The 71,782-nt window shown below is 45.2% G+C and overlaps 3 protein-coding genes across 4 annotated transcripts; all 3 read left to right on the top strand.

Moving 5' to 3' along the window:
* The first annotated feature begins 11,316 nt into the window (after positions 1 to 11,316).
* On the top strand, positions 11,317 to 13,264 carry LOC308164888 (THAP domain-containing protein 11-like). 2 transcript variants are annotated; one of them, XM_080538945.1, is made up of 2 exons: positions 11,317 to 12,273; positions 12,784 to 13,264. In XM_080538945.1, exons 1-2 carry the CDS (start codon positions 11,412 to 11,414, stop codon positions 12,816 to 12,818), a joined length of 897 nt encoding a protein of 298 aa, XP_080395071.1. In that variant the 5' UTR covers positions 11,317 to 11,411; the 3' UTR covers positions 12,819 to 13,264. The 2 variants fall into 2 exon arrangements, with proteins under 2 accessions (XP_080395071.1, XP_080395070.1); XM_080538944.1 differs by having other exon boundaries at positions 12,746 to 13,264.
* Positions 13,265 to 15,148: 1,884 nt separating this feature from the next.
* On the top strand, positions 15,149 to 18,855 carry gfod2 (glucose-fructose oxidoreductase domain containing 2). The gene is made up of 3 exons (XM_080539251.1): positions 15,149 to 15,243; positions 16,638 to 17,057; positions 17,860 to 18,855. Exons 2-3 carry the CDS (start codon positions 16,805 to 16,807, stop codon positions 18,804 to 18,806), a joined length of 1,200 nt encoding a protein of 399 aa, XP_080395377.1. The 5' UTR covers positions 15,149 to 15,243; positions 16,638 to 16,804; the 3' UTR covers positions 18,807 to 18,855.
* Positions 18,856 to 21,007: 2,152 nt separating this feature from the next.
* On the top strand, positions 21,008 to 25,716 carry LOC308165607 (uncharacterized protein; the record flags this gene model as incomplete). The annotated part of the gene is made up of 3 exons (XM_080539756.1): positions 21,008 to 21,248; positions 24,461 to 24,928; positions 25,188 to 25,716. 3 exons carry the CDS (start codon positions 21,008 to 21,010, stop codon positions 25,616 to 25,618), a joined length of 1,140 nt encoding a protein of 379 aa, XP_080395882.1. The 3' UTR covers positions 25,619 to 25,716.
* Between the last annotated feature and the right edge of the window lie 46,066 nt (positions 25,717 to 71,782).

Genomic DNA, 71,782 nt, shown 5'->3' with positions numbered 1-71,782 from the left:
CTGCAGGTTCATTGGACAAACAAACAACAAAAATAAACGCTGGTCTCACGTGAAATGCCAAGCAGGCCATGGGCAAAAGTGGGCACTGATCTGTTCTCGTTTGACAACAGGGACTACCTCACTGTAGATTATTACTCAAATTACTGGGAAATAGACTACCTGTTAGATACAAAGTCCACTACAGTGATAACGAAACTGAAAGCCCATTTTTCTCGCCAAGGTATCCCAGATACTGTCATTTCAGAGTCAGACAATGGACCACAATATGTATCCCATGAGTTCCAGAGATTCAGCCGTCTGTGGGAATTCCAGCATACGAAATCATCACCAGGCTACCCTCAGAGCAACGGCAAAGCGGAATCAGCCGCCAAGACAGCAAAGAGACTCGTGCTCAAAGCCAAAGCAGCTAGACAGGACCCGTATCTTGCCTTTCTTGACCACCGCAACACACCGTCACAGGGCCTGGACACCAGTCCAGCACAGAGACTACTCAGCCGCCAGACCAGAACGCTATTGCCCACAAAAGCAAGTCTTCGACAGCCGAAAGTCCAACGGGCACAGCAGGATCTAAAAAACAGGCAACAACGTCAGTGTGCCTACTTCGACAGATCAGCTAGAGACCTGGACACGCTGAAACCGGGGGACTGTGTGAGGATACAGCCACTCGGATCCCACACTGTCTGGAGAATAGGCTGAGTGCTGAAGCAGATTGAGGCTAGGTCTTATGAAGTCCAGTTAGACTCTGGTGGCGTTCTCAGGAGGAATCGGAGACACCTCAGACGTGCTCAAGTAATGGCCCCCAGGGAGCCCATGGACATAGGGACTGTTGACCCCAGTCATTCAGAGATGGCCCCTCTGCATTGGTGTCTCTGAGAGTATAGGTGGGCTTGTATGCCCTCCGTTGTAGGTCAGAAAAAAAACAATAGCACGTTGCTGGTGATAGGACAGATGCAAGGGACTTCACTGGTACTCATGTTTGTATGATAGCATTGGGATCATATCCCCTGATGGTGAAGATAGGGTTGATAGTCGTCTGCGAGGACGACCTGCGAGGGCCAGTGGGAATTCACGAGGGGTATGGCACTGAACGGCTTAAGGATGGATCTTGTGATAGAATTGTCGAGTTGCACTTGTAATACAGCTCCAGGGAGGGCGGTTTTCAGTGGCCATGGGGATGTTGAAAAGGCTGAGGGGAGAAGTGAAGGAGAATGCGGGAACCGGGGACATGGTTTCAGTGGTTTGAGCTTAGCCTGGGGAAATGGGGATCAGCAATGACTAGAATTGGGGTGACGGTTTTGATTTGTTTGCTATTGTTTTCCTCTCATTCGCGGGGGTTCTGATTTCCAGCATGGGGGCTCAAATGACGATTCGAAGCAATGGCTACAGATATCCTGATCTTTACCAACCTGGATCGGGAAGGAAGGCTGAGGTATTGTAGATGAGGAAGCTGCGGAAACATACAGACTATGTGATTTTTCAATTTGGCTGTCGACTGCTAGAGTGTTGACAATGAGAAGGGTAGCTTTTTTCAAATCGAAGATTAACCAGGCATTGACATCAGAGCTCCTGTGTTTAGCAGGAAGCTTATCTCCTGCTTTGTGTCTGGGCTGAATCAAAGAAGACGCCTTCCACTGTCACACTGAGCACACTCCAGCCAGGCCAGCAGATGAAGCCCTGCTGGGCTCCCTGACACACCATGTCCAGCAGACACTTCCAGCCCTGGAGATCAGAGCTTGCATAACAGGTCACTTCACAGGCTGGGTCAGCCTAACCTTGTCTCAACACACACGTCAGTACAGTTACTTTATCTTCGTAGATGTTTTCAAAAACAATATCTTGGCTGTAAATGATGGTGTTTGTTTTCATGTGCTTTCCAAGCGAGATCGACTCCCACTGTTGAGGTTGTGTGATGGTGTTTGTAGTTGTGTGGCCACAAAATGTTAAACACATGTCCTATTACAATTTATATCTGATTGACTGAGTTCGTGAGCTTAGAATTATAAGGTTCTATCTCCGTTTAGGGTAGTTCAGAGATATTGAGCGTCAATGTTTTTACATTCCATTTATGTTTTGTGAGATGGAACCTTTGTATTTTATTAATTACTAACAAAAAAATGTCAACATTTTAAAAATAACACCACACAGGCATTAATAAACACCTAATGGATCAGATTATGAAAAAAACTCAATTTTGACCAAAAATGGAGGTAGAACCTTATCATTCTAACGTCACGAGTTGTGGTTACTCCAAACTGTGTGCACTGTACTTGTGGTGAACCTGAGGGTACTATGTGAGCAAGTGAGTGAGTGGCCCTAATCATCTCTGTCTTGGTTGCCACCAGGGTGGGCGCCAAAGATTCCCGGGGGGGGGGCACATGACGTCAGTAGATTAGAGACATTATACAAAAAATTGCATAAATTCAACGAATAACTACATTAATAATTCCACAACATTGCCAGAGTGCGTTATTTAGAGAGAATACAGGCTAATGAAACTGAACATGAAATTAGGAAACGATACCAAGATACCTTCAGACAGTGACTGACCTTTTACAATATACCAATGTAGAAAATACATGTTTTTGTTTTTTTTCTTCAATTGGGAGGAGAGATTAGGTGTGAAATGGGGGGCTCTGATGATGAAAAAGGCTGGGAACCCCTGATTTAGATGGTATCATGGGAAATTGTCATTAAAATGTAAAATGTTTTGCATCTGGATCAAGAGTGTGCAGCTTCTTCTCTATCCTATAGTATTCTGCTCCGTCGCCAGCACCTCGCCTACGTTTTTTGCGGTGTGCGTTATCTCCTCTTCAATCATGGGAAATAACATGATGTTAAAGTGCCAGTGTGCAGCACATGCTTGCCTTTAGGTATCAGAGTGGTGGGTGGCAGCTGGCAGAAACAGTCTGTTTACAGCATCCTGTTCGGTGTGCCATCACCCCTCATGTTCGCTACTGGCCCAAACATCTACGTATGCACCATCTTTTTCTCAACAAGCCACCAGCCATCATCCCACTCCCTCATAACGGCTGATGTTACTGTAGACTAACAAACCCAAAGTATCTGCTTTAGCTCCCTTCACCTAGCCCTGTGTTAGTACTACTGGGGCTAAATAAACAATGAGTCAAAATAACTGGCTACCTTGTTAGTTAGGGTAATGATCCTGGAGAACCAAGTACCTGTGTATCAATGTTTTCACTTCCTGTCTTTCTTTTACACAATATCTCTCTCTCTCTCTCTCTCCCTCTCCTCTCTCCCTCTCTCTCTCTCTCACACACACACACACACACACACCTCCGCAGAAGCAGTTCTACGTCCGCCACCTCAATGGTCTTCCTCTTAGCGTGGGCAGCATATGTCTCCAAGTCATCAGCCAGCCTGTTAAAGAAGTGGTCGATTCTGGGCAAACAAAATCAGTTCGCTGATCAATACAAGTGATGAAACATCAGTTCCAGTACATAGTTGAGTACATCTATTCTACATTAGTTAAAATATCACTCAAAGTAAAATCACATTAATTAAGTTAATGAAAGTAGGCACTTGTATATCATCAAACAACAGGTTTGGCTTCTTACATCTGTTTCAAGACAGGGTAAACATCTGCGGACACCTTGGTCTTGGCAAAGTGTTTGAACTTGTTCATGATGTAGCTTTTAGGAAGACCAGGGTCCTTCTTGGCTGGTCTGGCCCGCTTCGCCCTCCCCACCTTGGGCTTCACTTGAGCTGTCGACCCCGTCAGAACTCCTGGCGTGACCAGGGGATCAGCGGGCGGAGCCTTCCTCCTCTCTCTGATAAACGCAGGCGTCTTCATGGACAGCTCTGGTGGAAATATATACAGGCCGAGGGTCACACTCCACGTGTACACGTATGGCTGGCGCACACTAGGGATGGACGGTTTTTCGGTTAAACCGAAAACCGGGGTTTATAAAAATAGAAACGGTTTTTTATCAAAACCGTCTGAAACCGGATTTTTTTTTTTTTTTTTTTTCCTATGTTGTTCAAAGAATAAAACTGGAACATGTCACATGTTTGTCGTGTGTGAAAATAACAATGATACAGTCTGAATCTGCCGCGCAATGAGTGAGAGGTTTGGTCAGTTGTGAAGAATAACTGAGGATTAATATCTAATTGGGATTATATTTAAGGGTAACGAATCACTCTATGGGAAAGATAGTTGCCTTCTGTTATTGGTAGATAGGAAAGGTTTTTTACAATTAGTCGCTTACATTTAATAAGATAATTTTCGCTGCTCTCTGTAAAGCGCATTGGGTCACTTTTGTGAGAAATGCGCTATAGAAATAAAATGTGATTTGATTTGATATCAATCAATCAAACTTTATTTATGTTCTATAGCACAAATCATGCATTGAATGTAACTCCAAGTGCAGTATTTACTAAACCACAATATAATAAAACAAGAGCTATACGGATCAAGAGTGTTTGTGCACAGCACCACTGTGTGTGAAGGCGCTACTGAAAGTGATGACAGAACGCATGTCTCAGAAGATACGCGGTCACTTAGTGACGCAAAGGTAGTTCTGTATTTATCTCTATCTGTATTAGTACATTTATTTTGAAAGCTCTATTTTGACAGCTCTACCATGGGCACTTTTATTTTGATGGGGCATTCTTTGTTGATTGACTTACGACAGTTCAGGACGAGTCAGTCTCGCGGCATGTGGTTTTTATGAAAAGCTTTAAGTATGTTCACTGCATAATTCTAAGTCTAATATTTCAGTGATTATTGAGCAGTATTCAAATATTTCAATACATTGAGCAGCAGCTGAAACTTTGTCTAAGAACCAAGATATTGAGAAAGCAGTTCATTCAATGAAGACGCTGTTCCAAGAGATGATCTTCCTTGCAGGCGTGCACCCTGGATCAGCGGAGCTGGTGTGTTAAGTGTTCATGTGTTTTCATGTATGGTGTAGCTTACAAAAGTCTGCCTTTCCACTTATATTTGTGAAACTAAGTAGCCTAAATGTGTTGCGACTGTGCTTACGGTGTTTTAATGGTGTTCGACATGAGTGTATTGTAGCAGTAGGGCTCAATTATTTGAAATTGTCGCCCTTTTTTTTTCTTCTTTTTTTTCGGTCGTTTTTCGGTTAACCGGAAAACCGCGGTTTTAGTCTTTGACGGTTTTTCGGTTTCAATAATTGGAAACCGTCCATCCCTAGCGCACGCACGCACACACACACACACACACACCTTCACTCCGTGCATCATCATCATCCTCTTCATCTTCTTCCTCCTCCTCCTCCTCCTCCAGGTCTGCCGGGCTCTGGGCAGTGATTGGTTGCGAAGGTGGTGAGGTGCTGCTGTGGTATGCACCGTTCCCAGATTCATCCATCTCTAATAGAGACACAGGGTTCCCCTCTTCGTTTCCAGAGCTGGCATCTGTTCTCGTCGAAACCTCTCCTGTCTCCAGTACATTTCCCGGGGGCGACGGTGAAGGCGGCACACTGCCAAGCGTTACAGTTTGGTGGTGGTGGAGGTCGCTCTGAACACCTACTTCATCCGAGCCGCTGCGCAGCTCATCAGTGGTGCCACCCTCTGAGCTTGGATGGAGCTCTGCTCCCATGCTCTTGTAAGCCCTCCCTCCCCCCTTCATCACTGGCACCTTGACTCCGCCTTCTGAGCGATGGGCTCTACGGCTGACGTACTCGGCTACATCATCTTCTTCTGTCTGGGATTCTGGTACATCTTCTTCTGTCTGGGATTCTGGTACATCTTCTTCTTCTTCTTCTTCTTCTTCTTTCCGAGACTCAGGTACATCTTCTTCTTCTGTCTGGGATTCTGGTAAATCTTCTTCTTCTTCTGTCTGGGATTCTGGTAAATCTTCTTCTTCTTCTTCTTCTTTCCGAGACTCAGGTACATCTTCTTCTTCTTTCCGAGACTCGGGTACATCTTCTTCTGTCTGGGATTCAGCTAAATCTTCCTCCCCATCCGGGCCACTGTGCAGCTCATCAGTGGTGCCACCCTCTGAGCTTGGATGGAGCTCTGCTCCCATGCTCTTGTAAGCCCTCCCTCCCCCCTTCATCACTGGCACCTTGACTCCGCCTTCTGAGCGATGGGCTCTACGGCTGACGTACTCGGCTACATCATCTTCTTCTGTCTGGGATTCTGGTAAATCTTCTTCTTCTCTCTGAGACTCAGGTACATCTTCTATTGTCTGGGATTCTGGTACATCTTCTTCTTCTGTCTGGGATTCAGGTAAATCTTCTTCTTCTTCTTCTTTCCGAGACTCAGGTACATCTTCTTCTTCTGTCTGGGATTCTGGTACATCTTCTTCTGTCTGGGATTTAGCTAAATCTTCCTCCCCATCCGGGCCACTGTGCAGCTCATCAGTGGTGCCACCCTCTGAGATTGGATCGAGCTCTGCTCCCATGCTCTTGTAAGCCCTCCCTCCCTTGACTCCGCCTTCTGAGCGATGGGCTCTACGGCTGACGTACTCGGCTACATCTTCTTCTTCTTCTTGAGATCCAGCTACTTCTTGTTCTGTCTGGGACTTTCTGGGCATTTCTTCTTCCTGTGTGTCAGATTCAGCCATTTCCTCTTCCCCTGTTCCCTCGGTGACAGGATGGGCATAAAGTGTGGTTTTGCTGGCGAAGATATCATTAGTGATGTCAGGGTCTTCGAGGTCAGTCATCCCCAGGGTGACGAGTGAGAGTCCCCGCCGATCGTCCCTAAAACCCATCTCTGAGAGAGAGAGAGAGAGAGAGAGAGACAGAGGGGGAGGAGATAGGAGAGACAGTGAGATGGGTAAAACGACATTTGTTTTACAGAATAAAAACATTTGCAGGAAGGATACTGAAGGAGCAGCTTACCAGGGTCTCCACCTGTCTGTCGGTTCTGTACGGCATTGTCAAAGTCCTCCACGCTGATTATTTGACGATGTGCCACCTTCCTCTGAAGTCCCTTTCTCTCACTCTTATCCACAAAGGGTGTTTTCAGACTGAGGGTAGCAGAACTAGAAAAGAAATGGAACAGAAGGGAACATTTTAGTCCTGCTATTCACTGTTGACTTTCACATCTTTGCTGACCAATCACAATAATAACACAATCGTTCTCAAAACATATGGAAGTAGGCAATCACACAGAGCTGTCGATGCTGCACTGTGATTATTCGGTTGTTAAGTCTGACGTCACGCGCGACGTTTAGCAATTTCCAGGTCCAAATAAAAAAATTCCCTGCACCAGAGTACCAGTGTACTAAAGCGGTAGAATGACAGTTCAATCATTTTTTTGACTCGAATCTATTCATACAACAAGGGACACAGCACTGCGGCATTTCGAAGAGAGCGCCTCAGCCAACGTTGGACCCGGAAACACGTCATGACTTAACAACCGAATAGGGCAAGTGCAGGGAAGTGAGATTGGAGCTCTTTACCATACCTCCACTGCGACATATCTGAAAGGTCTCCTGCAGAGTTGCCACTTCGATCACCTGCATTGGCAAACATAAGTGCTCACAAAGAATCCACAAACACATACAAAACGACTAATACAATTTCGCACACACACTAAACCACATGCTGACCCTGACCATACCTCCACTGCCTTCAAGATGCCTCTCGAAGGTGGTCACATCGAGGCTCCGGCGTGGTCTCTTCCTGCTCAGCCCCTTCCCAGTGCTGGGCAGGTTTACTAAGGTCATGTCAGGCAGGTCCAAGTCAGACAGCCCCGTACTAGGAACCACAGAGACAACAAACCAGGCTTTTAATACAGCGTGTGCGGACGGACACGGACGCACGCACGCACGCACGCACACACACACAGGGCTTAAAGTGGGAAAAAAATCCTGTGCCTGAAACTTTTTCTTGGGGAGGGGGGTCACAGTTTGAGATATTGGGAGAGCGGGTACAGAAGACAGCTTCTTGTCTCAATGTTTAAATGCATTAATACTATTTTATAGTCAATACAAAATATATGTCTCAATGTTAAAATGCATTAATACTGTTTTATACTCAATACATAATAAAATAATATATTTAGATGAAAAGAAAACCCTGATTAAATCACTTAAGCAATATGACCCTGACTTAAGCAATATGACAACCCTAGTCGTCTATCTGTACAGTATAGTATAGTGGATAGTGTACATAGCCTTTATTTATGTAAACCAGCTCCTTCCCTTCTTGTGTTTTTTTTTTTTTAAGTGTTTTTTTTTCTTTCCTAACACCAGGGGAGCCACCCCTCCTAAATTTCGTTGTTTGGTACCTGTACTGTAGCAATGACAATAAAGACCATTCATTCATTAAGGCCAAACTGATTGCATGACTTATTAAGCCACTATCACTATAACAATAGATCAATAGATCTACATCAAGTAGAATACTGATGACTAGTGACCAGTCTGGCTAGGTGTTGTGTTGTTACTTTGGCCAGATCATCATCAAAAAAACTAACAAGGACATTGAGGATTTTGTCCATGTTAAGATTAGTAGCTTTGTCGATATTCATTGAAAACGTTGCTTTTTTAAGCTTTTCACACAGCCGTTTTTTAAATTCCGGGGCAAAGGCAGAACCAGGTCCAACATCAAGCCACCGGAGAAATATACCAAAGACTATGTGACTTAACAATAATACTCCCCCCCCACCCCCCAAATAAAAAAAATTTAAAAAAAAAAAAAAAAAAAAAAGAAGAAGAGGAATGATAATGGAATGTTTATTATCTTATTTACTGTTCATTGTTTATTGAGTGGCCACTGTAAGGACTAAATGTTTAAGTTCAGTACCTCTGAGAGAATCGCTTCAATCGCTTCATTGATTATGTGAAAGGAGATGTTACGAGAGTTGACCTGCAGGTGGCACCACCTGCAGTGAGTGTTACTTACCAGTGAGCTTGTTGAGCTTGTCGAGCTTGTTGATTCATTCATTACTATGCTAGCACAGACATAAGATGTACGTTCTGTATTGTCCTTGAACTGAGAGTAAAGACTTTGATTATAACCGTATCCGCGTGATCATTTTAACATGGAAACGGACCGCTTTGTCAGTGCATTTTTGTCTTCTGGTAGCTTCTTGCACAAATCGACGAGTGGCTGAGCCATTGTGAAAGACAGATCATGTTCAGCTATAAACGCGCACACTCCGATCTTTTGCTCGCAAACACAGTCGGTCATTGAAGATACCTGTCGCCGTCGCTCCCGGCAAGGTTGTTGTATGTAAATGTTATGTGTAAATGTTAGCTAGCTAGGTAGCTAAAGGACCTACACAACGAACTCCAAGCTGGTAGAGTCCACAAAAACAAACCATGTACGTATATGTTTACTAAAGTTAGCGAGATAGCGGGCTGCTAAAAGCGAACGTCTCTACAAGCTAACATTCTCACTCATTCAAACTTCTTACGGCCCGCCCCACTACTCTGCCTCCGATTGGCTAGAAGTCGTTGGTTGGCTTGAGCAATGTGATACCATTGGTAGGCGGAACTGTCTCTTTGCTGAAGATGACTCTTTAAATTACGATGTAAACAAATAGCATGTGATTTTTTAATTTTTTGGGGTTCAAAATTCCCCCGCGCCGGAAATCCGGCACCGTGCCGGAGAACTTTAAGCACGACACACACACACACACACACACACCTAGTGTCAAACAACTATGTAAGATGAAATATGTTAAAATAAGTTGTTGCAGCAGGTAGTGATTCTGACTGTACACCTGAGGACATCAGTTCGTGTACGGTACCTTGGGCGGTTACTCTGGAGGCTGGAGTCTGCAGAGAGCTCCTTCATGACAGGCCGGTCTTGCAACAGCAGAGACGTCTCAGGTTCTGACCAATCAGAGAGAGAGAGAGAGAGAGAGAGATAAGAACAGTACCGTCTGCTGTAAGCAACAGGTCATAGCTTAATAATACATCACACACACGCACACACACACACACACACACACACACACACACACACACACCACACACCTGTCTGCAGGATTCTCCTGAGTAGGTGCCTTGGTGTGACGTCATCGTCAGAGCTTGTGGCTGGAGCAGGTGTTCTCATTTTCCTGACCACTGCTGATACAGTTCGTCTCTTACTGGGTGGCAAATAAGTCCTGGAGGTGCTCTGTGAAGAGGGAAGATGAATGGAAATAACTGGACACTTCTCGATCCCCTGAGGTAATTGTAAACATGCTGAAACAACTGTCAATGTGCATTCTTATCGATTGGTCATTCATCTAGTCCTCTCAGATGTTGAAATGGTAGACGTGTACCACATAACCAGCAGACATCGACCTTACCTGGCGAAGCTTCTGTATCATGCTCCGTTTCAGGGCCTCCTGCGGAGTTAGAGATCCGACGTCACTTCTCCCTCTCTGCATTGTGAGGCTACGCCGGGACCCTAACGATGGAGGCTTAGCCCAAGACACACTAGAGAAGGAACATTTAAATGAATCATCCCTTAAAAGGAGAAGATGAATCTAAGCATCACAGTCTGCTATGTCAAAGCATGCAACAATATCAACACAACACACCACAACACGTTTGGACCAGGAATGGAGAAAATGATATGGGCTCACCTGCGGGTCACCGCCGGAGACCTGGATGGTTCTGTGTGGAGGACATGTCGTAGGAGGTCCCGAGCAGACACGTCGTCGTCATCGAGAGAATCCATTGCACATCACTCTCACTCTGTTGTTGAAACAAGAGAGGTCAACAACATGTTGTTATACTCTTTGATTGTGATTAAGATAACTCCTAAATACCTTTATTCGAGTAGCCTGAATCAAGTTCTGTAGTTACCTCTTCATAATCAAATAAAAATCAAAAGCGATGATGAAATGAAGTTGACATGACAACGACCTGGTAGCTAACTGTATGGTTAGCCAGCAAATGTCGTTAAATATGACCCATTTCCATGTTTTGCTATTCCGTTTACGTGTTTCCCTTGAAAATGAACAAGACACTTACAAAAACGAAGCTACTTACTTGACTTGACACACTTTCGTTAGATAACTAGGTAGCTGCCACCGCTTACTCTGGAGAAGTTGTTTGACTCCCGCATTTATTCAAGAGAAAATCTCACGAAGAGAAGCGGAAACGGAAACCGATGAGGACACACATTTGGGAAATGTAGTTTATAAGGAGTTCTTAGTCCTGATTGACACTTGTTTGGGGAGCGGAGACACACGGAGTAGTGGTTCAACTCTGTCATAATAATAATCAGCTTTGATATCTACACATAAATATGGTGTAATCAATAGGCTATGAATTGCGCTCAATATTTATCAAAATGCAACATTTTGTAAGGGAGCTTGCTTGTGAACCAAAACAGGAAGTCGTAAGCATTGTGGGACGTGTAGTTCCGCTTTGAGGCCACTGGACTTGATAACAGTGCGGAGAAGAACGAAACAAAAGTAAATTAGATATCACTTATATAGAATAACGAATATATTATTAGCTTTGCGTTGGAATAACTATGCCTGGATTCACTTGCTGTGTTCCTGGCTGCTACAACAACTCGCATTGGGACAGACAGCTGCGGTTTTACACATTTCCCAAAGACACCGTGCAAAGGGAGACGTGGTTGAAGAACATCTCCCGGGCCGGGGTGAGCGGCTGTTTCAGTACCTTCCAGCCCACCACGGGACACCGGGTCTGCAGCGACCACTTCCCAGGCGGGAGAAAGACCTACACCATCCGAGTTCCGACCCTCTTCCCACTACGGGGGGTGAATGAACGCAAGAGTCGAAGGGGCAGGAACAGGAAACCGGCCGCTGCAGCAGCTCCCCCTGCCCCTGCCCCTGCCCCTGCCCCTGCCCCTGCCCCAGCTCCCAGCATTGTCATCACTAACGTTATTTCCACCGCTGCTGCTGATGCCGGAACCGCACAGAGCGACGCAGCGACAGACCTTATTGGCACCGAGACAGGTGATAATAAACCCGCCGGGGTGCAAATAGGGCAGAACGGTGAATACCTCGGAGGCCCGGTCAGTTTGCCCCCCGCACAGGGAGACCAGGGGAGCAGCATCACTGCGGTGGTCTCCAGCTCCACCGACCTGACCTGGTTCTCGGGTCAGGTCGCAGCTCCCGTTCAGCATTGCAGCGTCGTCAGTAACCCGCTGGACCACTGCTACTCGCTGACCACCGGGACCACTCCGACCGAACTGCTGCGAAAGCTGAACGAGCAGCTGGACATTATCGCGCTGATGGAGGTGAAGATGAAGGAGATGAAGGCCACCATCCGCCAGCTGCGTGTGACCGAGGCCAAGCTGCAGGAGGAGGTGCGGGAGCGGGACCGTCTGCTGTCCGCCGGGGCCGCGGGGGCCTCCGCTGTGGCTGGTAGGAAGAAGATGTGACCCACAATATGATCCACAATATGTACTAAACCCAGAGGATAGAGAGGGTTAACCCTAACCCTAACCCTAAGATAGCTAGACTGGCGCGACCTGAGACTCAAACTGAGAAGACAACACTAAGCGACCCAAGGAGAACAGTGGAAACCCTCTTTTGTACGAAAGCGACGACAATTTATTTTCAGTAGAGGAGACTGAGCCACTTTCGACTATCAATTATGTAGTTGGCTAGTTAGCTGATAGAGATAAACCCATAGTTGCCTAAAACATTGCCCATGTAGTCCACCCACCAGCAGCGGTTGGGGTTGTTCAAGGCCAAGTGCCAACAAGCCTGCAGCTTTATGAACTTTATGAACTCAGCTCCAGATAGGCTCTACCTGCAGGTGGACAAGATGATGAATTATGTTGTGTTTCGTTGTGATAAGTGATTTGTGTCTGTTTGTTTGTTTGTTTGTTAGTGTCTTCAGCTGAATTCCCCCTCCCTTGTATCCACTAGACTACTTCAGCACCGGCTCAGAGACCGTCCTCTAAAACCAATCATGTTGTTCTGGACTGTCGTGGAGATGGAAATGTGCTTGAAAGGTGCCTGTTTCCGTCAGATCAGTGTGACCTGAGTCTGCATCTGATTGTGGGACGTTTAAGCATCAAAAGGTACACTGGCCGTGTGCCTCAACCCTCTCCTCCTGTTTGATATCTGCAAAGAGTCGCCACACAAGGATGTCATGTTAGCCTATGACTGTTGAACTTTTGACCTGACAGCTATCACCTACATGGAATGAATGACTGTTTCGGAACTGAAGGAACCTTCCTTCCTCTGAATGACGGTTCTGAAACCATATCGATTTGAAGTAAATTTGAGAGAATGAATGAATGAATGAATGAATGGTCTTTTATTGTCATTGATATAGTACAGGTACCAAACGATGACATTTGGGAGGGGGTGCTCCCCTGGTGCTAGGAAAGAAAAAATAACTAAAAAAAACAAGAAGGGAAAGGAGCTGGTTTACATAAATAAAGGCTATTATTTCATTTTGAAATGGCATGTGTATGAATTATTTCTTTTTGTACTTGAATTGATTCATGGGAATTATGATATCCTACAGCTATTGTTACTAGACTATTATGTCATGGCTATGCACTGTAGGGATATTTATAGTAACTTAATGTAAGTGCCAGTCAAGGGGTGAGTTGTAGTTGTTCACTTCATGCGATTGCCTCACAGCAAAATGAGGTTCCTCTGACATTTATGCCCCTCTTACCTACAGAATTGTCTACTGAAACAGACATCTGTACAAAGATGTAGGCCTAGAGCTTGCAAACACACAACACATTGCTACAGAAAGTGTGACCGATCAGATTAGGCTCACAAAGAATTATAGGGAGCTATATGTACAATTTCAATTCAATTTAACTTTATTTCAGACACATCGGTCCATATCAGTAATGTATACAACATAATAAAATACAATACGAGGACAACAACACAAATTATAATCATTGCAGTTCACAAGTCCACAGTGATTAAAATACATAGACATTTGTTACAATGTTTCCAAAAAACAAGAGGAGTACCTTTGTGTGGGCTCAGTTAAGGCCACTATGATTAGCCTACATTTTTTTGAATCAATTAATCGACACATACATTTGTACATAAAATTCCTCAATACGGCATGAAAGGTGGGAACATTACTAATCACAAATATATGACTTGTCCATATTGGGAGCTTGAGCAAGATTCTGAATGCATCATTAAATGCCACCTGAAGCTTTTTCATTGTTGCTTTACTGTAGCTGCACCACAAGTGGGCAGTAGAGTGGAGTACACTACAATAGGCTCTAAAAAGGGCTGTTTTAACATCATCTGTACACATGTGAAATTTGCGTGTCAGCATATTGGCTTGTGCATACAGTTTGCAACACTGTCGTCATCACATAGATCGTTCCTGATGATGTGACCCAAATATCTCTTTGTTCACCACATTTAGCGCTCGGCCTGCTACAGAGAATGAAGGAAAGTCTTGCTTCTCTTTGGTTTTAGTGATCATGACAACACTCTTTTTAGGGTTAAATGTAACGTCATACTGCACACCATAACTTGAGCAGACTTAAGCAGTTGCTGTAAGCCAGCAGTATAAGGAGACAGGATAGTGTACACACTTTTGTGGTACAATATCCAGAAACAGAGACTTGTATTCCCATGACAACTCTGTACAGCTCATGACAGCTTTGCTTATCTCCATTTGTATTATCTGTTAATGGCATGGCTTTATCAAATTCAACATCTTAATTATATAGGTCCATAGGTATTCATATATGAATGTAAATTCAAGATGCGTCTCGAAGGTGGTTACACTGAGGCTCCGGTGTGGTCTCTTCCTGCTCAGCCCCTTCACTGTGATGGGCAGGTTTACTGTGGTCATGTCAGGCAGATCCAACGAGTCAGAGACAACAAATTTGGTTTTTAATACAGCGTACGTACACACACACACACACACACACACACACTAGTTGTTGCAGGAGGTATGGTGAATTTCCATTGTGTGCAAAGCAAACTTGGTGCATAGCAAACAAAATAATTATAAACTCACTCATCCATTTAAGGTACAGTGTTATAGATAGCCACGTAGGTTTGACCGGACAAGTCATGCAACCCCCACCACACCCCCCCTTAGCAACGCCGAGGAAGCATCCCGATACAACAGTATCCCCCCCCATCGAAACCAGTCCTTCTGGTGCTGAAAGGAGGATGGGCGTGACTGGGATGTGGTCCGGACGGACTGGGCTGCTATCAACTGCGCATGCGCGTCAGTCGACGTCGAGAGAGAGAGAGAGAGAGAGAGAGAGAGAGAGAGAGAGAGAGAGAGAGAGAGACGCGGATGCTGGGCGAACACGGATGCGCGGAATTAAAAACGCACCTCGAGTAGATTGAAGACAGACAGACCACCAGAGTGTTGAAGTAAGTGAATACCTAAAGAGATCAGGGTTATTCAGGGGAAAAAATCAACAAGTTTCGACCTCACTGCGAGTGGAAAAATAGGACTCGGAGTCTGACTGTTGATCAAGGATCCCTCTGTGTTGGCGACAGACAGAGGAATAGTGTTCGAGCTAAGCGTGGGTACTATTCTGCTAACTAAGTTAAGAAGAACTGATCAGTGAATATGAGTCAATATGATTTAAAATGTCACCGAAGCGTTTTAACAGTACGATCAGTATGCAGGCTGTGCGTCTACCTTCATCACGAGTAGAGCTAAGTCAGCTTAGCTCACTACTACAACAACAGCCGAGCTAGCTAGCTGATCAGCCAGAGAAACGACACATATCATCTTCCGATTTTTTTTTTTAAATGTAAAGAAAGTCGTGTTTTAATTATTATGAAACACAAAGTCATGGCTAAAGGATCGGGGTGTGAAGGAGGAGGCACATCCCGCGTTTGCCAGCTGGTTATGTGCTCATCGCAACCCATGGATCTAGCTGCTAGATTGGTCATTTAGTTAGTACGTGTCGGGTATATCAGCTGATTATATGTCCATGATGATGGATAACGATTCTTTTGTGCGTGTCTGTGCGGCAGGTGCACGGTGCATGGTGGCTCTCTGTCTGTCTATGCAAATAAGGTCGCGTCGCCGAGACCAGCTGTCCCCAGGGTGTGACAGAGAGATGAGGTCTTATTTCAGTGCAAGGACAATGATGTGCCATCAGAGACAACAAATGACAATGTTGTGCCATCATTGTCCTTGCACTGAAATAAGACCTCATCTCTCTGTTTAGTCCACTCATCATTATCATAGTAGTAGTAGTAGTAGTAGGCTACACACCTCTGAGTTGGTGAAGGTTAGTGACACATCACTGTGTGATAACACCAGTCGTTATCTCTCCTCTAGATAAACATTGACACACGCTGTTCCAGGCGCACTTTGTTCTCAGCGCAGTTTATTGAACCCTGTCTGTTGTATCATTCACGTTTTTTTTGTTTTGTTTTTTACATTTATGAATAGTAAGTGTGCCCTAACTGATAATAGATCAGAGACACAGCTGGAGCACACACACACACACACACACACACACACACATACACACACACACACACCTGCATGGGAGGAGGCTTTATGGGCAGATGGTGTCGAGGCCTGTGTCGGGCTTGTCAGGGGAACCTTTTGAGGAATGGCATGTGAACTATGTGGTTGGACAGAGCAGCTCCTATCAGAGACGGCTGATTACATAAGCTGGTCACACCCAAACAAACGGAACCAAGTCATACTGTCTCCTTCTTCTGAATGGTTCTGTTGGACATTTTTTAATATAATAACTTGTTTTTTTAATTAATTGTTGTTGTTTTTGTTTTTTTTACAGGAAAAGGTCCTCTTCGTTGCCCGGCAGCAGTACCAGTTCCCTTGTTCAGAGGAGAGTTGTGAGATGTCGGAGGCTGCCGGGATGCTGGGAGGTCAGTGAGGCCAGCTGTGGTGTAGACCAGACGTGTGGTGGTGGTGGTGGTGGGGGGGAGAGAGAGAATTGCAGCCATGTTGCCAGGCGTCGGTGTGTTTGGCACTGGGAGCACGGCACGCCTGCTGGTCCCTCTGCTACGGGAGGAAGGCTTTGAGGTGCACGCGCTGTGGGGTCGGAGCGAGGAGGAGGCGTGCTCCCTGGCGCAGGAGTTGAGCATCCCGTTTCACACCAGCCAATCGGACGACGTCCTGCTACGGCGTGAAGTTGAACTGGTCTGCATCTGTATCCCGCCACCCCTCACACGGCAGATTGCTGTCAAAGCCCTGGGTAAGACCACACACACACACACACACACACACACACACACACAGTTTGGTTATCTTGAGTCCTGCCCCACCCAAGAAGTGAGGCAGCCTGGAGGTCCCATTAAGGGGCATGGGTGATAACAGTAGGAACCACAGACTCTCTCTCACACTCACTCACTCTGCATGGCAGCTGGAGGAAAGCATTTCTTTCACATGCTTACATGAACAGGGGAAGGTCTGAATAGCACTGATAGTGGTATTAGTAGTAGTCTCTCTCTCACAACGGTGTTGAAGTACTGTATAGGTGCTGTGCTAACACTGTGATGTCAGAGGAGGTGAGGTCAACACTCTTATCTGGTGGCATTCCAGAGTGTTGACCTCAGCTTCCTGCTTTAGTTCCTGCTTCCTGAGTGTGTCCCCACCAAACGGCACGTCCTCCCCAGCTAAGCTCCAGGGTAATTCATGGAGCGTTGAATGGAGTGTCTGGCTCTCTGGCAGTCTGTTTGCCTGTGTGTGGATCTCTCTCCCTCTCACTCACTCACTCACTCACTCACTCACTCTCTCTCTCTCTCTCTCTCTCTCTGTGTCTGAGGAATGGTATCAAACAGGGCTGTATGTTCATGCCCCGTGTGTGCTAATTTAATCAGGGCAGGGGTCATTTGCCAACACCCAGAACAGTAAAGTACACACAATTAACTAATGTGCACACACAGGCAAAGCGGTTGAGAGGCAGTGGTTCCAAATGGTTCCATATACAAAGCTCTTGACTTTCCCTCCCCTTCTCCCCACCTCTCTCCCACCCCTTCCCTCTCTCTTCTCTGCAGGGATAGGCAAGAACGTCGTCTGCGAGAAGGCCGCAACAGCCGTGGACGCGTTCAAAATGGTCACGGCGGCGCGATACTACCCTCAGCTGCTGAGCATCGTGGGCAACACCCTGCGCTTCCTGCCGGCGTTCGTGGCTATGCGGCGGCTGCTGGCGGAGGGATACGTGGGCGAGCTGCAGGTGTGCGACGCCCGGGTCTACGGCCCCAGCCTCCTGGACCAGTCGTACGGCTGGACTTGCGAGGAGCTGATGGGAGGGGGCGGGCTTCACACGGTCGGCTCCGCCCTGGTGGACCTGCTGAGTCACCTGACCGGGGCGAGGGCCCAGCGGGTGCACGGCCTGCTGCGGACGTTTGTGCAACAGAACCGCTCGATCCGCGGGATCCGCCGCGTCACCAGCGACGACTTCTGCTTCTTCCAGATGCTGATGGCTGGGTCCGGGTCTGGGAACGGGTCCGGGAACGGGTCTGGGTCCGGGACCGGGTCGGGCGGAGTGTGCTGCACCGTGACGCTGAACTTCAACATGCCGGGGGCCTTCGTGCACGAGGTGATGGTGGTGGGGTCCGCGGGGAGGCTGGTCGCCAGGGGAACGGAACTGTACGGGCAGCACAACGGGGGTAAAGGGGAGGAGCTGCTGCTGGGGGACAGCGGGGGTGTGGGGGGGGGTCCGGAGGTCCGGGACCCCCTCCCCCTGCCGCACCTGCGGGGGCTGGGCTCCATGGTAACGGCACTGAGGCACGCTTTCCAGGCGGAGGAGGAGCGGAGGTCGTGGGCGCGGGGCCCGGTCGCCATGGCGGCCACGTTCGAGGACGGGCTGTACGTGCAGACTGTGGTGGAGGCGGTGAAACGGTCGAGCCGCACCGGAGAGTGGGAGAGCGTGGAGGTCATGACCCAGGAACCGGATCCCAACCACAACCTGTGTGAGGCGCTGCAGAGGAACAAGAACTGAACACTTGTTTTTTACGCTGACACTCACTAACAAGAACCCCCCCCCCCCCTCCTTCTCTACATCCCCCAGCACCTCACCCTGCCCCCCCCTCTCTACACCTCTACATCCCCCAGCACCTCACCCTGGCTCTACGCCTCTACATCCCCCAGCACCTCACCCTGCCCCCCCCCCCTCTACACCTCTACATCCCCCAGCACCTCACCCTGCCCCCCCCTCTCTACACCTCTACATCCCCCAGCACCTCACCCTGGCTCTACGCCTCTACATCCCCCAGCACCTCACCCTGCCCCCCCCCTCTACACCTCTACATCCCCCAGCACCTCACCCTGCCCCCCCCCCCCCCTCTACACCTCTACATCCCCCAGCACATCACCCTGCCCCCGGCCTCCTCCCTCCTCCCTGTCACAGTCAAAGATACAGAATCCTTCCTGACTTGAACCTACAGCCAGGCAGACATACTACTGGAGGTGTGTGTGTGTGCGCGTGCTTGCGTGTGTACTTGCGTGTATGTATGTGTGTACGTGTATGTATGTGTGTATGCGTGCGTGTGTGCGCACAACTATTAATAGTAACAGACTATACTGGGATGGAGTTTAGCATAGTATGTACCAAACTCATTATCTTCCTCATGGGTCTTTGTGTGATATTTCTTTTTGTCTTCATCGATACTTTGATACTTGTCAAGGTCATTGCTGATGTGTTGACAGTTGTGGATATATAGGTGAAGGCGGTATGCTGTAAAGATGCTATGCACATTAGTCAGATAAGCTAAATTGATTCCCTCCCCCCCCCCCTTCCATTTTCAATTCAACTGCATGCATAATATATCTTATGGAGTACTCTCACCCGATTCAGGTGCAAAATCTACTGTTTTAAACGACCAGAATTTAGTTTTTGTCAACTATCCAGCTTCGGTTGTCCACAAACGTGCATGTTTTCACCCTTGAGTGTGCTTGTGACCGCTCCCATTGTCTCAAGACAGAGTTTGGCAACGATTACGTTTGGATCAGCCCATCGTATCCCACCCTATCCACACATTCCTGTCACATCAGTAATTACCTCAAGGGATGAAACGTTATAAACGTGTTCTCCTGTAGTTCCTCACTGTGTCTCACGACCTCTGCTGTTTACATGTGTAATAGATGCAAACAAGGATTTACATACACGACAGTGTGTATCTTAAAAATACAACATATGCACACTCACCTTTACATTCAGTTACTACTAGCTTACGGATGTTTGATTTCAATGTGGAGCGGGCCATATCTTGGTTCTTGGGAGTTTCCACGGTGCATTATTATCATCGCCGTCATCATAGTGTGACCTCCACATAGATAGAACGTTATCTATAAGCTTCCTCACATGAGCACAATGTTTCATAACAAGTCTTTTGAGTTGTAGATACACCTTGAGTATTAGGCATTATTTGGGTTTCTTTGTGATTTTGTCAATTAGAAATGGATTATCAACCCAGTTTTCCATATCAGCTTTTCCTGCACTGATAAGAATGCCACTAAATGCGCTGTTGTTTCTTTAGAAACTGGCCAGCTTGTCTACAAGCCTGTGAATAAAATGTGCCTGTCTGTATTGCGGAAAGACTGTACTAGCTTATATTATTTAATTTTTACATTTTGTGTTTTAAGAGTACCTAAGAAAAGGTGTGTCACTATGTTGTATTTAAAAAAAAAAAAAAGTACATGTTCAGCATGTGAAAATGTGTCTGAGAAGTTGTACGAAGTTTGTAGATTAATATTTATATTTTGTGAAGGTTTTTATCATGAATGTTTTACTTGGTGATCGTTATCACGGTCAAACACAAAACCGGTGAACAGGGGCTGGTGGCTCTGGACAATGTACTGCACACACATGTTACCTGTACATTAATAAATACCCCACTGCTATATTTTTGTGTCTCTTCTTGTTCATATGTGTGATCTGTCTATGATGCTTCCCCACCTCTTGATCAAACACCATCAAATCATCATGCTGGTTTTCTAGACTAGTAAATAAGCATTCAGAGGACCTGCTGTGCTGTGAGGTCAAATGTAATGTAAATCCAGCCAGATTAAATAATGCTCAGAGCTAATTACATTACCGCCCCCGTCCGACAGGCGGCAGCAGACACGCTGACAGACAGAGACCTCAGCCTTGTCGTGAACAAGAAGGACAACAACAACAACACAAAAACATTTGGTAGAAAGATGGCGCCCAGAAAGCGGAGTGTGGTCTGGACCTTTTTCCACATTTTAGACGAGAAGAAAGTGCGCTGTCGCCTGTGCTCGCACACCATCCTCCACTGCGGACACACCACCAACATGCTGAAGCATATGCGCAGCAAACACCCGGACGAGCTCAGCAGGGCGGAATCCAAAGACTGGCGGGGGTCGGTGGATGACCACACTGAACCGATGATCACAACCAACGGCGAATATTGTGATGATGGTATGTTTCCATGTTATTGTGAAAGAGAGAATGACCTTAGCTACGTTCAATGGATCCGATCGGTTACTGTTCACTTTACTGTGTCTGTTCATTCTCTCGTTTGATCGAATAGAGACAGGGGGGTTGGTTTGATTTTCAAGAACCCATTTCAGCCCAATTTTCAGAAGACCCCCAACGTGTGACCCACCGCTGCCCCTCCTGTGTTAAGGAGATGTCATCATTCATTGGCATTTAAAATGACTTAGGGTTAGGCTAGCTTAGGTTGGATGGCTGAGACGAGAGGCGTGATCGTTTGGTGACATTGTCATGCAGATCATATCAGCATTGGTGTCAAACAGCATTGGGTACATACATAATAAGTCTTAATCGCTCAGTGTGACGCCCCCCTCTTTCGGTGGTTCATGTTCAGTAAGGTGTGTAGCTCCTGCTTAACTGATCTTAGATCGGCTGGCTCGGTCGAGGCTTTTAAAAAAAACAGCTAAAGACTGCCTTGTAGATAGCCCCAAAAGTCTGTCTTTCTGTGTCCTGTTGACATTGTTGTACACCTGGGGGCTATTCCACGAAGCTCGATAAAGTTCTAAGCCTCGATAAAGTTCTAAGCCTCGATAATGTTAGCTTGCTTTCGGTTCCATCAATGTGGCTCAAATAATTTGCTGCTTGGTTGAGCTCCTGAGTCAGATATAATTAGCCTGGTCGCGACCAGGCTAAAACACAGGCTATAGTAAGACGCGCGTCAAAAAAGGCTCACAGGCGGAAACTAAACCCCGAACGACAGTTCCTCATGTGTCTTTTAGGAAATATTAGTTCCCACTTCACACGAGATAGATAGATTAGATAGTTTGACTGTGTGATAGATAGATAATTTGATAATTTGAAAGTGTGATCAATCGATAGATAGTTTGATTGTGTGATAGATAACTAGATATTTTGAAAGTGAGATAGATAGATAGATCGATGGATACATAAATTAAAAAGTGTGAAAAATAAAATAAAATGAATAGGTATGTCTATCAACTTGCATTGCTGTCATCTCAGCCGTCTGGTTGGCGCAGTGGTTAAGGCAGCCGGCTGGAGATCCAAAGGTTGCGAGTTCGAGACTTGACTGAGTATTTATTTTATTTATTTTTTTACATTTAACCGAAGATTTCATGCAAAGGCTTCAAACACCATTGTAATTGTGTCAGTTCTTGTAAATTAGCCTGCACCATAATTTTATAGCCTACATACTTTTTTAGATGAGATTTTAGATTAGATTCAGACAACGAAATGCAGTAAAAAGTGCGTCTGAAGAGGGATTCGAACCACGTCTAAAAATGATGAATAAATCCTATGGCAGCGGTCGATACCACTAGGCCATTGTGGCGATATGACGGTTTGTAGCCTGCTGCTGATATCACCACAGTAGTAATATTAATTTATTAAAATATGAACATATAACAATAACTGGGGCTAGTATGACCTACGCATTTAATCGGTCAGCAATTTCTTGCCAAACCATTTCCCTCGCCTTGTTAATTGCGGCAGTATTGCACTATTTTACATCTTATTTTTCCGTCTTCATAAAGATCAATAATTCGGGAATGCTGCGCAAATGTAGGACCCCTGCAGAGTGGAGTATCTTCATTTCGACAGATCGACTCTTCTGGGCTCTTTATGTCTGCGTGCACGCGCCCATATCGAAGATTTGTAAGCCTGTCTTCTGTGAACACTGATGACACAAGGCTGATCCTCGTTCGAGGAATCACCTGAGGCTTGAATTCCAATCTCGAGTTGCCTGATCGCTGCATTTATTTCAATCGCCGCTATACTGATCCACCTTTAGTGGAATGGCCCCCTGTTGTCTGTTAAGGCGGCTACACACTAGACGATTTTAACCCCGATTTAGCTGTCGCCGACCAGTTTTTGTGGTCGGCGACAAAATCCTCCAGTCGTTGCAAACCCGGGGACGCGCCGTCTCCGACGCTCGTTTAATGTGACAGGCTCAGAGACGCAATCGGAGGACCGCCGACCCCGTCGTTAGGGCCATCGCAGGGCTCCAGATCTTTTCAAACATGTTTCATTTTATCGGCCGACGGAATCTACATTCTGCTAGTCTGAGGTCAACGATGAATTGAGAATCAAGGACCCCAATTGAAATAAGCCAGTGGCTTTCTTGGGTTTTTATCCTGTTAGTTGACCTTGTATGTAATATGTACTGTCATGTACCTACTTCTGCAAATCTTCTAATAAAGTTTTCAATCAATCAATCAATGAGATGGGCAACGACCCGTGTGGACAGCACAGCCAATGAGAGGTCGGGGAAATGAGTGATAATAGCCTTTAGCTACGGCGCTAGTTGTTGTGCTAGGTGCATTGACTGACTGTGTCCGCGAATGCTATGCTATTGTTGTGCTAGGTGCATTGACTGACTGTGTCCGCGAATGCTATGCTATTGTTGTGCTAGGTGCATTGACTGACTGTGTCCGCGAATGCTATGCTATTGTTGTGCTAGGTGCATTGACTGACTGTGTCCGCGAATGCTATGCTATTGTTATGCTATGTTGAATGGTGTACTAGTTTTCACTGAATAAATCGCGATTTCTTTCAAAGAAGGTAGCAGGTGTGTTTATGTCCATGTCAAGGAATCGTCCTGACCAAGTGAAGAATCTTGTAGTCTGTGAGCCCCCGTCGTTAACACATCCTGTAGTCTGCGCTGTGCTGCGACACGGACACCAGCACGACGGTCGTTTAGTGTGAGAGGCTCAGCGATGTTACAACTTGAAAAGTCGTCTAGTGTGTAGTCGCCCTTACTTGTTTTTATTTTCACTTGCCTATTTTAACCTGCTGTGACTTTCGCTCTTTTATTATGTTTTATTATGTTTCTTCTTTCTTTCTTTTTTTTTTTAAGTAATTTTTTCTGAGTGGGGCATTCCCACTCATATTTTTTATTTTTTATTGAGAGATATAGTAGAGATTTAGACAGGAAGGATGGGTGAGAGTGAGAGGAGGGATGACATGCAGGATATGTCCCCGGCCGGAATCGAACCGGGGACCCTGCGGTTACATGGTCAACGCTTAACCCGCTACACCACCTAAGTGCCCCGTTATGTTTCTTCTTTATTATGTTCTCTACTATGTAAAGCACTTTGTGACCCTTGGTCTGGGAAAGGTGCTGTACAAATACATTTTACTTACTTACTAAATTCCAGTTTCTGTGTTGTTTGTCTCCTTAGTAGAGATAGCACTGGAGGAGGAGGAGCAGCACGCGGAGCAGAGCGCGGCGGCCAGCGACGCAGACATCACGAGCGCCATCAACGGCATCCTGAAGGCCGAGGGGGATCACACCGTGTCTGGGGACGGCATGGTGGTGGCCGAGGCGAGCCACGCGGGGTCAGGTACCCCCACGCGCCACTGGAGCTCTGTGTGGATGCACTACGAGCGCCTGGAGAACAACCGGGCCCTGTGTCTGCTCTGCATGGAGAAGATCCAGCACCGAAGCAGCACCAGCAACCTGCTGCGTCACCTGTCGAAGAAACACCCGGAGGCCTTCGCCCGCCTGGAGGGTCATAAGCGGCAGTCCAGGGAGGGGCAGCCGCAGCACACGCCCCGCAAAGACGACAACACGAAACTGGCGAGGAAAATCGGAGTGACCGCGCTGAAACGACAGATACAGTCCTCTGAAAGCCCAGGGACGTATTCAGGTGTGTGTGTGTGTGTGTCTTGGGTTTGGTTAGTGTATGTTTTGTATTGCCACCTAACTGTCTCTCTCTCTCTGTGTGTGTGTGTGTGTGTGTGTGTGTGTGTCTCTGTCTGTCTGTCTGTCTGACTGTCTGTCTGTGTGTCTGTGTGTCTGTCTGTCTGTCTGTCTGTCTGTGTGTGTTGGGGTTAGCCAAGTTCAACCTTGTTCAACCTCACAAACCTTATCTATGTTTTTTTCTCTCCCCTCCCCCCCCCCTCTAGACGTGTTTGAGGTGATGGGTGCGTGCGAGGGCGAGGTGCGCGTGCTGGAGCGGGAGCGGGAGCTGACGGAGGCCCTGAGGAAGGCACAGCAGCAGGAGGCGCGGGCGCTGGAGCAGCAGAGGGAGCTGCTGGAGGCGCTGAGGAGGGCCAACGCCAGGGAGGCGTTCGCCGAGAAGGAGGCCCTGGAGGTGCTGAAGAAGGCCCAGGAGCAGGAGGCGCGCAACCAACAGAGGGAGAGGGAGGAGCTTCAGAGGGAGAGGCTGAAGCTGCAGATGGAGAAGGAGCAGGTGCGGAGGGAGAGGGAGGAGCTGGAGCAGAGAGGAAGAGAGGCGGGGCAGGGGCGGAGCCTGGTGATGACGGTGCCTGGCTTGTTCCAGGGGGACTTGGTACAGGGACAGGAAGTGACATTGAGGGAGGAGATTCATAGTTAGGAGATTTTCAATGACCCCCCCCCCCCCAACAGGACAATATAATATTGCGTTGACCCTTTTCCCATTTGTCTGAACCAGCCCATTCCTATCCCCAATCACCCTGCATCTGCCCTAAACCCTACACCACTCTCCTTATTAGGGGGGAGGTGGGGGTGACCATGCTCAGGAGGAGCTTTAGTGAAGTAAACACTTTTTTAACTCTGTTTTTTTTAAATAAACCTGTGATATGTGCTGGTTGTAGAATCTTTTTTTAATTTTATTTTTTTATCCCAAGTGCATTTCCAGCGGCAAGTGATGCAGAGACTCACCAACACTACTTTGACAGATGCTTTCAGGGTTATCACTCACACATTTATTTGTTATTTTGTGTGTTTGTTTCTTGCAAGTCGGACTTAGTTAAGTGCTGTAGCATGGTAAGGAAGAGTTCACTCTAAGGAAAGCCATTACAATATAGAAGTCTATATAAAGGACAAATCCGTCTTATAGGAAAAAAATGAATATTGATTGAAATAGAAAATTATTGATGATTATTGTATTACAGGTTTTTCAATTGTACTAGTAAACTACATTCAAACCATAACTCATTGTTTCCAGTGACTACAATAGTTTCTATTAGTATGAATATGTGTCTGTCTGAGACCTACTGGCCCTTCAGCCTTTCAGAGGAGGTTCGGACCTCGCTCTCAGCAGAAAGTGCCTGGCTGCTCCAAGTTGGTCCTGTTGCCATAGCAGCCGGCTCAGTCCCCCTCAGTCTCTTAACACAAATCCACAGGAACAAGAAGAACCCTGTGGACAACAGGAAGTGATGTCATAAACAACACACCAAAGAAATGTGATGTACAGAACATACACTATTATATATTCTGCATAACAGAGAAGCATGTCTGTTTTAGATGGTACATTTCTATGTATGTACTTACATTACAGTAATGAATGAAATGGAATACACATATCTTATCATTTTACATTTTTGCAAGCTTTTAAACTACTATCCAGGGGGTTCAATATAAAGACATATTGAAGTATTATATTTACCGTAATCTTTGAATAATGTTTAGTGCATATAATCATTAGAGTTCAGTTAAGATTCATCATACAATAAAAACAGTATACTAATCAGTCTGTAGTGAATCATCATGCGTAAGGCAGATCTGGTATTTCTGATTGGTCTCTTCCTGCCTTGGTCTATCAATAGTATGTTCAACATTAGATATCTCAGTATAAGGTTAAAGACATCAACGCTCCTCAACAGAACATCAATAGCAGCGTGATCGTGTCTCTCACTGGCTGCAGCGGCACGCCATCTAGAGAGTCGGAGACTCGCCTATTATTTGCATGTGATGCGTGCGTGAAAATGATCTGTTGATAGTAGATAGACGTCATACCAGCGGCATACCCGAGTTTCAATGTCTATGTATGTACATTTAAAATGTATTTAACCGAACACTTCCGCTATCTGTTTCAAATTAAAAGCTGTATAGGTACTATTATACTATATTATACTACTAACGTATGTACCGTATACATTAGTCATAGCAGAAACCCCACATAGCCTATACTTATTTTATGTTACAAAGAACGTCAGGTGAAAGGCAGTATTTTTCCGGTGATCTCTCTCTCTCTCTTTTGCTCTGAACAATGGTAAACAAAAACGACATGACTGCTTTCTGGTTATAACCCTTTCCCTTTTTGAACTGCTCATTAAGTATGGATGACAGCAGAGACTAAACCCAGAACAATTTATAATGAAGTGAAAGGAATGATATTATTGATGGCCATTATCTACAAACACAATGTACAAACAGAGCAGGCAGTAGCAGAATCACTGTCTGTATGCACACAGCAAGCGTGAGAGCCACAGCAGCTCTGCTATGCACACGTGCTGCTGAGGTAGAGAGGTATGTATGCTGAGGTACAGGTATGTATGCTGAGGTACAGGTATGTATGCTGAGGTAGAGGTATGTATGCTGAGGTACAGGTATGTATGCTGAGGTAGAGAGGTATGTATGCTGAGGTAGAGAGGTATGTATGCTGAGGTAGAGAGGTATGTATGCTGAGGTAGAGAGGTATGTATGCTGAGGTAGAGGTATGTATGCTGAGGTAGAGAGGCATGTCTCCTCGTCTCGTTTGTCTCGTCCTGTTTGTCCTGTTGCGTTTGCCGTAGTTGTTTTTCCGGGTTCAGAGCACGCTGGCGTCCGCGTTGTGACTGCCGCTTCTGTTTCCCGGTCCTGTCTTTTTGTATCCTGTCTTTTTGTATCCTGTCCTGTCTTTTTGTATCCTGTCTTTTTGTATCCTGTCCTATCCTTTTTGTATCCTGTCCCGCCGACCTCCGCTGCCTTCCCCCCCGCCATCTCCCGCCTCTCACCGCCTTCACTACCGGACTGCAGTACTCACCGCCTTCACTACCGGACTGCAGTACCCACCGCCTTCACTACCGGACTGCAGTACTCACCGCCTCATCGTTCCTGTCCCCCGGCTCTGTGTTGCCGACCGACCCGCTGCGCGCCGCTCTCAGACATCGCTGGACTGGCCGTGCTGTGCTACTACCCTCGTCCCGGGAGGTAGCCACCGCTCCCTCCCCGGTTCGGGGGTTGCCATCTCCGCAGGTGAGTGTCGGTCCTTCCCAGCCTTCACTCACTGCTGCGCGATTTGGTCGCTGGCATGGCACGGCTAGGCTGGCCGGCCGCGCGGGTTCGGTCCCAGGCTGGCAATACTGATGACAACAGCAACGGCGGCACCGCGCTGTCGCTCTGGTTCACTCCCTGTCGTTTTGCCCTGGACTCCCGGCCATCTCACCTGCCCCCCACCTCCCCCTGCCCTTCTCTCGTCTCACCTACACTCACTGAACCACAACCATCGCCTCACTGCTGCTGCTGCCACCAAGGCAGGCATTCTCCGCTGCCGCCGCCACATCCATTGAGGCTCCCAGCAACATCAACACCGGACTCTACACCACCCCCCCCCCTCCCCGTTCACTGACTCTGTGTTCCATGTTACTTGTTGTTGTTACTTGTTGTTTTTGTGTTTCCCCATGTGTATCCTATATTGTCAGCGTCTTTGAGCCTCGGAAAAGCGCTATATAAATTTAATAAATTATTATTATTATTATGTATGCTGAGGTAGAGAGGTATGTATGCTGAGGTAGAGAGGTATGTATGCTGAGGTAGAGGTATGTATGCTTAGGTAGAGAGGTATGTATGCTGAGGTAGAGAGGTATGTATGCTGAGGTAGAGAGGTATGTATGCTTAGGTAGAGAGGTATGTATGCTGAGGTAGAGAGGTATGTATGCTGAGGTAGAGGTATGTATGCTGAGGTAGAGAGGTATGTATGCTGAGGTACAGGTATGTATGCTGAGGTAGAGGTATGTATGCTGAGGTAGAGAGGTATGTATGCTGAGGTAGAGAGGTATGTATGCTGAGGTAGAGGTATGTATGCTGAGGTAGAGGTATGTATGCTGAGGTAGAGGTATGTATGCTGAGGTAGAGAGGTATGTATGCTGAGGTAGTGGTATGTATGCTGAGGTAGAGAGGTATGTATGCTGAGGTAGAGGTATGTATGCTGAGGTAGAGAGGTATGTATGCTGAGGTAGAGAGGTATGTATGCTGAGGTAGAGAGGTATGTATGCTGAGGTAGAGGTATGTATGCTGAGGTAGAGAGGTATGTATGCTGAGGTAGAGAGGTATGTATGCTGAGGTAGAGGTATGTATGCTGAGGTAGAGAGGTATGTATGCTGAGGTAGAGGTATGTATGCTGAGGTAGAGAGGTATGTATGCTGAGGTAGAGGTATGTATGCTGAGGTAGAGGTATGTATGCTGAGGTAGAGAGGTATGTATGCTGAGGTAGAGAGGTATGTATGCTGAGGTAGAGGTATGTATGCTGAGGTAGAGAGGTATGTATGCTGAGGTAGAGGTATGTATGCTGAGGTAGAGGTATGTATGCTGAGGTAGAGAGGTATGTATGCTGAGGTAGAGAGGTATGTATGCTGAGGTAGAGGTATGTATGCTGAGGTAGAGAGGTATGTATGCTGAGGTAGAGAGGTATGTATGCTGAGGTAGAGAGGTATGTATGCTGAGGTAGAGGTATGTATGCTTAGGTAGAGAGGTATGTAAGCTGAGGTAGAGAGGTATGTATGCTGAGGTAGAGAGGTATGTATGCTGAGGTAGAGGTATGTATGCTGAGGTAGAGGTATGTATGCTGAGGTAGAGGTATGTATGCTGAGGTCGAGAGGTATGTATGCTGAGGTAGAGAGGTATGTATGCTGAGGTAGAGAGGTATGTATGCTGAGGTAGAGAGGTATGTATGCTGAGGTAGAGAGGTATGTATGCTGAGGTAGAGAGGTATGTATGCTGAGGTAGAGAGGTATGTATGCTGAGGTAGAGGTATGTATGCTGAGGTAGAGAGGTATGTATGCTGAGGTAGAGGTATGTATGCTGAGGTAGAGGTATGTATGCTGAGGTAGAGAGGTATGTATGCTGAGGTAGAGGTATGTATGCTGAGGTAGAGAGGTATGTATGCTGAGGTAGAGGTATGTATGCTGAGGTAGAGAGGTATGTATGCTGAGGTAGAGGTATGTATGCTGAGGTAGAGAGGTATGTATGCTGAGGTAGAGAGGTATGTATGCTGAGGTAGAGGTATGTATGCTGAGGTAGAGAGGTATGTATGCTGAGGTAGAGAGGTATGTATGCTGAGGTAGAGAGGTATGTATGCTGAGGTAGAGAGGTATGTATGCTGAGGTAGAGAGGTATGTATGCTGAGGTAGAGAGGTATGTATGCTGAGGTAGAGGTATGTATGCTGAGGTACAGGTATGTATGCTGAGGTAGAGGTATGTATGCTGAGGTAGAGGTATGTATGCTGAGGTAGAGAGGTATGTATGCTGAGGTAGAGAGGTATGTATGCTGAGGTAGAGAGGTATGTATGCTGCGGTAGAGAGGTATGTATGCTGAGGTAGAGAGGTATGTATGCTGAGGTAGAGAGGTATGTATGCTGAGGTAGAGGTATGTATGCTGAGGTAGAGAGGTATGTATTCTGAGGTAGAGAGGTATGTATGCTGAGGTAGAGAGGTATGTATGCTGAGGTAGAGGTATGTATGCTGAGGTAGAGAGGTATGTATGCTGAGGTAGAGAGGTATGTATGCTGAGGTAGAGAGGTATGTATGCTGAGGTAGAGGTATGTATGCTGAGGTAGAGAGGTATGTATGCTGAGGTAGAGAGGTATGTATGCTGAGGTAGAGGTATGTATGCTGAGGTAGAGAGGTATGCATTGCTGAGGTAGAGAGGTATGTATGCTGAGGTAGAGAGGTATGTATGCTGAGGTAGAGGTATGTATGCTGAGGTAGAGGTATGTATGCTGAGGTAGAGAGGTATGTATGCTGAGGTAGAGAGGTATGTATGCTGAGGTAGAGGTATGTATGCTGAGGTAGAGAGGTATGTATGCTGAGGTAGAGGTATGTATGCTGAGGTAGAGGTATGTATGCTGAGGTAGAGAGGTATGTATGCTGAGGTAGAGAGGTATGTATGCTGAGGTAGAGGTATGTATGCTGAGGTAGAGAGGTATGTATGCTGAGGTAGAGGTATGTATGCTGAGGTAGAGGTATGTATGCTGAGGTAGAGAGGTATGTATGCTGAGGTAGAGAGGTATGTATGCTGAGGTAGAGGTATGTATGCTGAGGTAGAGAGGTATGTATGCTGAGGTAGAGGTATGTATGCTGATGTAGAGGTATGTATGCTGAGGTAGAGAGGTATGTATGCTGAGGTAGAGGTATGTATGCTGAGGTAGAGAGGTATGTATGCTGAGGTAGAGGTATGTATGCTGAGGTAGAGAGGTATGTATGCTGAGGTACAGGTATGTATGCTGAGGTAGAGAGGTATGTATGCTGAGGTAGAGAGGTATGTATGCTGAGGTAGAGAGGTATGTATGCTGAGGTAGAGAGGTATGTATGCTGAGATAGAGGTATGTATGCTGAGGTAGAGAGGTATGTATGCTGAGGTAGAGAGGTATGTATGCTGAGGTAGAGAGGTACTGTATGTATGCTGAGGTAGAGAGGTATGTATGCTGAGGTAGAGGTATGTATGCTGAGGTAGAGAGGTATGTATGCTGAGGTAGAGGTATCCAGTGTGGCCTTTAGGGTGAGAGGGTTACCCTGCAGTGCGTTGAGGACGGTGAAGACGTAGAGGACGATGAGGTTGGTGTAGCCCATGGAGAAGAAGCCCAGCCCCCAGGTGAGTCCCAGGGCACAGGTAAGTCCCAGCACGCTGCAGGTGACCTTGCAGCTCCGCCTACTGCTCTGGGACGACGGCTCCAAGCGCAGCTGGTGCACCGTGGTGGTCATGACGACGATGAAGACGGCCCCGTTGAAGAGCAGGACCACTATCAGGTACGCCACGACGGAGCCATACTGCACAGCAGAGTCTCTGATCCAGCACCTGGTAGGTGGGTGTGGGTGTAAACGTGAGAGTCATGCAGCTGGTTTACTACTGAAACTACTGTGCAATAACCAAGGGAATAGTGCAATGTTCTATAACCGTGCAATATGTTTACATTCTTGTGTTAGGTTTCATATACTGGATATAAGTTTACTAGTTCATATGTTTATATGTTTATAAAAGTACACAGTTACATGCTAACTCCCCCCCTGTCTATATACCCCCCTGTGAATAGGCCATATAGTGTATATAAGTATATGTTTACATAATAGATACATTCTCAGATGCCTACCGATCACTTATCCCCCTATTTATATCCCCCCTATTTATGTCTATGTTTGACAAAAAAAAATCTGTTTTTTATTATCTTAGGACTGTGTTTGTTTGTTAGCACCTAGAGATTGCATTTAAATTTCGTTGTACCTGTTAGAATGACAATAAAGATAATTCATTAATTCATTACACATCATTCCAGAAGGTTGGTATGCAGTGTGATCAAAGTCACTTTGTACTCACATTTCATTATGCAGCCCATAGAAATCCTTGTCGACAGCAACGACTACGGATACAACCAAAGCAGGAACACCTGAGATAGAAAAATCAGAAAAAGGCGGTATTGATACAGAGAAGTTTTACCTTTGCTGGCAGTTGTTCAGTGAATGGCTCTCTTTGGTAGTTTGATTTTGATTTGATTAGATTTTGATTTGTCCCAAACACAATAAACATAAGCATAAGTTAAAAAATATATTTTTATCCAACACAAATTCACCTCGTGCAATTTACACTAGCGCGTTCGGGAGGGGACAGGAATAAGTTCTGTCCTCTAGTCCTGCCCATTCCTTACAATATATTACAACATTTCAAAAATAGAGTCTCTTTCTATAACTAAATCTTTCTAAACATAAATATCAAATGCAGAAAATGAAATAAGATGTAATTGCAGTGCCAGTGTGGCCCCTACCCCAGCCCAGCAGGCTCAGCTTCAGCAGATAGTGTCTCATGTAAGTGTTGTACACCAGGACCAGCAGCCTGTACAGGTGCAGAGCCTCGAGGCCCATCCAGGTGAAGCAGCAGAGCAGGGAGTAGTGCAGCAGGACTGCCAGGGTCACACACAGGCCAGGGGCCACAGAGGCAGGGCCCGCTGACGCCAAGCCCACGCTGCCCAGCAGGAGCAGGTCGAACAGCAGCAGAGACGCCACCAGCTGGAGATGGATCAGCATGGCATGGTCAGTAGATTTCCTCCTGAAAGACAGAGCAGAGATTTAATTTGACCTCTTTGTGTGAAGCTTGTGAGCTTCTGAAGGCGTGTGTGTGTGTGTGTGTGTGCGTGTGTGTGTGTGTGTGCGTGTGCGTGTGCGTGTGTGTGTGTGTGTGTGTGTTGTCACTCACGCATGCTCTAGGCAGTGTGTCAGTAAAGTGATGGTGCAGAAGAAGGCAGAGATGGCTGCGCCCACACAGCTGAGTACTCTCAGACTACGGGCGTGGTCCCCAGTCAGGTTAACATCAGGGATCTACAGGAGCAATGATGTCATCAATGATGTCATCCGACAGGCAGTCAATACAGAACAGAGAATGACGTTGATAATGATGAATGATATGCTAGTAAGGGATTGGGGTCCATTTAATTTCAATTCAGGAAGTTAGCTGAAATTCCAATTCCCAATTTTCTCAAGTCTCTTGTTGAAAAAAAACCTAAGGAAATGTCAGTTTACTTCCTCAATTGACTGAATTGAAATGGAATTGACCCGAAACCTGAAGCAAGTATACATACTCAGACACGTATACATACATACTCAGACACTTATACATACATACTCAGACACGTATACATACATACTCAGACACTTATACATACATACTCAGACACATATACATACATACTCAGACACTTGCTTTAACTCAATGGGGTGACATTGACAGTGGCAGTATTACAGGGACGTTTGGTGCCATGTTAATATTACACTGACAATATGCAAATGGATAAAAGAGAAATGGAAAACAGGAAAGAGGAAATGTGGAGGTGTTTACCACGAGGGCAAAGAAGGAGAAGTGGTCACAGCTACAGGTGGTCTGGTCAGTCAGAGTCAGTGTTTGGCAGCCATCAGTGACCCATTCTCCTCCTACAGTAGTTAAAACACAATTGGACGTACTGACTTTGCCATGAAATAATAACTATGCTTTGTATTATGTTACAGAAATGCTTAGCTTTACTGTGTATAACTATTAATGATATTGATTTGACCAAAAATATTGTAAATATTGTTGAAAACATATTCAGAATGCATCGCTCCATATTTACCACTCTGGTTGAGGTAAACACAGGTTGTGGTGTTGTCCTCCTGAAGAAGAGAAAAGGGCAGTTTCAGCAGTTCCTGTCATGAAACACCTTCCTGTCATGAAACACCTCCTTCCTGTCATGAAACACCTTCCTGTCATGAAACACCTCCTTCCTGTCATGAAACACCTCCTTCCTGTCATGAAACACCTCCTTCCTGTCATGAAACACCTTTCTGTCCTGAAACACCTTCCTGTCATGAAACACCTCCTTCCTGTCCTGAAACACCTCCTTCCTGTCATGAAACACCTCCTTCCTGTCATGAAACACCTCCTTCCTGTCATGAAACACCTCCTTCCTGTCATGAAACACCTCCTTCCTGTCATGAAACACCTCCTTCCTGTCATGAAACACCTTTCTGTCCTGAAACACCTCCTTCCTGTCATGAAACACCTTTCTGTCCTGAAACATGTTCCTGTCATGAAACACCTCCTTCCTGTCATGAGAACACCTCCTTCCTGTCATGAAACACCTCCTTCCTGTCCTGAAACACCTTCCTGTCATGAAACACCACCTTCCTGTCATGAGAACACCTCCTTCCTGTCATGAAACACCACCTTCCTGTCATGAAACACCTTTCTGTCCTGAAACACCTCCTTCATGTCATGAAACACCTTCCTGTCATGAAACACCTCCTTCCTGTCATGAAACACCTCCTTCCTGTCCTGAAACACCTTCCTGTCATGAAACACCTCCTTCCTGTCATGAAACACCTCCTTCCTGTCATGAAACACCACCTTCCTGTCATGAAACACCACCTTCCTGTAATGAAACACCTTTCTGTCCTGAAACACCTTCCTGACATGAAACACCACCTTCCTGTCATGAAACACCACCTTCCTGTCATGAACCACCTCCTTCCTGTCATGAAACACCTCCTTCCTGTCATGAAACACCTTCTTCCTGTCATGAAACACCTCCTTCCTGTCATGAAACACCACCTTCCTGTCATGAAACACCTTCCTGTCATGAAACACCTCCTTCCTGTCCTGAAACACCACCTTCCTGTCATGAAACACCTCCTTTCTGTCCTGAAACACCTCCTTCCTGTCCTGAAACACCACCTTCCTGTCATGAAACACCTCCTTCCTGTCCTGAAACACCACTTTCCAGTCATGAAACACCTCCTTTCTGTCCTGAAACACCTCCTTCCTGTCATGAGAACACCTCCTTTCTGTCCTGAAACACCTCCTTCCTGTCCTGAAACACCTCCTTCCTGTCCTGAAACACCTCCTTCCTGTCCTGAAACACCACTTTCCAGTCATGAAACACCACTTTCCAGTCCTGCACATGTTGGTGTTGACAATAGTTACCTGTAGCTTAGATGTATGTTTGAAGGTCATGTTGAAAGGTGTTGACAGGTTAGAGATGGTAATGTTCTCAACTTCGATACCAAAGCGAATCTGACCAAGATGTCCCATTGCAGTCTACACACACACACACACACACACACACACACAAACACATTCACAACCGCACACACACACACATTCACACACACACACACACACACACACACACACACACACACACACAAATAACAACACAGATGCTGAGATCATTATACTGCATTCTTCCTAACAAAACTTTAAAATATATATATCAGGCTTGTTCGATCTGCGTGAATGTGTGTGTGTGTGTGTGTGTGTGTGTGTGAGCGTGTGTGTTTGTTTGTGTGTTTTTTGTGAACTTACTTCATTTGGTGCATTTTTAAACACAGAGAAGGTGAAGTTTGTCCTGTCTTGTCTGCGGTCATGTTTAGGAAGTATCCTTGATAAAAGGTCTGGGGGCAGGGTCACCTGAAGTATGCGGTTTACCACCTCTGAGATGTTGAATGAAACCTGGGGAGAGATGCAGATATTCACACATTACCAAACACACATTATTTTGTATGGTTTATATTCCAGACCATTCAACCATGAGTTTGTATGAGTTCTTCTGGTGGTTTGGGGGTGATACAGTACACATTAGATAGTAAATGACTGTATTTCCGGTACTGTATGTTTAAAGCCATAGTGGTTGTGTATTGTTGAAAGGTCAGCTATGTTATGGTCTCACCTTTGTTGCAGATACATAGAGTTCTATCCCTGTGAAGTTTGTCAGATTAATCTCTACAACGAGTGTGAATCCAGGAGAGGAGGCTGAGGTAGTTAGACTAGTGGTAGAGGTAGAGGTTGTTGGGGTAGAGAGAGGGGTTGTAGGAGGGGCTGAGGTAGTTAGACTAGTGGTAGAGGTAGAGGTTGTTGGGGCAGAGAGAGAGGTTGTAGGAGGGGCTGAGGTAGTTAGACGAGTGGTAGAGGTAGAGGTTGTTTGGGTAGAGAGAGGGGTTGTAGCAGTAATGGTAGAGGAGGTTAGAGAAAGTGTAGTTGGAGTAGCTGTAGTGGTAGAGGTAGTTGAAGGAGAGGTGGGACAGGTAAAAGGTGGAGTGGTAGTTTGTTTGCAGGTCTGGTCTGAGTCTGGAAAAGAATAGAAAGGTGTTCACATATCATTAACATACAGTAACTCAGTTCTATGTTCACATCACCTAAACCACTGATCAAGCTGTTGTTGTGGAAAACCAGGAAATATAAAACCTTCCTACCTAAGCAGCAGTCATATAAAGGTTGACTTGTGTCTAGTGTGCTGCATTTACACAGACCATATTCAGGCCCACAATATGGGCCCACATCTCTCCAGGATGATTCAGTGATTTGTTGCATCCAACTGCACGTTCCTTTGTTGTTAAACTCACACCACATCATGTTTGGTGCTGCAAAAAGAACATCAGGATTTGATGGAGATAAAAATCACACAAACTAACATAAGATTATGTTTGACTGAAATTACACTGATCATCCCACATTAGCATGATTAAACTTTCAAAACACAAGGCTGCATTTACAGTATATTGTTGTTGAATTTCAAAGTGGCTCCTGTACCTGAACATTCATCACAAGTGAAAACACCATCTTGTCCAGGCTCATTCTTATCAACGTCATCACAGCACTTCCTTTTACACAGCTTCTTTGCCTCTTCCTCACAGCAATCTGCCTCTTCCTCACAGCTATCACCTTGGAATTCACAGTTCACTTTGTTGTTCTGTATGTGGCAACAGTTGCAGGTCTCTATAGATATAGACAAAAGAAGTCAATTTGTCCATTTGAGGAAATCAGAACTGATCTACAGATATTATAGGTAAGTACAATATTATTATTATTATTATTATTATTATTATTATTATTATTAATTATTCATTGTCTGTGATCCCATACAGTTGATTTAATCAATTAAAAGGTACATTATTTTCTGAGCATTGCACTGAGCTTCATTGAGTTTACAAGAGCACAAAATAGGCTGTGGAAAGAAATGTATTGAGATTGATACCATAACAATGTTGATGACGAGGTAGAAGCACAGGTGTGATAGAGCACTATACAGTACAAGTTTGATAGTTTGATCTCTTCCTGCCTACCTGAGCTGTTTCCTCCAGGTGACGTAGTCAACACAACCTGAGAGAGGAGACAAATGAGTTCCCATCGTGCCCACATCCTCTCCAGACACGGCCCTGTTCAGTCCTCAGGTGTTTGTCTTGATGTTTATGTCTTACCTCAAATATAACTTGCTCCTGGATGTTTCTGCTAACCCTAACCCTAACTGCACCACAGCGTTTAAGGTATGAGAAACTCAATGTTTATTTCACCCCTTTGCATCTACAGTATATGGTCCCAGGTTCCATAAAATGCAAATTACTACCATGGAGACTGTGTGCTTATGAAGTAAAAATTCAATTTAGTCTCTGTCATGGCTGATGTGTGTGTGTGTGTGTGTGTGTGTGTGTGTGTGTGTGTGTGTGTGTGTGTGTGTGTGTGTGTGTGTAATGTGTGTGAAGTTGGACCTACCCTAAATTCACAAAGCTTCTGATATCATACAGGCAATGACTGCGCTGTTTCAAAAATAATAACTGCTATTACGTTCATTTAAATTATTGATGAACATTCTGTCGTTTTCTCTCCTCCCCCTCCCTCTAGACGTGTTTGAAGTGATGGGTGTGTGTGAGAGTGAGGTGGGCATGTCAAGAGTGGGAGTGGGAGCTGACCGAAGCTCTGTGATGATGACTCCTCCTCATCCTGCAGCTTCCCCTACTGGCCACCAGAGGCCGCCAGAGACACCTTAATGGTTTTTCTTATTCTTGTCTTTTAGTTAATTGACTCCACGTGGGCTGTGAGTTATTTTAAGCAAAACAAACCGAGCTCACACGGTACGGTACGGTAGTGGAAAAGCTCCATTATAAGCCTGGCGATTGCTACACCCGTTGTTCAGTTTTAAACTATCATTCTTTGGATGTACCTGTGTTTCCCCGTGTTATTCTAGTAAAGCGTAACCTTAAACCACCTCTTACAGGCTCTGAGGAAAGCGCAACAGCAGGAGGTGCTGCAGAGGGCCAAGGTCAGGAGGCGTCCGATGAGGAGGAGACCCTGGAGAGTCTGAAGAAAGCCCAGGAGCTTGTTACTCCTCCAACAGGGCAATATGAATGAATGAATGAATGAATGAAATGAATGAATGAATTAATGAATGAATGAATGAATGAATGAATGAATGGTCTTTATTGTCATTGCTATAGTACAGGTACCAAACAACGAAATTTGGGAGGGGTGGCTCCCCTGGTGCTAGGAAAGAAGAAAAAAAAAACAAGAAGGGAAAGGAGCTGGTTTACATAAATAAAGGCTATGTACACTATCCACTATACTATACTGTACAGATAAAACACTGTGCTGTACTCTATGCTATGCTATACCTATTCTAACATTTCCTATTTCTCTGCAACCTTATGTACCCTAGGGTTGTCATATTGCACATAGTGTTATTGCACATTCATTTAAAGTGTCGCAGTTTGCAGGCTTAAAATGTACACATCTGTGCCTCAGCACTACACCTGATTTTTTCAATCCAGCAGCTGCCATCAATCCGTCCAGACTGTCCAGGGCCCAGAACCTAGGTCTTTGCTGTGTTCAGGGCCTGGATGGCCCTGGGGTAGAAGCTGAGCTTCAGTCTGTTTGTCCTTGCGGCCATGGTCCTGTACCGCCTGTTCGAGGGCAGCCGGGCAAAGTGTTCGTACCCAGGGTGGGATGGGTCTCTGGAGATCTTGGAGGCCTTCCTGAGGCAGCGTGTGTTGTACAGCTCTTCCAGAGAGGGGAGGGGGGCGCGATCTTCTGAGCCGTTCTCACGACTCTCTGCAGTGCATTTCTCTCTGCGGCTGTGCAGCTGGAGAACCAGTTGCAGATGCAGTAGGTGAGGATGCTCTCCACTGCGCAGCGGTAGCAGGCCACCAGTATCTCCTGTCTGGTGTGGTCCTTCCTGATCATGCTCTTAGCCTTCTCTATAAGTGTCACTCACACGTTTAATTAATTTTTGTTTCTTTCTTGCAGGTGTTGCACTCTACACCCATCTAACCTAGCCATTCCTAGCTCAAGTCATTCTTGTCTTTGTCTAGACTTAGTTAAGTACTGTAGCATCGTTAAGAAGAGTTCACCCTAATGAAAGCAATCACAATAAAGAGGCCAAAGAATCTGTGTTAAAGGAAGAAAATGCTAGGTTTTAATGATAATTGTAATACAGGTCTTTCAATTGAACTAGTAAACTGCATTCAAACAGGAACTCTTTGTTTACAGTGATTACGATAGGTTCTATTAGTATGAATACGTATCTCTGTCTGAGACCTACTTGTAAGGTTTTGTGTTTGGATGAGCGGACCCAGGTACGGTGCATATAAAGAGGCAGATGAAAGTCAGCGATACAGAATAAATGTTTCTTTACTTGAAAAATAAGTTCTTGATAACACGGGATACAAACATAAATGTACATAAAGTAGGAGAGAGCAAAGTATCCAAAACAGAAACAGTAAATAACCAAAAGGCAACAGACTCAACTCGAAAAATAAAGAAATAGAACAACGTCTCACAACTACAACTCGTAAATATCAACGGCTTACTTCTGTCAGGTGATCGAACAAATGGTGCTGAACCAGAGGGAAGTGAGGGAACATAAAGCCACAGTGATAATTAGACACAGGTGCACAGTGGCGGACTCAGGCTGTTTGAAGGGCAGGGGCGAAAAGAAAAAAGGGGCACCTACTGCACAACATGGGACCCCATCAGTGCACATGGTCAAGTTTAGACCATTGGAAGGGCAGCCAATAGGGCACATCCTCTAATTTTGCCACTCAAAAGAGCACTTTAGTGCGACGTTTTTCAACTGTGGGGGCACATGGTCAAGTTTAGACCATTGGAGGGGCACCAATAGGGCACATCCTCTCATTTTTGCCACTCAAAAGGGCACTTAAGAGAGAAGTTTTTCAACCGTGGGGGCATCAGGAGGGGCGGTCGCCCCCCCTGCCCCCCCCCTGAGTCCGCCAGTGCAGGTACAGGTGATTAGTCCATGGGTGAGGCGGCCCAGTAGGTGGCCGGTAGGAGACACCTAGGGGCCGCACTGGGAACTGCAATCCCCATCCATAACACCTACTTGACCTTCAGCCTTTCAGAGGAGGTTCGGGTCTCGCTCCCAGCAGAAAGTGCCTGGTTGCTCCAGGTTAGTCCCGTTACCATAGCAGCCCGCTCAGTCCCCCTCAGTCTCTTAACACAAATCCACAGGAACAAGAAGAACCCTGCGGACAACAGGAAGTGATGTCATAAACAACACACCAGAGAAATGTGATGACACTACATCATTTGATGACAGTACATCTCTGACACTATATTTGATGTTCTGCCTAACAGAGAAGCATGTCTGTTCTACATGGTACATTTCTATGTTTTGCCCCCCTGAGTTTTAAGGAACTTTAGAGGGTTAGAGCTCTGGATTTCTCTACAGCAACTTCTCAGTCTGGGCCCTTGTTTCACCATGTATGAACGCTCCAGCCTCACCACAGTGAGTCAATGAGGGCAAGAGAAGAGTCTGTCGTGATGTCGGGAAGAAGGAGAGGGTTACCCTGCAGTGCGTTGAGGACGGTGAAGACGTAGAGGACGATGAGGTTGGTGTAGCCCATGGAGAAGAAGCCCAGCCCCCAGGTGAGTCCCAGGGCACAGGTAAGTCCCAGCACGCTGCAGGTGACCTTGCAGCTCCGCCTACTGCTCTGGGACGACGGCTCCAAGCGCAGCTGGTGCACCGTGGTGGTCACGACGACGATGAAGACGGCCCCGTTGAAGAGCAGGACCACTATCAGGTACGCCACGACGGAGCCATACTGCACAGCAGAGTCTCTGATCCAGCACCTGGTAGGTGTAAGTAAGTAAGTAAGTAAAGGTTATTTCTATAGCACCTATCACAGACCAGCGGTCACCAAGTGCTTTACTATAGGCAATAAAAACATAATTAAAGAGCAAAAGTAATAGCAGGTTAAAAGAAATAGGTAAACAAGTGAACAATAAAAACAAGAAACAAATAACAAGTGTACAACAAATAATAACAAGACACAAAAAGACAGTTAGTCAAAGACAGATTAGTCAAAAGCCTGTCTGTACAGGACAGTCTTGAGCTGTTTTTTAAATGCTTCGACCGAGACCGCTGATCTAAGTTCCAAGGGAAGAGCATTCCAAAGTTTGGGAGCCACGGTTTGGAATGCTCGATCACCTTTGGTTTTTAATCTGGCACGGGGGACAACCAACAAACCCTGGTCAGAGGACCTGAGAGACCTACTGGGGCTGTAAGGACGCAGTAGGTCACAGATGTATGCAGGTGCCTGACCATGAAGGGCTCTGTAGGTGACGACCAGAACCTTACATTGAATTCTAAATAGGTGGGTGTGGGTGTAAACGTGAGAGTCATGCAGCTGGTGTACACATCATTCCAGAAGGTTGGTATGCAGTGTGATCAAAGTCACTTTGTACTCACATTTCATTATGCAGCCCATAGAAATCCCTGTCGACAGCAACGACTACGGATACAACCAAAGCAGGAACACCTGAGGTAGAAAAATCAGAAAAAGGCCGTATTGATACAGAGAAGTTTTACCTTTGCTGGCAGTTGTTCAGTGAATGGCTCTCTTTGGTAATTTGATTTTGATTTGATTAGATTTTGATTTGTCCCAAACACAATAAACATAAGCATAAGTAAAAAATATATATTTTTATCCAACACAAATTCACCTCGTGCAATTTACACTAGCGCGTTCGGGAGGGGACAGGAATAAGTTCTGTCCTCTAGTCCTGCCCATTCCTTACAATATATTACAACATTTAAAAAATAGAGTCTCTTTCTATAACTAAATCTTTCTAAACATAAATATCAAATGCAGAAAATGAAATAAGATGTAATTGCAGTAACTGTCAGTGTGGCCCCTACCCCAGCCCAGCAGGCTCAGCTTCAGCAGATAGTGTCTCATGTAAGTGTTGTACACCAGGACCAGCAGCCTGTACAGGTGCAGAGCCTCGAGGCCCATCCAGGTGAAGCAGCAGAGCAGGGAGTAGTGCAGCAGGACTGCCAGGGCCACACACAGGCCAGGGGCCACAGAGGCAGGGCCCGCTGACGCCAAGCCCACGCTGCCCAGCAGGAGCAGGTCGAACAGCAGCAGAGACGCCACCAGCTGGAGATGGATCAGCATGGCATGGTCAGTAGATTTCCTCCTGAAAGACAGAGCAACATTTTATTTTACCTCTGTGTGTGAAGCTTGTGAGCTTCTGAAGGTGTGTGTGTGTGTGTGTGTGTGTGTGTGTGTGTGTGTGTGTGTGTGTGTGTGTGTGTGTGTGTGTGTGCGTGTGTGTGTGTGTGTGTGTGTGTGTGTGTGTGTGTGTGTGTGCGTGTGTGTGTGTGTGTGTGTGTGTTGTCACTCACGCATGCTCTAGGCAGTGTGTCAGTAAAGTGATGGTGCAGAAGAAGGCAGAGATGGCTGCGCCCACACAGCTGAGTACTCTCAGACTACGGGCGTGGTCCCCAGTCAGGTTAACATCAGGGATCTACAGGAGCAATACAGAACAAGTCTCTTGTTGAAAAACATTTGGAATTGGAATTTCTGTTTACTTCCTCAATTGACTGGATTGAAATGGAATTGACCCGAAACCTGATGCAAGTATACATACTCAGACACGTATACATACATACTCAGACACTTATACATACATACTCAGACACGTATACATACATACTCAGACACTTATACATACATACTCAGACACGTATACATACATACTCAGACACGTATACATACATACTCAGACACTTATACATACATACTCAGACACTTATACATACATACTCAGGCACTTATACATACATACTCAGACACTTGCTTTAACTCAATGGAGTGACATAGACAGTGGCAGTATTACAGGGACGTTTGGTGCCATGCTAATATTACACTGACAATATGCAAATGGCTAAAAGAGAAATGGAAAACAGGAAAGAGGAAATGTGGAGGTGTTTACCACGAGGGCAAAGAAGGAGAAGTGGTCACAGCTACAGGTGGTCTGGTCAGTCAGAGTCAGTGTTTGGCAGCCATCAGTGACCCATTCTCCTCCTACAGTAGTTAAAACACAATTGGACGTACTGACTTTGCCATGAAATAATTACTATACTATTATGTTACAGAAATGCTTAGCTTTACTGTGTATAACTATTAATGATATTGATTTGACCAAAAAGATTGTAAATATTGTTGAAAACATATTCAGAATGCATCGCTCCATATTTACGACTCTGGTTGAGGTAAACACAGGTTGTCTCCTGAAGAAGAGAAGATGACAGTATCAGCCATTTGAAACACCTCCTTCCTGTCCTGCACATGTTGGCGTTGACAATAGTTACCTGTAGCTTAGATGTATGTTTGAAGGTCATGTTGAAAGGTGTTGACAGGTTAGAGATGGTAATGTTCTCAATTTCGATAAAAACGCGAATTTCACCAAGACGTCCCATTGCAGTCTAGACACACACACACACACACACACAAATAAAAAAATAAAATAAAAATAATGACACAGATGCTAAATATCAGGCTTGTTCAGTGTGTGTCTGTGTGTGTGCATGTGCATGCGTGCATGCATTTGTGTGCATTTTGTGAACTTACTTGAACATTTGGTGCATTTTTAAACACAGAGAAGGTGAAGTTTGTCCTGTCTTGTCTGCGGTCATGTTTAGGAAGTATCCTTGATAAAAGGTCTGGGGGCAGGGTCATCTGAAGTATGGGGTTTACCACCTCTGAGATGTTGAATGTAATCTGGGGAGAGATGCAGATATTCACACATTACCAAACACACATTATTTAGTATTGTTTATATTCCAGACCATTCAACCATTGAGAAATTCTTGGTGAGTAGTTAGATGTGTTTTTTGTGGGAGGTTTTTGGTTAATGATCATATAGTGCTGCTTTCTTATATGAGTTTGTATGAGTTCTTCTGGTGGTTTGGGGGTGATACGGTACACATTATATAGTAAATGACTGTATTTCCGGTACTGTATGTTTAAAGCCATAGTGGTTGTGTATTGCTGAAAGGTCAGCTATGTTATGGTCTCACCTTTGTTGCAGATATATAGAGTTCTATCCCTGTGAAGTTTGTCAGATTAATCTCTACAACGAGTGTGAACCCAGGAGAGGAGGCTGAGGTAGTTAGACTAGTGGTAGAGGTAGAGGTTGTTGGGGTAGAGAGAGAGGTTGTAGCAGTAATGGTAGAGGAGGTTAGAGAAAGTGTAGTTGGAGAAGCTGTAGTAGAAGAGGTAGTTGAAGGAGAGGTGGGACCTGGGTTTCCGTTAACCGGCAATTACCGGTCTTTGTCCGGTAACATTTGGTGAAGTCCGACAAATTGAAAAGTCGTCGGACATATTGTCCGGTGAAAATAATTCCCTTTGAATACAATTCGCTAAAGCTGGCTGGGTGCGTTCGTAAACACGCTCTGGAAATCCGATCAGCACTCGCGGAACGCCTCTCGTCCAATCGAACGACTCGGTCGCTCTGTGACATCGAAGCCAGCGTGCGCTCCGGCGCTCTCAGAGCGTGTTTACGAACGCACCCCTAGAAGTTTCCAGCCAGCTAGCTGAAGCTGCTACACACACCAGAGCCATGGCGACCGAACGGCAAGTTAAACAACATACTATAAAAGCGACATTGTTTTACTCATTACTCATACGTTTGTTGTCATTCGGCGGTGCTAATAGTCGCTTTCTTTTTTAATTTATTTAATTTATTTTATTTTAGCAGTTTCCCCGAAAGTTAAGTGTTTGTTTTTATATCACTATTTGCACTTCTGGTTAGATGCTAAACTGCATTTTGTTGTCTGGTACTTGTACTCTGCAATGGCAATAAAGTTGAATCTCACCTAATCTAATCTAATCTAATCTAAAATAATCTAAAATAATCCCATCACTATTACTCCCTATTTTCATCAGTGTTTCAATCCTTGAATCTGTGATGGAAATCAAGCAAAGCCACTTCAAGTCTCCCCACCACTGACAGCGCTGGGTGTGCCTTTCCTTACACTCTCGGTTATTCCCTGTGGATTTAAAAAACGGTGTTTTGGTTTCTATAATGTGGTCTATTCTCAGTGTTGACGAGCAGCACAGGGGGCTTTGAGATGGCTAACAGCTAATTAAAGGAGTAATTCCACTCAAAAGGGTAGAAGTAAGCTGACTGTCTGTCTGTCTGTCTGTCTGTCTATCTGTCTGTCTGTCTGTCTGTCTGTCTGTCTGTCTGTCTGTCTGTCTCTCTGTCAGTGTGCTGGACTACCTATGACTTCCATGGTACCTGGGAACGCGTTGTCGGAGAGAAACGCCCTCTGTACAAAGGACCTACTGACCAAAATCCCTGTTCCCCGTAGCCTACATGCTTGCACTGTTACTGTTCAATAAAATGTTATACATCTAGACATTGTGGTATTTCTTTATATACGTATCCCAGACTGCCTATCAATTGTTTCTCAATAAACAGTTATGTTCTTCCCATTGTCATACTCCCGAGCTAAACGAAATGCCTTCCCAACCAGCGAGACTTATAGAAATGACGTTGTTTTATTGATTAAAAAAAAAAAAAGGGTAAAACTGTAAAGAGAAAATAGAAAACTCACATTAATCCCAAACAATTTAACAAACTTCAGTTAACGTAATGTGGAGTCCGTTCATTGATCGATGCTGTCTGTTCAGTTCCCAGTGAGGCGCCCGTTCAGCGCTGGACCCGTTCAGCGCTGGATTTGATGCATGGCATAGCGCGCATGCGTCAAATCATGTTATATTATTATATATTATATAGCTCGCATCTAATCGTATCGGATGAGAAATAGACATTAAATGGCATATATAGGCCGCTACACAACAGTAATCACCGCGACAAACAGCTATATTAGATTTGGAGAAAAAAAAATATATGATTTTGATTTTTTTTTTTTATTATTATATTTTAATATGATGACCGGAATATATCACGTTTGTCCGGTAAATCGAATTCTTCCCGGACACGATGTCCGACGGCAAATTTTTCTAACGGAAACCCGTGGGACAGGAGGTTTCTGTAGTGTCTGTACAGGTAAAAAATTGAGTTTGTATGCAGATCGGGTCTGAGTCTGGAAAAGAATAGAAAGGTCCATATAATTAATTGAAGGTGTTTGGTTTCCTTGTGTGGTCAGGACTCCCTTTTGTAACCCATAACATACAGTAACCCAGTTCTACATGTTCACATATCATTAACATACAGTAACCCAGTTCTATGTTCACATATCATTAACATACAGTAACCCAGTTCTATGTTCACATATCATTAACATACAGTAACCCAGTTCTATGTTCACATATCATTAACATACAGTAACCCAGTTCTATGTTCACATATCATTAACATACAGTAACCCAGTTCTATGTTCACATATCATTAACATACAGTAACCCAGTTCTATGTTCACATATCATTAACATACAGTAACCCAGTTCTATGTTCACATATCATTAACATACAGTAACCCAGTTCTATGTTCACATATAATTAACATACAGTAACCCAGTTCTATGTTCACATGTCATTAACATACAGTAACCCAGTTCTATGTTCACATATCATTAACATACAGTAACCCAGTTCTATGTTCACATATCATTAACATACAGTAACCCAGTTCTACATGTTCACATATCATTAACATACAGTAACCCAGTTCTATGTTCACATATCATTAACATACAGTAACCCAGTTCTATGTTCACATATCATTAACATACAGTAACCCAGTTCTATGTTCACATATCATTAACATACAGTAACCCAGTTCTATGTTCACATCACCTAAACCACTGATCAAGCTTTGTTGTGGAAAACCAGAAAATTTAAAACCTTCCTACCTGGAAAGCAGCAGTCATATAAATGTTGACTTGTGTCTAGTGTGCTGCATTTACACAGATCATATTCAGTCCCACAATATGGGCCCACATCTCTCCAGGATGATTCATTGATTTGTTGCATCCAACTGCACGTTCCTTTGTTGTTAAACTCACACCACATCATGTTTGGTGCTGCAAAAAGAACATCAGGATTTGATGGAGATAAAAATCACACAAACTAACATAAGATTGATGTCTTACTGAAATGACACTGATCATCCCACATTAGCATGATTAAACTTTCAAAACACAAGGCTGCATTTACAGTATATTGTTGTTGAATTTCAAAGTGGCTCCTGTACCTGAACATTCATCACAAGTGAAAACACCATCTTGTCCAGGCTCATTCTCATCAACGTCATCACAGCCCTTCCTTTCACACAGCTTTTTTGCCTCTTCCTCACAGCTATCTGCCTCTTCCTCACAGTGATCACCTTGGCATTCACACTGCACTTTGTTGTCCTGTATGTGGCAACAGTTGCAGGTCTCTATAGATATAGACAAAATAAGTCAATTTGTCCATTTGAGGAAATCAGAACTGATCTACAGATATTATAGGTAAGTACAATACTATTATTATTATTATTATTATTCATTATTCATTGTCTGTGATTCCATACAGTTGATTTAATCAATTAAAAGGTACATTATTTTCTGAGCATTGCACTGAGCTTCATTGAGTTTACAAGAGCACAAAATAGGCTGTGGAAAGAAATGTATTGAGATTGATACCATAACAATGTTGATGACGAGGTAGAAGCACAGGTGTGATAGAGCACCATACAAGTTTGATAGTTTGATCTCTTCCTGCCTACCTGAGCTGTTTCCTCCAGGTGACGTAGTCAACACAACCTGAGAGAGGAGACAAATGAGTTCCCATCGTGCCCACATCCTCTCCAGACACGGCCCTGTTCAGTCCTCAGGTGTTTGTCTTGATGTTTATGTCTTACCTCAAATATAACTTGCTCCTGGAGGTTTCTGCTAACCCTAACCCTAACTGCACCACAGAGTTTAAGGTATGAGAAACTCAATGTTTATTTCACCCCTTTGCATCTACAGTATATGGTCCCAGGTTCCATAAAATGCAAATTACTACCATGGAGACTGTGTGCTTATGAAGTAAAAATTACATTTAGTCTCTGTCATGGCTGACGTGTGTGTGTGTGTGTGTGTGTGTGTGTGTGTGTGTGTGTTTGTGTGCACATGCATGCGTGTGTGTGTGTGTGTGTGTGTGTGAGTATGTGTGTGTGTGTGTGCGTGCGTGTGTGTGTGTGTGTGTGTGTGTGTGTGTGTGTGTGTGTGTGTGTGAGTATGTGTGTGTGTGTGTGCGTGCGTGTGTGTGTGTGTGTGTGTGTGTGTGTGTAATGTGTGTGAAGTTGGACCTACCCTAAATTCACAAAGCTTCTGATATCATACAGGCAATGACTGCCCTGTTTCAAAAATAATAACTGCTATTACGTTCATTTAAATTATTGATGAACATTCTGTCGTTTTCTCTCCTCCCCCTCCCTCTAGACGTGGTTGAAGTGATGGGTGTGTGTGAGAGTGAGGTGGGCATGTCAAGAGTGGGAGTGGGAGCTGACCGAAGCTCTGTGATGACTCCTCCTCATCCTGCTGCTTCCCCTACTGGCCACCAGAGGCCGCCAGAGACACCTTAATTGTTTTTCTTATTCTTGCCTTTTAGTTAATTGACTCCACGTGGGCTGTGAGTTCTTTTAAGCAAAACAAACCGGGCTCACACGGTACGGTACGGTACGGTAGTGGAAAAGCTCCATTATAAGCCTGGCGATTGCTACACCCGTTGTTCAGTTTTGAACTATCATTCTTTGGATGTACCTGTGTTTCCCTGTGTTATTCTAGTAAAGCGTAACCCACCTCTTACAGGCTCTGAGGAAAGCGCAACAGCAGGAGGCGCGGGCGCAGGAGGTGCTGCAGAGGGCCTAGGTCAGGAGGCGTCCGATGAGGAGGAGACCCTGGAGAGTCTGAAGAAAGCCCAGGAGCTTGTTACTCCTCCAACAGGGCAATATGATCATGCTCTTAGCCTTCTCTATAAGTGTCACTCACACGTTTAATTCATTTTTGTTTCTTTCTTGCAGGTGTTGCACTCTATACCCATCTAACCTAGCCATTCCTAGCTCAAGTCATTCTTGTCTTTGTATAGACTTAGTTAAGTACTGTAGCATCGTTAAGAAGAGTTCACCCTAATAAAAGCAATCACAATATAGAGGCCAAAGAATCTGTGTTAAAGGAAGAAAATGCTAGGTTTTAATGATAATTGTAATACAGGTCTTTCAATTGAACTAGTAAACTGTATTCAAACAGGAACTCTTTGTTTACAGTGATTACGATAGGTTCTATTAGTATGAATACGTATCTCTGTCTGAGACCTACTTGTAAGGTTTTGTGTTTGGATGAGCGGACCCAGGTACGGTGCATATAAAGAGGCAGATGAAAGTCAGCGATACAGAATAAATGTTTCTTTACTTGAAAAATAAGTTCTTGATAACACGGGATACAAACATAAATGTACATAAAGTAGGAGAGAGCAAAGTATCCAAAACAGAAACAGTAAATAACCAAAAGGCAACAGACTCAACTCGAAAAATAAAGAAATAGAACAACGTCTCACAACTACAACTCGTAAATATCAAAGGCTTACTTCTGTCAGGTGATCGAACAAATGGTGCTGAACCAGAGGGAAGTGAGGGAACATAAAGCCACAGTGATAATTAGACACAGGTACAGGTGATTAGTCCATGGGTGAGGCGGCCCAGTAGGTGGCCGGTAGGAGACACCTAGGAGCCGCACTGGGAACTGCAATCCCCATCCATAACACCTACTTGACCTTCAGCCTTTCAGAGGAGGTTCGGGTCTCGCTCCCAGCAGAAAGTGCCTGGTTGCTCCAGGTTAGTCCCGTTACCGTAGCAGCCTGCTCAGTCCCCCTCAGTCTCTTAACACAAATCCACAGGAACAAGAAGAACCCTGCGGACAACAGGAAGTGATGTCATAAACAACACACCAGAGAAATGTGATGACACTACATCATTTGATGACAGTACATCTCTGACACTATATTTGATGTTCTGCCTAACAGAGAAGCATGTCTGTTCTACATGGTACATTTCTATGTTTTGCCCCCCTGAGTTTTAACAGACTTTAGAGGGTTAGAGCTCTGGATTTCTCTATAGCAACTTCTCAGTCTGGGCCCTTGTTTCACCATGTATGAACGCTCCAGCCTCACCACAGTGAGTCAATGAGGGCAAGAGAAGAGTCTGTCGTGATGTCGGGAAGAAGGAGAGGGTTACCCTGCAGTGCGTTGAGGACGGTGAAGACGTAGAGGACGATGAGGTTGGTGTAGCCCATGGAGAAGAAGCCCAGCCCCCAGGTGAGTCCCAGGGCACAGGTAAGTCCCAGCACGCTGCAGGTGACCTTGCAGCTCCGCCTACTGCTCTGGGACGACGGCTCCAAGCGCAGCTGGTGCACCGTGGTGGTCATGACGACGATGAAGACGGCCCCGTTGAAGAGCAGGACCACTATCAGGTACGCCACGACGGAGCCATACTGCACAGCAGAGTCTCTGATCCAGCACCTGGTAGGTGGGTGTGGGTGTAAACGTGAGAGTCATGCAGCTGGTTTACTACTGAAACTACTGTGCAATAACCAATGGAATAGTGCAATGTTCTATAACCGTGCAATATGTTTACATTCTTGTGTTAGGTTTCATATACTGGATATAAGTTTACTAGTACACAGTTACATGCTAACTCCCCCCTGTCTATATACCCCCCTGTGAATAGGCCATATAGTGTATATACTGTAAGTATATGTTTACATAATAGATACATTCTCAGATGCCTACCGATCACTTATCCCCCTATTTATATCCCCCCTATTTATGTCTATTTTTTGTCTGTTTTTTATTATCTTAGGACTGTGTTTGTTTGTTAGCACCTAGGGATTGCATTTAAATTTTGTTGTACTTGTTAGAATGACAATAAAGATAATTCATTCATTCATTACACATCATTCCAGAAGGTTGGTATGCAGTGTGATCAAAGTCACTTTGTACTCACATTTCATTATGCAGCCCATAGAAATCCCTGTCGACAGCAACGACTACGGATACAACCAAAGCAGGAACACCTGAGGTAGAAAAATCAGAAAAAGGCCGTATTGATACAGAGAAGTTTTACCTTTGCTGGCAGTTGTTCAGTGAATGGCTCTCTTTGGTAATTTGATTTTGATTTGATTAGATTTTGATTTGTCCCAAACACAATAAACATAAGCATAAGTTAAAAAATATATTTTTATCCAACACAAATTCACCTCGTGCAATTTACACTAGCGCGTTCGGGAGGGGACAGGAATAAGTTCTGTCCTCTAGTCCTGCCCATTCCTTACAATATATTACAACATTTAAAAAATAGAGTCTCTTTCTATAACTAAATCTTTCTAAACATAAATATCAAATGCAGAAAATGAAATAAGATGTAATTGCAGTAACTGTCAGTGTGGCCCCTACCCCAGCCCAGCAGGCTCAGCTTCAGCAGATAGTGTCTCATGTAAGTGTTGTACACCAGGACCAGCAGCCTGTACAGGTGCAGAGCCTCGAGGCCCATCCAGGTGAAGCAGCAGAGCAGGGAGTGGTGCAGCAGGGCTGCCAGGGTCACACACAGGCCAGGGGCCACAGAGGCAGGGCCCACTGACGCCCCAGGGTCAGACACAGGCCAGGGGCCACAGAGGCAGGGCCCGCTGACGCCACGCCCACGCTGCTCAGCAGGAGCAGGTCGAACAGCAGCAGAGACGCCACCAGCTGGAGATGGATCAGCATGGCATGGTCAGTAGATTTCCTCCTGAAAGAAAGAGCAGAGATTTAATTTTACCTCTGTGTGTGAAGCTTGTGAGCTTCTGAAGGTGTGTGTGTGTGTGTGTGTGTGTGTGTGTGTGTGTGTGTGCGTGCGTGCGTGCGTGTGTTGTCACTCACGCATGCTCTAGGCAGTGTGTCAGTAAAGTGATGGTGCAGAAGAAGGCAGAGATGGCTGCGCCCACACAGCTGAGTACTCTCAGACTACGGGCGTGGTCCCCAGTCAGGTTAACATCAGGGATCTACAGGAGCAATGATGTCATCAATGATGTAATCCGACAGGCAGTCAATACAGAACAGAGAATGACGTTGATAATGATGAATGATATGCTAGTAAGGGATTGGGGTCCATTTAATTTCAATTCAGGAAGTTAGCTGAAATTCCAATTCCCAATTTTCTCAAGTCTCTTGTTGAAAAAAAAACTAAGGACATTTCAGTTTACTTCCTCAATTGACTGAATTGAAATGGAATTGACCCGAAACCTGAAGCAAGTATACATACTCAGACACGTATACATACATACTCAGACACTTATACATACATACTCAGACACTTATACATACATACTCAGACACTTGCTTTAACTCAATGGGGTGACATTGACAGTGGCAGTATTACAGGGACGTTTGGTGCCATGCTAATATTACACTGACAATATGCAAATGTATAAAAGAGAAATGGAAAACAGGAAAGAGGAAATGTGGAGGTGTTTACCACGAGGGCAAAGAAGGAGAAGTGGTCACAGCTACAGGTGGTCTGGTCAGTCAGAGTCAGTGTTTGGCAGCCATCAGTGACCCATTCTCCTCCTACAGTAGTTAAAACACAATTGGACGTACTGACTTTGCCATGAAATAATTACTATGCTTTGTATTATGTTACAGAAATGCTTAGCTTTACTGTGTATAACTATTAATGATATTGATTTGACCAAAAATATTGTAAATATTGTTGAAAACATATTCAGAATGCATCGCTCCATATTTACCACTCTGGTTGAGGTAAACACAGGTTGTGGTGTTGTCCTCCTGAAGAAGAGAAAATGGCAGTTTCAGCAGTTTCTGTCATGAAACACCTCCTTCCTGTCATGAAACACCTCCTTCCTGTCATGAAACACCTCCTTCCTGTCATGAAACACCTCCTTCCTGTCATGAAACACCACCTTCCTGTCATGAAACACCTCCTTCCTGTCATGAAACACCTCCTTCCTGTCATGAAACACCACCTTCCTGTCATGAAACACCACCTTCCTGTCATGAAACACCTCCTTCCTGTCATGAAACACCACCTTCCTGTCATGAAACACCACCTTCCTGTCATGAAACACCACCTTCCTGTCATGAAACACCTCCTTCCTGTCCTGAAACACCACCTTCCTGTCATGAAACACCTCCTTCCTGTCATGAAACACCTCCTTCCTGTCATGAAACACCTCCTTCCTGTCCTGAAACACCACCTTCCTGTCATGAAACACCTCCTTCCTGTCCTGAAACACCACTTTCCAGTCCTGCACATGTTGGTGTTGACAATAGTTACCTGTAGCTTAGATGTATGTTTGAAGGTCATGTTGAAAGGTGTTGACAGGTTAGAGATGGTAATGTTCTCAACTTCGATACCAAAGCGAATCTGACCAAGATGTCCCATTGCAGTCTACACACACACACACACACACACACAAACACATTCACAACCGCACACACACACACACACACACACACACACACACACACACACACACACACACACACACACACACACACACACACACACAAATAACAACACAGATGCTGAGATCATTATACTGCATTCTTCCTAACAAAACTTTAAAATATATATATCAGGCTTGTTCAATCTGCGTGAGTGTGTGTGTGTGTGTGAGCGTGTGTGTTTGTTTGTGTGTTTTTTGTGAACTTACTTCATTTGGTGCATTTTTAAACACAGAGAAGGTGAAGTTTGTCCTGTCTTGTCTGCGGTCATGTTTAGGAAGTATCCTTGATAAAAGGTCTGGGGGCAGGGTCACCTGAAGTATGCGGTTTACCACCTCTGAGATGTTGAATGAAACCTGGGGAGAGATGCAGATATTCACACATTACCAAACACACATTATTTTGTATGGTTTATATTCCAGACCATTCAACCATGAGTTTGTATGAGTTCTTCTGGTGGTTTGGGGGTGATACAGTACACATTAGATAGTAAATGACTGTATTTACGGTACTGTATGTTTAAAGCCATAGTGGTTGTGTATTGTTGAAAGATCAGCTATGTTATGGTCTCACCTTTGTTGCAGATACATAGAGTTCTATCCCTGTGAAGTTTGTCAGATTAATCTCTACAACGAGTGTGAATCCAGGAGAGGAGGCTGAGGTAGTTAGACTAGTGGTAGAGGTAGAGGTTGTTGGGGTAGAGAGAGAGGTTGTAGCAGTAATGGTAGAGGAGGTTAGAGAAAGTGTAGTTGGAGTAGATAGATAGATAGATAGATAGATAGATAGATAGATAGATAGATAGATAGATAGATAGATAGATATAGATAGATAGATAGACTTTATTTGTCATTGTTACAGTACAGGTACCAAACAACGAAATTTAGGAGGGGAGGCTCCCCTGGTGTTTAAGAAAGGAAAAAGAAACACATTTTGAAAAAGCATAGATGCATAAAATCACAAGAAGATAAAGAGCTGGTTTACATCAATAGAGGCTATGTACACAATCCACTGTACTATACTGCACAGATAGTCAACTAGGGTTGTCATATTGCACAAGAAAGTATTTTTTCACATTTTTTTAAAGTGTCACAGTTTGCAGGCTTGAAAATGTACATGTTTGTGCCTCAGCACTAGCTGCCATTTACAATCCGTCCGGACTTGTCCTGGGCCCAGAACTTAGGCCTTTTCTGTGTTCAGGGCCTTGACGGCCCTGTGGTAGAAGCAGTTCTTCAGTCTGTTTGTCTTAGCGGCCGGGGTCCTGTACCTCCTGTTCGAGGGCAGCTTGACAAAGTGTTCGTGCCCAGGGTGGGTCGGGTCCTTGGAGATCTTGGAGGCCCTCCTGAGACAGCGTGTTTCGTACAGCTTCTCCAGAGAGGGGAGGGTGGCGCCGGTGATCCCCTGTGCTGTTCTCACGACTCTCTGTAGATCGTTTCTCTCCGCTGCCGTGCAGCTGTGGTACCAGTTGGAGATGCCGAAGGTGAGGATGCTCTCCACTGCGCCGTGGTAGAAGGCCACCAGCATCTCCTGCTTGCTGTGTTGTTTCTTGAGGCATCTCAGGGTGTATAGCCGCTGTTGTGCCCTCTTGATGGTGCCTTTAGTGTTGTCCTTCCAGGCCAGGTCATCCCGTATGATGTGTCCCAGGAAACGGAGGTTTGAGACCATCTCTACGCTCTCTCCGTCGATGAGCAGGGGCAGGATCTCGGACTTTTTCCTCCTGTAGTCTACGATGAGTTCCTGGGTCTTTGACTTGTTTAGCAGCAGGTTGTTTACCTTGCACAGCTTGCTCAATTGCTCTACCTCATCCCTGTACGCCGCCTCGTCCCCCCCCGAGATACATCCCACCACGGTGGTGTCGTCTGCAAACTTTACGATGTAGTTGCTGGGGTGGATGGGGGTGAAGTCGTGGGTGTAGAGGTTGTAGAGGATGGGGCTTAGCACGCAGCCCTGGGGTGACCCAGTGCTGAGGCTGAGGGCTGTGGAGGTGTGGGGGCCCACCCGCACCCTCTGGGGGCGGTTGGTCAGGAAGTCCTTGATCCACGCACATATAGAGTGTGATAGACCCAGGTCTAGTAGTTTGGTCACTAGCCTGTCTGGAAGGATGGTGTTAAAGGCGGAGCTGAAGTCCACGAAGAGCAGTCTCGCGTAGCTGTTTCCCCTCTCCAGGTGGGATAGAGTGGCGTGGAGAGTCGTCGCTATGGCGTCCTCTGTGGACCTGTGGGCTCTGTAGGCGAACTGGTATGGATCCAGGTTGGGCGGGAGGCGTGTGAGTATGTGGGCCCGGACTAGTTTCTCGAAGCACTTCATGATGATTGGTGTGAGTGCCACCGGGCGGTAGTCGTTTAGGCAGCTCACCGTGCTTTTCTTCGGGACTGGGATGATAGTTGAGGTTTTCAGGCAGGGTGGGACGGTGGCCTGGGACAGGGACTGGTTAAAGATGTTGGTGAAGACCCCGGCCAGCTGGTCGGCGCAGTCTCTCAGCACCCGTCCCAGGACGCCATCCGGCCCCGAGGCTTTCCTGGGGTCCACCGCCTTCAGTACGCGTCTCACCTCGTGCTCTGTGAGGGTGAGGCTGCTGAGAGCTGGAGTAGCAGCTGTAGTGGTAGAGGCAGTTGAAGGAGAGGTGGGACAGGTAAAAGGTGGAGTGGTAGTTTGTTTGCAGGTCTGGTCTGAGTCTGGAAAAGAATAGAAAGGTGTTCACATATCATTAACATACAGTAACCCAGTTCTATGTTCACATCACCTAAACCACTGATCAAGCTGTTGTTGTGGAAAACCAGAAAATGGAAAACCTTCCTACCTGGAAAGCAGCAGTCATATAAAGGTTGACTTGTGTCTAGTGTGCTGCATTTACACAGATCATATTCAGTCCCACAATATCGGCCCACATCTCTCCAGGATGATTCAGTGATTTGTTGCATCCAACTGCACGTTCCTTTGTTGTTAAACTCACACCACATCATGTTTGGTGCTGCAAAAAGAACATCAGGATTTGATGGAGATAAAAAATCACACAATGATTATGTTTTACTGAAATTACACTGATCATCCCACATTAGCATGATTCAACTGTCAAAACACAAGGCTGCATTTACAGTATATTGTTGTTGAATTTCAAAGTGGCTCCTGTACCTGAACATTCATCACAAGTGAAAACACCATCTTGTCCAGGCTCATTCTCATCAACGTCATCACAGCCCTTCCTTTTACACAGCTTCTTTGCCTCTTCCTCACAGCTATCTGCCTCTTCCTCACAGCTATCACCTTGGCATTCACACTTCACTTTGTTGTTCTGTATGTGGCAACAGTTGCAGGTCTCTATAGATATAGACAAAATAAGTCAATTTGTCCATTTGAGGAAATCAGAACTGATCTACAGATATTATAGGTAAGTACAATATTATTATTATTATTATTATTATTATTATTATTATTAATTATTCATTGTCTGTGATCCCATACAGTTGATTTAATCAATTAAAAGGTACATTATTTTCTGAGCATTGCACTGAGCTTCATTGAGTTTACAAGAGCACAAAATAGGCTGTGGAAAGAAATGTATTGAGATTGATACCATAACAATGTTGATGACGAGGTAGCACAGGTGTGATAGAGCACCATACAAGTCTGATAGTTTGATCTCTTCCTGCCTACCTGAGCTGTTTCCTCCAGGTGACGTAGTCAACACAACCTGAGAGAGGAGACAAATGAGTTCCCATCGTGCCCACATCCTCTCCAGACACGGCCCTGTTCAGTCCTCAGGTGTTTGTCTTGATGTTTATGTCTTACCTCAAATATAACTTGCTCCTGGATGTTTCTGCTAACCCTAACCCTAACTGCACCACAGAGTTTAAGGTATGAGAAACTCAATGTTTATTTCACCCCTTTGCATCTACAGTATATGGTCCCAGGTTCCATAAAATGCAAATTACTACCATGGAGACTGTGTGCTTATGAAGTAAAAATTACATTTAGTCTCTGTCATGGCTGACGTGTGTGTGTGTGTCTGTGTGTGTGTGTGTGTGTGTGTGTGTGTGTGTGTGTGTGTGTGTGAGAGTATGTATGTGTGTGTGTGTGTGTGTATGTGTGTGTGTGTGTGTGTGTGTGTGTGTGTGTGTGTGTGTGTGTGTGTAATGTGTGTGAAGTTGGACCTACCCTAAATTCACAAAGCTTCTGATATCATACAGGCAATGACTGCGCTGTTTCAAAAATAATAACTGCTAGGGCCAACCTAAAGCGCGGCATCAAAGCGGCCAAGGCAGAGCACAGAGAGAAGATTGAGGAATGCTTCCTGAGCAACGACTCCAGGCGGATGTGGCAGGGGGTTCAGCAGATGACAAACTTCAGAGCCAACAGGCTCACAGCCGCAGAGGACGACCCACTGCTGGCGGGAAAGCTGAACACCTTCTACGCCCGGTTCGACGAGGGGCGAACGGAGGTAACCACAACACAAACACCACTCTCTCCAGCTCTCAGCAGCCTCACCCTCACAGAGCATGAGGTGAGACGCGTACTGAAGGCGGTGGACCCCAGGAAAGCCTCGGGGCCGGATGGCGTCCTGGGACGGGTGCTGAGAGACTGCGCCGACCAGCTGGCCGGGGTTTTCACCAACATCTTTAACCAGTCCCTGTCCCAGGCCACCGTCCCACCCTGCCTGAAAACCTCAACTATCATCCCAGTCCCGAAGAAAAGCACGGTGAGCTGCCTAAACGACTACCGCCCGGTGGCACTCACACCAATCATCATGAAGTGCTTCGAGAAACTAGTCCGGGCCCACATACTCACACGCCTCCCGCCCAACCTGGATCCATACCAGTTCGCCTACAGAGCCCACAGGTCCACAGAGGACGCCATAGCGACGACTCTCCACGCCACTCTATCCCACCTGGAGAGGGGAAACAGCTACGCGAGACTGCTCTTCGTGGACTTCAGCTCCGCCTTCAATACCATCCTTCCAGACAGGCTAGTGACCAAACTACTAGACCTGGGTCTATCACACTCTATATGTGCGTGGATCAAGGACTTCCTGACCGACCGCCCCCAGAGGGTGCGGGTGGGCCCCCACACCTCCACAGCCCTCAGCCTCAGCACTGGGTCACCCCAGGGCTGCGTGCTAAGCCCCATCCTCTACAACCTCTACACCCACGACTTCACCCCCGTCCACCCCAGCAACTACATCGTAAAGTTTGCAGACGACACCACCGTGGTGGGATGTATCTCGGGGGGGGACGAGGCGGCGTACAGGGATGAGGTAGAGCAACTGAGCAAGCTGTGCAAGGTTAACAACCTGCTGCTAAACAAGTCAAAGACCCAGGAATTCATCGTAGACTTCAGGAGGAAAAAGTCCGAGATCCAGCCCCTGCTCATCGACGGAGAGAGCGTGGAGAGAGTCTCAACCCTCCGATTCCTGGGACACAACATGCGGGATGACCTGGCCTGGAAGGACAACACTAAAGGCACCATCAAGAGGGCACAACAGCGGCTATACACCCTGAGATGCCTCAGGAAACAACACAACAAGCAGGAGATACTGGTGGCCTTATACCACGGCGCAGTGGAGAGCATCCTCACCTTCGGCATCTCCAACTGGTTCCACAGCTGCACAACAGCGGAGAGAAACGAGCTACAGAGTCGTGAGAACAGCACAGAAGATCACCGGCGCCCCCCTCCCCTCTCTGGAGGAGCTGTACAACACACGCTGTCTCAGGAGGGCCTCCAAGATCTCCAAGGACCCGACCCACCCTGGGCACGTACACTTTGTCAAGCTGCCCTCGAACAGGAGGTACAGGACCCCGGCCGCTAAGACAAACAGACTGAAGGACTGCTTCTACCACAGGGCCGTCAAGGCCCTGAACACAGAAAAGGCCTAAGTTCTGGGCCCAGGACAGTCCGGACGGATTGTATGGCAGCTAGTGCTGAGGCACAAACATGTACATTTTCAAGCCTGCAAACTGTGACACTTTAAAATAATGTGAAAAAATACTCTTTGTGCAATATGACAACCCTAGTTGACTATCTGTGCAGTATAGTACAGTGGATTGTGTACATAGCCTTTATTGATGTAAACCAGCTCCTTACCTTCTTGTGATTTTATGCATCTATGCTTTTTCTAAAATGTGTTTTCTTTTTCCTTTCCTAACACCAGGGGAGCCACCCCTCCTAAATTTCGTTGTTTGGTACCTGTACTGTAGCAATGACAAATAAAGTCCATTCCATTCCATTACGTTCATTTAAATTATTGATGAACATTCTGTCGTTTTCTCTCCTCCCCCTCCCTCTAGACGTGTTTGAAGTGATGGGTGTGCGTGAGAGTGAGGTGGGCATGTCAAGAGTGGGAGTGGGAGCTGACCGAAGCTCTGTGATGACTCCTCCTCATCCTGCTGCTTCCCCTACTGGCCACCAGAGGCCGCCAGAGACACCTTAATGGTTTTTTCTTATTCTTGTCTTTTAGTTAATTGACTCCACGTGGGCTGTGAGTTATTTTAAGCAAAACAAACCGGGCTCACACGGTACGGTACGGTAGTGGAAAAGCTCCATTATAAGCCTGGCGATTGCTACACCCGTTGTTCAGTTTTAAACTATCATTCTTTGGATGTACCTGTGTTTCCCCGTGTTATTCTAGTAAAGCGTAACCTTAAACCACCTCTTACAGGCTCTGAGGAAAGCGCAACAGCAGGAGGCGCAGGCGCAGGAGGTGCTGCAGAGGGCCAAGGTCAGGAGGCGTCCGATGAGGAGGAGACCCTGGAGAGTCTGAAGAAAGCCCAGGAGCTTGTTACTCCTCCAACAGGGCAATATGATCATGCTCTTAGCCTTCTCTATAAGTGTCACTCACACGTTTAATTCATTTTTGTTTCTTTCTTGCAGGTGTTGCACTCTACACCCATCTAACCTAGCCATTCCTAGCTCAAGTCATTCTTGTCTTTGTCTAGACTTAGTTAAGTACTGTAGCATCGTTAAGAAGAGTTCACCCTAATGAAAGCAATCACAATAAAGAGGCCAAAGAATCTGTGTTAAAGGAAGAAAATGCTAGGTTTTAATGATAATTGTAATACAGGTCTTTCAATTGAACTAGTAAACTGCATTCAAACAGGAACTCTTTGTTTACAGTGATTACGATAGGTTCTATTAGTATGAATACGTATCTCTGTCTGAGACCTTCTTGTAAGGTTTTGTGTTTGGATGAGCGGACCCAGGTACGGTGCATATAAAGAGGCAGATGAAAGTCAGCGATACAGAATAAATGTTTCTTTACTTGAAAAATAAGTTCTTGATAACACGGGATACAAACATAAATGTACATAAAGTAGGAGAGAGCAAAGTATCCAAAACAGAAACAGTAAATAACCAAAAGGCAACAGACTCAACTCGAAAAATAAAGAAATAGAACAACGTCTCACAACTACAACTCGTAAATATCAACGGCTTACTTCTGTCAGGTGATCGAACAAATGGTGCTGAACCAGAGGGAAGTGAGGGAACATAAAGCCACAGTGATAATTAGACACAGGTGCACAGTGGCGGACTCAGGCTGTTTGAAGGGCAGGGGCGAAAAGAAAAAAGGGGCACCTACTGCACAACATGGGACCCCATCAGTGCACATGGTCAAGTTTAGACCATTGGAAGGGCAGCCAATAGGGCACATCCTCTAATTTTGCCAGTCAAAAGAGCACTTTAGTGCGACGTTTTTCAACTGTGGGGGCACATGGTCAAGTTTAGACCATTGGAGGGGCACCAATAGGGCACATCCTCTAATTTTTGCCACTCAAAAGGGCACTTAAGAGAGAAGTTTTTCAACCGTGGGGGCATCAGGAGGGGCGGTCGCCCCCCCTGAGTCCGCCCTGAGTCCGCCAGTGCAGGTACAGGTGATTAGTCCATGGGTGAGGCGGCCCAGTAGGTGGCCGGTAGGAGACACCTAGGGGCCGCACGGGGAACTGCAATCCCCATCCATAACACCTACTTGACCTTCAGCCTTTCAGAGGAGGTTCGGGTCTCGCTCCCAGCAGAAAGTGCCTGGTTGCTCCAGGTTAGTCCCGTTACCGTAGCAGCCTGCTCAGTCCCCCTCAGTCTCTTAACACAAATCCACAGGAACAAGAAGAACCCTGCGGACAACAGGAAGTGATGTCATAAACAACACACCAGAGAAATGTGATGACACTACATCATTTGATGACAGTACATCTCTGACACTATATTTGATGTTCTGCCTAACAGAGAAGCATGTCTGTTCTACATGGTACATTTCTATGTTTTGCCCCCCTGAGTTTTAAGGAACTTTAGAGGGTTAGAGCTCTGGATTTCTCTACAGCAACTTCTCAGTCTGGGCCCTTGTTTCACCATGTATGAACGCTCCAGCCTCACCACAGTGAGTCAATGAGGACAAGAGAAGAGTCTGTCGTGATGTCGGGAAGAAGGAGAGGGTTACCCTGCAGTGCGTTGAGGACGGTGAAGACGTAGAGGACGATGAGGTTGGTGTAGCCCATGGAGAAGAAGCCCAGCCCCCAGGTGAGTCCCAGGGCACAGGTAAGTCCCAGCACGCTGCAGGTGACCTTGCAGCTCCGCCTACTGCTCTGGGACGACGGCTCCAAGCGCAGCTGGTGCACCGTGGTGGTCACGACGACGATGAAGACGGCCCCGTTGAAGAGCAGGACCACTATCAGGTACGCCACGACGGAGCCATACTGCACAGCAGAGTCTCTGATCCAGCACCTGGTAGGTGTAAGTAAGTAAGTAAGTAAAGGTTATTTCTATAGCACCTATCACAGACCAGCGGTCACCAAGTGCTTTACTATAGGCAATAAAAACATAATTAAAGAGCAAAAGTAATAGCAGGTTAAAAGAAATAGGTAAACAAGTGAACAATAAAAACAAGAAACAAATAACAAGTGTACAACAAATAATAACAAGACACAAAAAGACAGTTAGTCAAAGACAGATTAGTCAAAAGCCTGTCTGTACAGGACAGTCTTGAGCTGTTTTTTAAATGCTTCGACCGAGACCGCTGATCTAAGTTCCAAGGGAAGAGCATTCCAAAGTTTGGGAGCCACGGTTTGGAATGCTCGATCACCTTTGGTTTTTAATCTGGCACGGGGGACAACCAACAAACCCTGGTCAGAGGACCTGAGAGACCTACTGGGGCTGTAAGGACGCAGTAGGTCACAGATGTATGCAGGTGCCTGACCATGAAGGGCTCTGTAAGTGACGACCAGAACCTTACATTGAATTCTAAATACCGGTAGGTGGGTGTGGGTGTAAACGTGAGAGTCATGCAGCTGGTGTACACATCATCCCAGAAGGTTGGTATGCAGTGTGATCAAAGTCACTTTGTACTCACATTTCATTATGCAGCCCATAGAAATCCCTGTCGACAGCAACGACTACGGATACAACCAAAGCAGGAACACCTGAGGTAGAAAAATCAGAAAAAGGCCGTATTGATACTGAGAAGTTTTACCTTTGCTGGCAGTTGTTCAGTGAATGGCTCTCTTTGGTAATTGCAGTAACTGTCAGTGTGGCCCCTACCCCAGCCCAGCAGGCTCAGCTTCAGCAGATAGTGTCTCATGTAAGTGTTGTACACCAGGACCAGCAGCCTGTACAGGTGCAGAGCCTCGAGGCCCATCCAGGTGAAGCAGCAGAGCAGGGAGTAGTGCAGCAGGACTGCCAGGGCCACACACAGGCCAGGGGCCACAGAGGCAGGGCCCGCTGACGCCAAGCCCACGCTGCTCAGCAGGAGCAGGTCGAACAGCAGCAGAGACGCCACCAGCTGGAGATGGATCAGCATGGCATGGTCAGTAGATTTCCTCCTGAAAGACAGAGCAGAGATTTAATTTTACCTCTGTGTGTGAAGCTTGTGAGCTTCTGAAGGTGTGTGTGTGTGTGTCTGTGTGTGTGTGTGTGTGTGTGTGTGTGTGTGTGTGTGTGTGTGTTGTCACTCACGCATGCTCTAGGCAGTGTGTCAGTAAAGTGATGGTGCAGAAGAAGGCAGAGATGGCTGCGCCCACACAGCTGAGTACTCTCAGACTACGGGCGTGGTCCCCAGTCAGGTTAACATCAGGGATCTACAGGAGCAATGCAGAACAAGTCTCTTGTTGAAAAACATTTGGAATTGGAATTTCTGTTTACTTCCTCAATTGACTGGATTGAAATGGAATTGACCCGAAACCTGATGCAAGTATACATACTCAGACACGTATACATACATACTCAGACACGTATACATACATACTCAGACACGTATACATACATACTCAGACACGTATACATACATACTCAGACACTTATACATACATACTCAGACACGTATACATACATACTCAGACACGTATACATACATACTCAGACACGTATACATACATACTCAGACACGTATACATACATACAAAAACATTTTAGAATGTGTATTACTCAGGAAAGACTAGGTTTGTGTAGCACCACAGATCCGCCGCCACAGAACATGACTATGAGCATGTTCACCATGATTAGTACGGAAACATTAGGTAAAATTGTGTCACAGCTTAAACCGTCTACGTGTCCTCTTGACCCTATTCCTACCACCTTTTTTAAGGAAATTTTTGAATCTGTGTCTGATGACATACTAGGCATTGTAAATCACTCCCTACTTAAAGGGATATTTCCAGCGGCGCTTAAAACTGCCCTGGTTAGACCCACCCTGAAAAAAAGTAACCTAGATCCTTCTGATCCCAAAAACTGTAGACCAATATCAAATCTCACTTTTCTAAGCAAAATTTTAGAAAAGGCAGCGTATAGACAGCTTCATGAATTCCTAGTCTTAAATAATAGGTATGACCCACTTCAGTCAGGTTTCCGATCATACCACAGCACAGAAACCGCTTTGCTTAAGGTAACAAATGACCTTAGGATAAATGCAGACTCGAAAAAACTCTCGATTCTTGTACTCTTAGACTTAAGTGCAGCCTTTGATACGGTAGACCATTCCATACTTATTGAGAGACTTGAAAACTGGGTTGGCCTCTCAGGTCCGGTCTTGAACTGGTTCAGGACTTACCTGGCTGACCGAGACTACTTTGTAGCCCTTGGTGACCATAAGTCAAAAAATTATAGCACAACCTGTGGAGTTCCCCAGGGGTCCATTTTAGGACCGTTGCTCTTTAGCCTATACATGCTACCCCTCAGTTCTGTTATCAAGAAGCATAGCGTTAACTACCACAGCTATGCTGACGACACTCAGCTTTATATCTCAGTAACTCCCAACGACTACAAGATGATTGACCACCTGATAGATTGTATTGCCGATATTAATATTTGGATGACACAAAACTTTCTCCAACTCAATCAAGAAAAAACAGAGGTATTGATCATTGGCGAGAAAACTGGGAGAGAGAAATTATCTGCACACTTGAAAACACTAGCTCTTAACACTAAGTGTCAGGCCAGGAATCTTGGTGTCATAATTGACTCAGATCTAAATTTTGAAACTCATATTAATAATACTATTAAAACATCCTTTTACCATCTAAGAAACATTACTAAGGTACAATCATTTCTCTCCCAGGCAGACACTGAAAAATTAATGCATGCGTTTGTTACTAGTAGGCTAGATTACTGTAATGCTCTCCTGACAGGTCTCCCCAAAAAAATGATAAATAGACTACAAATGGTTCAAAATGCTGCTGCTCGTGTCCTTACTAGGACCAAACGAAGAGCGCACATCACACCTGTCTTGAGATCACTACACTGGCTCCCTGTCAGTCATAGAATAGACTTTAAGATCCTTTTACTAGTTTATAAATCACTTCACTGTGATGCACCCAATTACATGGTGGACATGCTCATAAGATACACACCAGCTAGACCCCTACGGTCTAGTGGCACGGAACTTTTAATAGTGCCAGAGGCTAGGACAAAGAGATTTGGAGGATCAGCTTTTAGCATATATGCTCCTAGATTGTGGAACACCCTACCTGAGGGCCTGAGGTTGTCTAAAACTCAGGACATTTTTAAGCGTGACCTCAAAACCTACTTATTCAATGTCGCCTTTTGATACTACGGGAGACATTGGACATTATAGAACTAGGATCACTAGGCCATTACACCATACTCGTGTTTTGAGATTTGTGTTGACAGGAAAATGGACCCGGGTGCTGATGAGGCACTCTCAGCTCCAAATAGCACCTAGAGCAGTACTGGAACCGGTACAAGGGTGTACCAGGACCACCATCAGGTTGTATTGCTGTCATCTTTATTGTCTTTATTGTGTTGTTGCATCATAACTATGCCTAAGATTCTCTTTTGGCAGGACCTGTGACCATCCGGATGCAGAACGATGCAAATATAACACTAAATTTATGGACAGAGTGTACGCCGATAATATGCAAGGAATTTTTCCTGGATACATGGTGTACAGGTTTTTGCCCTTGCTTGCTTGCTTTGTGCCGGTGGTCCTTGGCCTCCCCTTGGGGACCGCTGGGTACTGGTAGGCAAACTGGCTAGTAGTCGCTCTATTGGTAGAGGGCTGCAAGGGAATTTTTTCCTGGCTACATAGTATACAGGTTTTTACTTTTGCCTGCTCGCGGCTCTGTCAGTATTGATTGATTGACTGATTGACTGAACATTTTCATTGTGTGAAGCGCATTGAGTTGCATCTTGTAAGAAATGCGCTATACAAATAAAATTTGATTTGATTTGATACTCAGACACGTATACATACATACTCAGACACTTATACATACATACTCAGACACTTATACATACATACTCAGGCACTTATACATACATACTCAGACACTTGCTTTAACTCAATGGAGTGACATAGACAGTGGCAGTATTACAGGGACGTTTGGTGCCATGCTAATATTACACTGACAATATGCAAATGGCTAAAAGAGAAATGGAAAACAGGAAAGAGGAAATGTGGAGGTGTTTACCACGAGGGCAAAGAAGGAGAAGTGGTCACAGCTACAGGTGGTCTGGTCAGTCAGAGTCAGTGTTTGGCAGCCATCAGTGACCCATTCTCCTCCTACAGTAGTTAAAACACAATTGGACGTACTGACTTTGCCATGAAATAATTACTATGCTTTGTATTATGTTACAGAAATGCTTAGCTTTACTGTGTATAACTATTAATGATATTGATTTGACCAAAAATATTGTAAATATTGTTGAAAACATATTCAGAATGCATCGCTCCATATTTACCACTCTGGTTGAGGTAAACACAGGTTGTCTCCTGAAGAAGAGAAGATGACAATATCAGCCATTTGAAACACCTCCTTCCTGTCCTGCACATATTGGCGTTGACAATAGTTACCTGTAGCTTAGATGTATGTTTGAAGGTCATGTTGAAAGGTGTTGACAGGTTAGAGATGGTAATGTTCTCAATTTCGATAAAAACGCGAATTTCACCAAGACGTCCCATTGCAGTCTAGACACACACACACACACACACACAAATAAAAAAATAAAATAAAAATAATGACACAGATGCTAAATATCAGGCTTGTTCAGTGTGTGTCTGTGTGTGTGCGTGTGCATGCGTGCATGCATTTGTGTGCATTTTGTGAACTTACTTGAACATTTGGTGCATTTTTAAACACAGAGAAGGTGAAGTTTGTCCTGTCTTGTCTGCGGTCATGTTTAGGAAGTATCCTTGATAAAAGGTCTGGGGGCAGGGTCACGTGAAGTATGGGGTTTACCACCTCTGAGATGTTGAATGTAATCTGGGGAGAGATGCAGATATTCACACATTACCAAACACACATTATTTAGTATTGTTTATATTCCAGACCATTCAACCATTGAGAAATTCTTGGTGAGTAGTTAGATGTGTTTTTTGTGGGAGGTTTTTGGTTAATGATCATATAGTGCTGCTTTCTTATATGAGTTTGTATGAGTTCTTCTGGTGGTTTGGGGGTGATACGGTACACATTATATAGTAAATGACTGTATTTCCGGTACTGTATGTTTAAAGCCATAGTGGTTGTGTATTGCTGAAAGGCCAGCTATGTTATGGTCTCACCTTTGTTGCAGATATATAGAGTTCTATCCCTGTGAAGTTTGTCAGATTAATCTCTACAACGAGTGTGAATCCAGGAGAGGAGGCTGAGGTAGTTAGACTAGTGGTAGAGGTAGAGGTTGTTGGGGCAGAGAGAGGGGTTGTAGGAGGGGCTGAGGTAGTTAGACGAGTGGTAGAGGTAGAGGTTGTTGGGGTAGAGAGAGAGGTTGTAGCAGTAATGGTAGAGGAGGTTAGAGAAAGTGTAGTTGGAGAAGCTGTAGTAGAAGAGGTAGTTGAAGGAGAGGTGGGACAGGAGGTTTCTGTAGTGTCTGTACAGGTAACAGTTGCAGTTTGTATGCAGATCGGGTCTGAGTGGAAAAGAACAGAAAGGTCCATATAATTAATTGAAGGTGTTTGGTTTCCTTGTGTGGTCAGGACTCCCTTTTGTGACCCTTAACATACAGTAACCCAGTTCTACATGTTCACATATCATTAACATACAGTAACCCAGTTCCATGTTCACATATCATTAACATACAGTAACCCAGTTCTATGTTCACATATCATTAACATACAGTAATCCAGTTCTATGTTCACATATCATTAACATACAGTAACCCAGTTCTACATGTTCACATCTCATTAACATACAGTAACCCAGTTCTCCATGTTCACATATCATTAACATACAGTAATCCAGTTCTATATGTTCACATATCATTAACATACAGTCACCCACTTCTACATTAATTGCAGTTCACATCACCTAAACCACTGATCAAGCTGTTTTTGTGGAAAACCAGAAAATATAAAACCTTCCTACCTGGAAAGCAGCAGTCATATAAAGTTTGTCTTGAGTCCTTTAGGTCTAGTGGCACTAGTGTGCTGCATTTACATGGACGATATTCAGTCCCACAATATGGGCCCACATCTCTCCAGACTGCTTGGATTTCTTGCATCCATCTGTCTCTCCAGACTGCTTGGATTTCTTGCATCCATCTGCGCGTTCCCGTGTTGTTAAACTCACACCACATCATGTTTGGTGCTGCAAAAAGAACATCAGGATTTGATGGAGATAAAAAATCACACAAAGATTAGGTTTTACTCAAATTACACCGATCATCCCACATTAGCATGATTCAACTTTCAAAACACAAGGCTGCATTTACAGTATATTGTTGTTGAATTTCAAAGTGGCTCCTGTACCTGAACATTCCTTACAAGTGAAATCACCATCTTGTCCAGGCTCATTCGTATCAACGTCATTACAGCACTTCCTTTTACACAGCTTCTTTGCCTCTTCCTTACAGCTATCACCTTGGAATTCACAGTTCACTTTGTTGTCCTGTATGTGGCAACAGTTGCAGGTCTCTATAGATATAGACAAAATAAGTCCATTTGTCCATTTGAGGAAGTCAGAACTGATCTACAGAAATTATAGGTCATCCCACATTAGTATGGTTCAACTTTCAACAAAAAACACAAGGTTGCATTTACAGTATATTGTCAAAGTGGCTCCTGTACCTGTACTGTTACAAGTGAAAAAACCATCATGTCCAGGCTCACTATCAGCCCCATCACAGCACTTCCTTTCACACAGCTTCTTTGCCTCTGTGTTACTGATATCAGCTTCGCATTTACACTTCACCTTGTCCTCTTTGTGGCAACAGTTGCAGGTATCTATAGATATAGACGAAAGAAGTCCATTTGTCCATTTGACATTCTTGATCATGATTCATTGTCTGTGATCCTGTGGTATATTTTAAGTTACGTGAAACACACACAGATACCATGGATTATATGTAAGGCCTTGTAAAAGTCTGACCTCTCTAACAAATGGGGGTTGGGACCGATTGTAACACACACACACACACACACACACACACACACTGATCATTAACAGATGACCAACACAGAAGGGGCCGCAAGGTTCCTTGGGGCAGCTTGGAGACACACACACACTGACCACTCAGATGACCAACACAGAAGGGGCCGCAAGGTTCCTTGGGGCAGCTTGGAGACACACACACCCACACACACACTGACCACTCCATATTGGGGCAGGGGACGGGAGAAAAGGCCATCATTGGCTAAAGAATCTTTGACCATATCTCTGGTTTGGTTGGCTCAGGGATGAAGGGATTTACATAGGACAAGGGATAAAATCCTTTGAAAAACCACTCTCTGTCTCTTTTTACTTCCTGCGACCACCCAGATGACCTGCTGCAGACCAGAGAAGACCATGCTGTGTAAACTGCTTTTTTGAATAAATAGTCTTAAATCTGCTCAAGAACTCTTCCTAATTTTTTAGCAGCAACAGATACCAGAATATACAATAATCCCATACACTTGAATTAATCAGTTGAAGTTGGAGCAGTTGGAGCATTGCACTGAGCTTAATTGGGTTTACAAGAGCACAAAATAGATTGTCGAAAGAAATGTATTGAGATTGATACCATAACAATGTTGATGACGAGGTAGCACAGGTGTGATAGTGCACTATACAAGTGTGATAGTGATGTGTACAGGTATAAATGGGTTATACAGGTATAATGGGGTTGTGAATGAAGTTTGATCTCTTCCTTCCTACCTGAGCTGTGTCCTTCATGTTCCATAGTCAACACAACCTGAGAGAGGAGACAAATGAGTTCCCATCGTGCCCACATCCTCTCCAGACACGGCCCTGTTCAGTCCTCAGGTGTTTGTCTTGATGTTTATGTCTTACCTCAAATATAACTTGCTCCTGGAGGTTTCTGCTAACCCTAACCCTAACTGCACTACAGGGTTCCCACAAGGTGTGAGAACGTCAGTGTTTTTTTTTTTTTCAACTCCTGCACCTGTATGATTCAATGACACTAATGCAAATGATTGGTTTGTGGGTGGGTGTGAAGTGATGCAGAGACTCACAAACACTACTTTAACAGATGCTTTCAGGGTTAGCACTCACACATGTATTTGTTTTTGTTTGTTTCTTGCAAGTCATTGTCTTTGTACAGACTTAGTTACGTACTGTAGCATGGTAAGACCACTTCACCCATATGTGCCATATAAGTTGAGGCAGGCGAAATGCCGCTGAGTATACGCAGAAAGCAGATCAGAGTGAATTATTGGTTGAAATTGAGAGGGCACAGAGAGAATCACCCAACCAAAAAAAGTGCCACTGGCCTGCTGGGAAAGGTAGGGAACAGTACAATAAAGTTTTGGGTGGACAGGAGATGCAACAGCGAGACACCTGGGAATGTATGGAATAGAGTTCTGCCCGATGGTGGGCGTCCGACTCCTGTGTGGGTACTAGAACAAGTGGATTTATAATGACCTCAAGTTAAAGCAAGGAAGGAAAGTGTGGATTTACTTTATGAGTGTTATAGCTATACAGAAAGTAAATATACAGAGTATATACAGGTATTTACGGATGGATCAAAAGACCCAATAACAGATAATACTGGTTCTGCTGAGTTGAATTATGTAAAAGGACTATTTAAGTGTGTGCGGTTGAGTTGTACGCCATTTGGATGGCTTTAGAGTGGGTTGAACAAGCCCAACAGAGC

Source organism: Nansenia antarctica, assembly GCF_963989245.1.
Source record: "Nansenia antarctica genome assembly, chromosome: 9".
Taxonomy (NCBI): domain Eukaryota; kingdom Metazoa; phylum Chordata; class Actinopteri; order Argentiniformes; family Microstomatidae; genus Nansenia; species Nansenia antarctica.
This window is presented reverse-complemented; position numbering and strand designations above follow the sequence as displayed.

Excerpts from the sequence above, each read along its gene's own strand:
- LOC308164888 (XM_080538944.1), top strand. The coding sequence starts at position 11,412 with ATGCCTGGATTCACTTGCTGTGTTCCTGGCTGCTACAACAACTCGCAT. Across the intron at positions 12,274-12,745 it reads GGGGGCCTCCGCTGTGGCTG|TGTCTTCAGCTGAATTCCCC; the intron begins GTAGGAAGAAGA and ends TTTGTTTGTTAG.
- gfod2 (XM_080539251.1), top strand. The coding sequence starts at position 16,805 with ATGTTGCCAGGCGTCGGTGTGTTTGGCACTGGGAGCACGGCACGCCTG. Across the intron at positions 17,058-17,859 it reads GATTGCTGTCAAAGCCCTGG|GGATAGGCAAGAACGTCGTC; the intron begins GTAAGACCACAC and ends TCTTCTCTGCAG.